This window comes from Melopsittacus undulatus, chromosome 9 (genome assembly GCF_012275295.1).
Source record: "Melopsittacus undulatus isolate bMelUnd1 chromosome 9, bMelUnd1.mat.Z, whole genome shotgun sequence".
Classification (NCBI taxonomy): Eukaryota; Metazoa; Chordata; class Aves; order Psittaciformes; family Psittaculidae; genus Melopsittacus; species Melopsittacus undulatus.
The window spans coordinates 8,997,432-9,069,520 of record NC_047535.1 but is presented as its reverse complement, the minus strand read 5'-3'; the positions used below and the strand labels follow the sequence as shown (position 1 = coordinate 9,069,520).

At 38.4% G+C, this 72,089-nt stretch overlaps 2 protein-coding genes and 1 long non-coding RNA gene across 3 annotated transcripts; all 3 read left to right on the top strand.

Moving 5' to 3' along the window:
• The first annotated feature begins 9,001 nt into the window (after positions 1–9,001).
• Positions 9,002–21,027, top strand: LOC115946441 (uncharacterized). Its single transcript, XR_004080519.2, has 3 exons — positions 9,002–9,085; positions 9,240–9,382; positions 20,886–21,027. It is a non-coding gene; the product is annotated as an uncharacterized lncRNA (long non-coding RNA).
• Positions 21,028–42,782: 21,755 nt separating this feature from the next.
• TMC3 (transmembrane channel like 3) lies at positions 42,783–64,617 on the top strand. The gene is made up of 22 exons (XM_031048617.2): positions 42,783–42,892; positions 44,198–44,341; positions 45,578–45,653; positions 48,526–48,607; positions 49,253–49,359; positions 50,382–50,480; positions 50,573–50,715; positions 52,189–52,336; positions 54,545–54,588; positions 54,742–54,889; positions 55,158–55,267; positions 55,412–55,490; positions 55,892–56,137; positions 57,522–57,650; positions 58,224–58,291; positions 58,512–58,640; positions 59,267–59,377; positions 59,787–59,912; positions 61,273–61,351; positions 61,546–61,588; positions 62,671–62,965; positions 63,454–64,617. Exons 1-22 carry the CDS (start codon positions 42,783–42,785, stop codon positions 64,292–64,294), a joined length of 3,357 nt encoding a protein of 1,118 aa, XP_030904477.2. The 3' UTR covers positions 64,295–64,617.
• Positions 64,618–65,555: 938 nt separating this feature from the next.
• Positions 65,556–69,908, top strand: STARD5 (StAR related lipid transfer domain containing 5). The gene is made up of 6 exons (XM_034065920.1): positions 65,556–65,709; positions 65,785–65,834; positions 65,970–66,102; positions 66,698–66,815; positions 67,818–67,911; positions 68,469–69,908. Exons 1-6 carry the CDS (start codon positions 65,620–65,622, stop codon positions 68,614–68,616), a joined length of 633 nt encoding a protein of 210 aa, XP_033921811.1. The 5' UTR covers positions 65,556–65,619; the 3' UTR covers positions 68,617–69,908.
• The last annotated feature ends 2,181 nt before the right edge of the window (positions 69,909–72,089 follow it).

Genomic DNA, 72,089 nt, shown 5'->3' with positions numbered 1-72,089 from the left:
CATTATGTTTTAGTTTAGGGGTATTTTTTAAAGAGTATGATCCTCAAGCCTGATTTTGCAACAACCTACTCATGTGGGAGACTGATCCAAAGCTCTCTGAAATCAATGGAAAATCTCCAGCAGGTTTCATGAGCTTTGGTTAAGGCCTTTTTTGAGAGCATGAGAATGAAAGCTTCTTTTGGTTTTCACTGTTGCATTCTTAAATCTGAGTAAGTAGGAATTGGATTTATTATTCATAGTAGTGGATCTACAATAACAAAGGACCTGTAGTTCTCTACTGTAAAGGATATAGTTTGGCAAGATCTACATCAGGTAACCCTTAAAATGTGAAAAATGTAGACAACCAGAATTAACTGCAACCAAATGTACCCTTGGAACCAAAGCTGTAATTTATAATACAGTCAAGAATGAATTGGAGACTCCACAATTGATAAGCTAATGAGAAAAAGGTCTGCAATTAATTATGAATCAACTGGGTCAATATCCTCTAAATGAAATATATGAAATTGCTAACATTTGGAGGAAACTTCTTTGCCAAGTATATTTATAAACCTCATACAAAATATGATATTTATAAAAAGAATAAAAGCTCCTTTCACTGTTCAAAGGCAGCACTGTGAGTGCTTGATTTCCTTTTGCTCTACAAATCCAACTGAACTATTTCAACAAGTGTTATCCTGTGTATAAAAGAACTGAAGTAATCTTTTACCTTTAATTTGAGACCTTCCAGTGAAGCATAAGAGCTATAAATAGGTCTCCAAGGGTTATGGTACACCCATGACTTAATGGTCAAAACATCTAAACCGATGAAAGCTTGTGGCCAGGTGATTTCTCCTAGTAGATGACAGGACCTTGAAGCATTTTAATGGGCAATCTTGGCAATCTAACACCTTGTCACATTTACAGAAATAGTCTTGAAAAGGGTAGCCAGGGACTGAGGAGATGGGCTAATGCTGGCTCTTGAAAGCAGCTTATCATCTGCGTGGGTCTCCAACTTCAAACAACTCTATGCCTTTATAACTTGCAAAATTAGGAGTGCTACTTATCTGGAATCCTTTTCATCTGGCAGTGACGATTTTTTTTCATATATATTTTATAACCCTTCTCTTTTTTTTTATTAAAAAGGCATAAGACAGTCATTTCCAAAGAGGAAATAATAGTATTAAACATGTGATCTCTAATTTTTGTAAGATAAGTCTGTCTTATTACCTTGCTGCATAGTTTTTACTGTCCTTTTTGGGGAGGGAAATGGAAATCAGAGGATTGTGTTGTAATTATATGCAACATTAATGAGACTTTAACTGAACAATAACTGTTCTTGAATCGTAATACATTTGTTAATATTGGATAATTTTGATCAAGCAGGTGGACAAAATGCTCTAAAAGACATTGACAATAAAGGGAAAGGTTAGGGCTTTATTACTTGGTTCCCCCTTTGTAACTTCACTGTAGAAACTGCTGTATTTAATTTTTATCATCACAGGATTTCAGAGGTGTTTCTTGGCTTTCCAGGTTGTCTGAGGTTCCTAGGGTTGTTTGTTCACATTAAAAATATGACAGTCCTGTTTGTTTGTTGCAGAGAGGAGCGGGTTTTTCTTCAGTATCCAAACAAGGAAATCCAGCTCTGCCCACACAATGTTCCTGGTTTCACCATGGAAATCCAAACCACAGTAGCCATGGGAGAGGTTGAGACATGATGTGTGAACAAGGTCCCTTTGTTTTCTTCATCTTTCAGGGTAGATTGAGGCTGCACTTTTCAAGTTAGCTGAAAGAAAATATAAAAATATGGAGAGAAAGAATCTGGAAGTGTGTGTGGAGGTCGGTGAGCACTGACTCACTGAAAGAGGGTCTTTACTCTGAAAGGGGCAAATGTCTGGAGCAACCATTAGAGCAAGTACAGGAATAATGGCATTTATTAATGTTTTCTAGACTTTACGAATTTAGAAGTATGTTGATGCTTAATTTTTAATTTGTCACTACTTTATGAAGTTTTATTTTTTAAGAAAGCCCCTAAGGCCCTTTTTATTTAATCATAAAATACTAATAAGTCAAGGTCTTTCTATTTGTGTTAAAATGCTAGTGTTAATGATGTAAGCTACTGACTGCAAGTTTAAAACACCAGAATATTTGATACAAAAATACACTAAGGCTTCAGTTTTACATCTTGGGAAAGATACATAGTAAAAAATATAGTTAAGGCATATAGTATTGCATGATTCTAGAGAAAAGTGTCTGATAACTCATTTGATAGGAAATGATGGGGTGATATTTGACTATCATCATAGCTTTGATAGCAGCTCCAGCTTACTGCTTTTTCTGTCTGACTTCAATGTAACTAGCATCACAACTGAAGTTAAGAGTTTTGTGCTAATATTTGAGTTGGTGCTTTTCCACCTCATGAATCATGGTGGTTAGAATATCTTTCTTTTGTACCCTCCTTTCCATATTGTAATGGTTAAGATGCAGTGTCCCCATCTACCCAAGGCTTCAAACTCATATGAGTAGTCCCATGAGGACAGTAGTTGAAGGAAGCCTTGGAGTCTTGTCTACTGTGTGGGTTTCATGAGACTTACATGAAACGTCTTCAATCTGTGCTGTGGTTTTCTTTTCCGATAGCACATTGCTGAGCTCAGCTAGCTCTGTTGAGGCTAGAAGTATTAAATCACCACCAACACTGCAAGTTTTTAGGTGAGAGAAGCATGGTCTGTCTCCACATGAATTATATCCTTGGCTTACAAAACACTTGTTGCTTGGAACAAAAGTGGGATCTGTTTCCATTTCTTTGTTTTTTCTTGTGCCACATCTTTTCTCAGCCTCTTCCAATAAAATCTTTGGGGTTTATAATGTATAATAAAATATAGATATATTAGTGTATTATAATATGTCCATTAATCTAAAGGTAGGAAAAAAGAAAAGAGTAGGTATGGTAAAGAAAACTGTAACTGTTCATGATTCTATCAAAGAAAACCCTTTTTGGAGTAGAAAATGTGTGTCATGGTGGTTGTGTGTTATTACAGTAACTAGAATTTCCTATATCGTTTAACTCTTTCAGTTCATTTTATATACATCCAAAAAGTTCTGCATTGTATTTTTTACTTCCAGACTTTCAGTGCTTCTGTCTTGGTCATTTTATTTTTCTAGAGACTCAATTTTAATTTGAGTTGCTATTTCTTACTTGCAGTGACAGTGAGAAGTATTGGTCAGCCTTATCTGGAAGAGGAATTTATTATATAAATGTCCAAGTATACGCTGCTTAAAAACAAAACAAAACAAAACAAAAAACAACACTGAAAAATAAGACATTCCTACATTTCACATTTATAGAATTAGCACTGCAGAGTTAAGAACGCTTCTATTTCAAACACATTCCACCTGCTCAGGAAGTTGCAGATGGATTAGAAATGTCTGTGAAATCTGTCCACCAAGAAATTCTGTTACAGTAACATTAGCTGATTTCCATTCGACCTAAAGAGGCACAATAATTTTCTGTCTGCATTTTCCTCATTAGGTATTCAAATGAAATCTAAACACATGAAATCTGCATTACTATGAATATATTTTTTCATTAAGCTACAGAAAGTAATTGGCACTGAAATTAGATTTCACATACAATTCATGAAGTTCAGTCTTTTGAAGAATCAAAATCATAAACCCCAACAAACAACCCCAATCAAGCAAAACCTACTAGCAGTTTTACACAGAGATATCTGCTGGTTTAGTAAACTAAAGAATGCTGTCTCTACGACTCCATTCTAGGCCATGCTTCATTTCTTTTGTCTTTCTATTCAGGTAATAATTTGATTTCCAAAGTACAAATGCATTATGACAATAATCAGGTTTTAATTTAAATGCATTCATTAGTGTATCAAGTCAAGCAGTTTTCCGTCCTTCCTTCCATCCTTCCTTCCTTCCTGTGGCTTTTTTGGGGAAAGTGAGGGTAACATGACAGATTTATTTTTTTTTCTGTCTTTGTCATTGTTTATTCAATTAGGGACAGACTGTGTATTTTTTAGTCATTAGCATGATGAGCCTATTGGCATTGATTGGTCTTATAGTGTAAATGGGAGGAGAAAAGGGACTCAGTATGACTTTTACAAGGAATTTGTAAGTGATGCAGCACAAATGAGTTCAGTGGGCTAGGAAAGGGAGACATCTTGAAAAATAATAAGCTAGAGGTAATTTCTTATGTCACGTACTGCTATTTCAAGAGTTAGCAGTGGTCAGTTATTTAAAGGAAAAAAAAGGAACAAAAATACTTATCTTGGTATTACAAGTTTTTGTTCTTTTTGTTTTGATGACTAAAATTATGAGGCATACTAAAGACTGGCCATTTAATAGCTGAAGAGATGAGAAACTAAAGAAACAATCCAAGTAGCCTCTTGCTGGGTTATCTCATTCCATACAGGCATGTTCTTCTATCTAAATTTCCAAGGTAATATTTTTGTTCTTCAGAAAGTCTGGGGAAGGGGCAGGGGAGAAGTCTATAATAAACACAGCACCTCTTCTGTCACATCTTCATCATTTCCAGCAAGGGAGGTGATTTCTGTGTTGTCAGTTGACATTAAGCAACAAGTAGCTCTCTGGACAGCAATGAGCCATTCTTTCTAAGAAACATCTGCTGCATGAGCAAGGCATGCAGTGGAGAGTGTGTCATATGTGCTGCTTATATCCGGTGGGCTTAGTTAAAATAAATAGTGAGATAAGATTTCTTGCTTTGATTTCCAAGTCTGCTGTTACTTTGTTCCGTCACCTTGTTCAATTCAGTTCAGTTTACCCAGTTGTAAAATGTGTTCCATAATATTTACTTGATTTACTGTGATTAAATCTTCTGTTATTAGTTTTGGTTCCCTTTGTTCTAGTTATTGTATATATTTATAAGAAATCAAAGTCTCTGCTTCAAGGTAGGTATTACCTTCATAAATAATGTAGGCGGTGGTAGTAAGAAATTCTAGAATGAATTAGGGGAAGTTGGGCAGCTGAGAACACAGCTAAACATTGTCATTTTTGCAAAGAACATTGAGAGGTGTTAGGTATTGAACTGACATCTAATAACTCATGAATAAATATTATCTGCTATTTCTTCAGGAGAGGCTAACTTAAAGTTTTTGACAATTTGTTAAAGGATTTTCTTAAATCCTTGTGAGTTTAGTAAAATAATTATATAAACCATATATGTGTTTTATGTGAACTGTAAAAAGTAAGCCATATAAAAACAATATCTGGTAGGAGCTTTTATAAATGAGTATTTTATCAAACTGACAAATGGAGAACTTTCTATTAGTTTAAATTAAAACAACAGCAAATTTTTAATGAATTTTAACATTAACTTTAGTGCTTTCCTCCTTGCATGTCCTCACAGAATTTCTGGACTTGGTTTTTGCAGCTATGTATGTTTATTTACATGATGTATCTGGAGTCAAATGCTTCTAATTTAGCTTTTAAGTTAAAAATACATATATTCATGACTCGTACTTGAGTCAGCTTAACAAAGCTGAGCTTTATTGGTCAGTTCTTATGAGACAGCAGTATAACAATGTTATACATTGGTAGCTTGAAGTAAACTACTAGAAGGTATGCTGCATAGAGCACTCTCCTGGATTTTTAAAAGCTATTGTAGTGTCCTGACACAACGTTTCTTTGGTATAAACTGCTGCCAACAGTAAATACAAATCATGTGTGTCCCCTGTTTTCTGAAATTATGGCAATTTTGAAATTATGCCAATTTATGGTACAAGCAAAGGTGCTGCTGGCTCTGGCTTGCTACTGTAACTGTAAAACATTAAAATGATGATTAATGAGAAACATGGAATTTAGTCCTGCCCAGGATTCAAAGACCTAACAGGGAAAGGAGACAAGGATATGTATCCTAGGCTGTAGGCCTGTTTGTTTTCTTGAAACTTGATTTTCTTCTGCCTTAAAACAGCTAGAAGTTGGGGAAGATCAACAGCATTTGATTGTGTACTCTAGGAAGGAAAGGATTGCTCTGGGTGGTGCTAATGAGTGATAATTTGGATTTGGCACTGGTTTTCCTCCCCTCTCTTTCATCATCTGCCAAATTCACTTTACTTTGGCACTGTTTGGTGTGTGACCTTTTTATCTAACTTGCTTCTGGGGTTTGTTAGTTATTTTCTTTCATTACCATCATCATCTAACCTGAGTACTTGCCACTACTTACACAAACTTCTCCAAAGGTAGGGATCATTATCCAAATCTAGGAGAAAAAGCTTGGCCAGCATTGAGAGCTAAATATCAGCGAGAGCATTAAATGTAGACTGTAGAGTTGTTCCAACACCAGCTTTTTTCCAGTTTTTAACATAGTTAAGTGGTGGCTTGGGGAGCCCTCATGTCACAGGGAGACATGAGAGAAAATAAGGAAGGGAAGCCTGTTGAGAGTTTCACTTTACTGTTCATGTTTTCAAATTCCCTTCAACACATAAAGTAAGAGGTATTATTACTTATCTGTTATTAATTATTATTATCCTAGCAAGATTCCACTCTAGGCATTAATTTTAATTGCTCAATATATTTATTCTTTAACAATCCTCTCTCCCCTGTAGTTTGGAAATGCAGATGAATCTGAATTATACACAAGCAAAATCTAACTTCATTTATATGACTGATGAAGTCAAAAGCAGAAAACAGTTATGTCACTTGTGCAGAAGACCATTCAAAAAAAGCCTTCAACACTGCTAGAAATATTCATGGCTTCATTCTGATCACATCTAAGTAACAATACTTCTATAGCTGGTACTTTTTGTTTTCTGATATGTTATAGTTGTGCAACAAAACTGAAAAGAGGAAAGTAACATTTGGGACAAATTTCACATCATTAAGTTGAAGTGTATCATTTCCTTAAAAAAGTTAACATGGCAAGAGATTTAAAATGTGTGTTAATTAATAGATACAAATTACCGTAATCACATCGAGATATAAATTACTGTAATCATGTCCGCTTAAATCTTTCAGTGATTATAATGCCATCATTTCAGTGTCATGTTTCTAAAGATATTAATTCTTTGTTGAGAGTAGGTTTTGAATTGGTGTAACTGTATATCTGAAAGCCCATTGCTCCTGAGAGACACAGATTTCACTTTCAGTGATGAAAAACATTCATAAAGGCAAATTGCTGTAGGTGGACATGAAAATCAGATAACTCTGAGTCCGTATTGACTTAACTACTGTAGTGCCATGCCATTGCTACCCCTTTCTTGAAAGCAGTTGTGAGTGCACATGGAAATGAGAATCCAAGGAGGCATCCAGTGCTAACATTGACATCTCCCAGCTTAAAAGAAAAAGGGGTGTAGGTGAAATGAAAAATTTCCAGCAAAGATCTGATGTGTAATACGTAGATGGCCCTGAGGCAGTGGGATTACAAGGGGTTTAAAATCACTGCTTCTTTCCACTGCTGTAGGAGAGTCCTGGAATTTACCAGGGTACTCACGCAACATGAGGGCCTCTGTAGAGAAACATATGCTACCGTGGTAATTTAGAGTGACTTGAGAAAATTGGTCTGACAGCGAAAATGGCTGCTATTTTCTCCAGAGTTGAGGGTGAACTGCTATAGTATTTAGGCCCTGCTTTAATCAAAATTAATGTGGGCTTTTAAAAACCAAAACAAAGGAGCGGAGTCTGTTTTGTAACATTTTTATGTCACATTTCTTGGTGTGGGTAGGGGAGAAGAAGCTGTGTTTTGTTCTGGAAGTTTCTGCTCTGTAGTCAAAGAAGGGTGTTCACAAGATACAGATGTTTACTGTGTCTGGGATTATTTTACCCATCTCTTTTGGGCAACCTTTTTTTTAAAAAAAGGTGTTAAAAAAATAGTACTTTCTAAGTCTCAATGATCCACACACTTCTGATTTGCTTTTAGTCACCTCCTTGATTGACAGAATCTCTGACCATCTATAATTTTAATACTTGTACTTTTTACTGGACAAAACATTCCTCAAATCTTTTCCTTGCTTCCACTTTCTTGAGAAAAGACTTAATAGCCTTTAATGGCTTAAATTTTGTGAACAACCATGTCCATGAGGAACCCTGTACACAAATAGTCCTGGTAAATTCAGCAGGATTCTTCATGTGGTAAAATTGCTCATACAAGTAAGTGTTTGAGAGCAAACAGTCACTATTCCTCTTCCACATTCCTTCTATTCCTCCATGAAAGAAAGCCAGCATATGAACATCAGAAGGCATTTTTAAGCTACTGTGTCCCAAATAAGGATTTAATCTAGACTAAACAACTGGTTTGAATATTTGCTGTAACTATTAATTATTGAGAATGTTTTGAATTTTTCTGTTTCCTAGCTTTTAGTTCTTCATTTGAATCATCTGTAGTGTTCCTACTTAGTATGTTCATTTGGTATTTTATGTTTATAGTATCTATTTATTACAATTTTAAAACCTCTAGTTTTAAAAGCTGCATTTTACTTAAAGTGAATTTATTACTCTAAAAAGGTTCTGGAATGAGTGTTTTATCAAGTGTCCTTCTAACAAATCACTGCGTATTTTCTTAATTATAAATGCATATTCAGAACACATACAATAGGCTGTAGTATATTTATCAAGGACAAACTGCCTGTATAAAGCTGTCATTTTTGCCTGAAATGAGGTTACTTCAAAAGTCACAATTTGCACTGCAGGCACTGATGTTATCCAATTACACTTCTTTTTTATTTTATTATAATTGGTGCATCCTTGATACAGCTCTTTCATGGATACATGTTTTAATAAACTGATTAAACCACCTATTTTGTGAACCAGTTACTAAAACTGACCATAACAGACCTGAGAGTGTCTGCAAACAAGTCTGCAAATTTTCCCATAGTGTTTTTTTGGGGGGTTGGGATTTGTTTTTTTCTCTACACACTGCATTGTCCTTGGTCCTAATGGTAAAATGAAAGCTAACTGCATTTAATTTAGGCTGCTTGTGAGTCAACTGTGTGTCTGATCTACAGGTGCTGAGAAAGTTAGCTGGTTCACCCTGTAATTTGGTCTCTGCAGCACCTTCTCTGTACATAAATGGGCAGATGGATCCCTGGTTGTTTTCCCGTTGTCACCAATGCAACTGAGGGACCCATCTGAGTGACAGGTACTTACATTCATTTGGAATTTTTAATCATGGCTTAACACTTGTCAGCTTCAAAGTATACACTGTTGTGAAATTAGTGTCACATCATGTGATACAGCAGTTGTAAGCCTGCAAAGAAAACGGATTGTTTGATTATTGGTTTTTTTTTCCATAGCTAAGGTTAACTGTCTGGACAGCTGCGAGTCAAGCCTTCAAGACACGCTGCTTTATCTGATTGGTCTCAGTCTTGATCTGGCACATGAAAGGAAATGTGAGGAAGTTTCAAGCAGAGATCATTTTGCAAGTCCAAAGATGAGGGTAAGGTCAAGTTTGCTTGCATTTTCACAGTATCTTGTTACACCCCTAAAACAAAGTGCCATGCAGACAAGATGAGGTTTAGTGTAGCAATGGTTTTCAGCTTCGGAAGATTTACATTGCTGAAGTATTTTTCATGTTCTGTTTCCCAGCATTAAAGACAAACAGCACAGCAAAGAGCGGTTATAATTTCTTAAAGGTGACTTTTCCTTCCAGGGGACAAGCATATGGTGACTTCATCTGAGTTTTGATGTTTAACTTGCACATGTGCTGCCAGTATCTCATGGACCTGCAGGGTAATGTTAGCATTTAGTTAAGGAGTAAGTTGTCATGGTTCACGTTACATTAATTTAGCCCATAATGTTACTGTAACTGCTTTCCTGCAGTAGGAAACTACCACTTCCTCCATGCATTCAGAACTCTGGAGATTACTGCTGGAATTTATCGGGTGGGAAAATACAGCTTGCTTTCTTTCAGTCATTTATGGCTATTGTGAGCTGTGCGTGAAACTTAAGAATTTTAGCCTGCAGGGTGGAAGGAGCTCTCTTTTACCCCATAAGGCTCATCAAAAACATTTCCTAAACTATGGATGAGCATTGCCTAACAAAGCTGACCCTACCAACTGCCTTCCCCCTGGAGAAACTGTTCTAGTCTCGAGGCTGGCTCCTCAGATTGTAAAAATTGTCTAAATTCCACAATGTCTTGGTGAGATTTCCTAACTGCTTATTTTCCTGGAAGGTTTTAGATCTGAAATGTGTGCATTGTCATGCTGCAATGCATTCTGGCTTTACGTAATCACTTTTTCTTTCAGGAGGATTGTTGGTTAGCTGTACATTTCAGTAAAACCGCAATTTAAAATTTTGTTAGCTGTTGTAACATGCAGTAAATTCTGTGGTTAAAGAAAGAGGCATGTTGAGCAAGACTTCTCGCTCTCCAGTTCAGTTGTATAAAATGGTATTTTGTGTGTGCTGTGCACGAGGAACAGGCCTGTGCACTAGTCACTGTTGCAGTGGACATGTATTTCTCAACATCTACCACAGAGAAGTAGAAGCTGAGAGGGTTTTTTTTCCTCCAAAAATACAAATGCAGAAGAGATAAGGAGCAGAGGTTGTCATTGGTACTTCTGAGCAACTCCCATGGGGTCACTGGGTATCAGCATTTTTGTTCTTTGCATTTTCAGCTATGTGGAGACCTTGCACGTGTAGTCATGGCCGATGCTTAATATGACACAAACCACGGGAAAGCAGTTTGTTTCCTTAAGTTTTTTTCATACTTCAGCCTTACATTTACAGCCCCATTAAATGACAGAAAATATATGGTACAGTTCTATGGTGAAGAATCTTTTCTTCAGGTCTTCAGATCTCTAAACCTAATATTTTAAAAAGTAAAGACAGCATCCCCTAAACTAAAAATCTGTGCATTTAAATAAATCAGCCTTCTTGCATGAAGATGTTCATTATAAATGTTATCAAAATATAAGATTATAATTTGGCTGTAGAAAATAGCTGGCATGCAAATTGTTCTATCACAATAATCACATGAGCACAAGTACACTATGTAAAAGGCCACAACAATGAACACCTTCTGAATCCTTTTGGAATCTCTGTTCAGAGAGGTAATTACAGTGGTGCAAACTATAATGTAATAGTGAGATTAAAGTAAATGATGTTTTGCTACACAAAACTTGAAAAGAGAGAGCACTGCTCTGTTAGAAATTAGCTATGGTTTTATTTTATTGTAAATTTGCAAATTCTCCAGAGTTTTAGTCTGTTTTGGATTTGGGATGGGTGGTGGTGGCTCTTTTGTCTTCAGAAAAATTCCTTTTAGAATCAAAAGGGCACAGTCCTAGGATGCTCTGGTCACTTGGATGGTTGTTAGGGAGAGCTGTTCGCAAGCTGGCACTAAATGCCCCACAAATCCCTACGGTGCTCTGAGGAGAGAATAATATAAAAGGGAGCATGACATGTCCTCATGTCTCCTTTGCTTGCCTTAATAAGAACTGGGAGGATTTCATAGGGAATTTTAATATGTGTGTGTTCAGCTGCCCTACAGCAATCCGTATAGAAATGCTTTTTCATTAGGTGACAGAGTACATTAAAAAGGCTCAATGTTAGGTGTTAGGGTAATCCTGGCCTAATTTTTATCACTTCCTTTGAAAGTCCCTTCATTTACAAATGCTGAGTATCTCAAAGTATTTCTCTGCTTTTTTTGTGTTGTTTTCCTCATTTTTTCATAATACCATGAAACTATGTTTAACTTCATGTGGTGCTTTTTTCCAGGGAGAGCTGATCTCCAAATGAATTTATCCTGATCAATCTGTGTCCAATCTGTTACTGGCTTGATCAGATAGAAAGGAATGATATCAGCAAAGCTGGCATATTGCCCCTAACCCTTCCTGATGGTATATGCATATTGCTCCTAACCCTTCCTGATGGTATATTCAATACTTGAAAATACCAAAGGTCTAAATTTAAAGGAAGATCTGCAAAATCATTGTCCCTTTTCCAAGAGAAAGGGGCAATTTCTGTAGCATGTAACTTCTCTCTCTAAAAATCTCAACAGGCAAAAAGTGATTTCAAACTATGTGTTTTTTATTCCCATTTAACTTCTAGGACATTCTGTATTCCCCCAAAATACACCCCTAGCTTTCAACTTTTCATTATTATTGTTCAGGTTTTTATACATACAAGTAAGAAGTGTTTGCCTTTAAGCAGACCTGGTTTTTCTTTTCAAAACAGCCTTTCATTATTAACTTTCAAAGAGCAAATCAATCCCTCTAAGCTGCCACACTTTTATCCTAATTATTTTTCCATTTGCTGTGAGAGTTTCTTATTCCACATCTGCATTAATATAACTTTGGTTTTCTTCCTTTTAAAAATAATATTAATACTCATTTATGTTTCTTGACTTTCCAGCTTTATTAAGGCATTATTGATTATTGACTCTCACCTTTGTGAATGTTTGCCCTTGAAGTTTTCAATGTTTCTGATAAACATGAACTTTTGCTGCTATCACTAGCAGGCATTAGTCATAAATTAACTGCTTCAGCTCATATTCAGCTCCCAGTTCTTCTAAGGTACCATCAAGAATCCTTCTCTCTGAGCCAGACTTGCACCAGAGGAGCAGGGAGACCAATTTCAACATTTTAAGAGCTGCACCTCAGTATAATAACTTTTATAGCCAAGAATATCTCCTCCTTAAGTATTTTCTTCTTTTTGGCTAATGGAAATCCTTTGGATATTTCTGATGGTGTATGCCCCCTGCACTGTCTGTGCAAAAATATCCAGACATTCCAAGACGATGCTGCCATGATCCTGAAGTGTAACTGTAGTAAATTTTTGTGGGTGTTACTGCCCTTTTAGTTCTTTGTGCAGATCATATCTTTAATCATGCAGTCAGACCCTCCTCTGTGCTTATGTCTGTAACTTGCATGAAAAAAATAGCTGTCCAGTAACATAATACATTTCAGTGATGCACTCTTGTGACTTTGCTAATTTTGAGGTGTGATTACTGACTACAAGAAGAATCTGGTAAGATACAGGTTCTTATATTAGTCCTCAGATAAAAATGACATGCCTTCTGTAAGCATGTGATGGACTGTATGAAAGACAATACTTCTTGTGTTTGATAACCTGCATTTTTAGCTTATTCAGTCAACTGTTTAAGTTTTAAACCAAAGACAAAACCAAAAGCAGATAGTTTTGGAGAGAAGTGATAGCCAATCTGTGATTAGTAGTAAAGTAAACTTCAGTGGTGTCATTAGTCATTTGTGACAAATTAAGAAACTTCTGACAAAGTCTTCCCTGATAACAAAGTTTAATTTTTAGGAATTCTACATATTCTCTTTGTTTTTAATTTATATTTTACATATGCACATGTTTTTACCAGCTGAACAACATGAAGTTGCTTAGGTCTCCTGGCAAAGCCCATTGTACAGCATGTACAACAGGTTTACCTCACTACCTCTTCATTCCTTTTCTCACAAGTTCATATGGGTTCCTCATGTGCTGATATTTGTGCTAATGATGTGTACATTGTTCTGAGGTTTTAGGTTAGTATTGGTACCTTCTCAGTCAAACAGAGGGAGATACCTGCCTGGGAGACAACAGGTTGCAAAGGTGATCTAAAAGCTGCAGAATAAGATTTCAAGGTCTCGGCTCAAAGGAGAGGCTAGAGCAGTCTTGAGTCATCTGACAGGATTTGATAAATTCTACAGAAAGACATGTTAGACTCAAATACATTTGAAAACTGCATATTGATGGGCTTTTATAGGGTTACTCTGTGGGGAGGTGCTGTACTGTATAGGCCAGTACAATCTCTGAACACAGGCTGCCTCAGAAACACAAATGTTTTGTTCTCTGATTGTTCTATTTTATTTATTTTTTTTTAGTTCTACCCAGTGTAGTAATTCCTTTGCTAAAGCTACTCCCTAATTTACACATAAATGTGCCAGTCCCTTTCTGTCTCTGTCTATATTGGAACAGCATGAGAAAATTCAGTTTTGTTCACTTACTTTTCAGTAGAACACAATAACAATTATTCCTTAAAGTAGATAATAAATTCTTAAAGCAGAAATAAATGGTAGGAATATTGCATTTTGACATGCAACATTTAAAAAACTGCGAAGACTGATGGCCTCTTGTACCAAGAACTCCTTGTTATAAAATGCAATTTGAATTACTTTGTTTGAAACATTTCTAGGCATAAAGCCCAATTTTTGCCCCCTCTAGCTTACAGAGAAATATACACAAGATAATATAATACTTGATGGATAATTTTTTCTTACTGTGAGATGCTTTCTAAATAGAAACACCATACACATGTACACATATTACAAGCTAACAGTAAGAAATCCTACTACAGTCTATACTGGACAGTCCTGTAGATTATTCAGTTATTTTAGTGCATAGAATCAAATAATTATTTTACAATTAAAAATTGATGGAAAGTTGCATGCTAAGAAATTTATCTTAGTTAATGCATTCTCCAGTATTTTGATATATGCTACAGTTAATGCAATTATAAGGGTACTGTGATTCTGCACTGGCTGTGGGATAGCTGATATCTGTGGAGTGAAGGCTGCTACACGTACATACGTTTCCTGCTGGTTTTCCAACTAGTGTTCCCCATTATTTGTGCTGGACCTGACTTTTCCATTTCAGTAAAATATAAATGTATTTTTAAACAGTGATTGTACTTGAGGTGCTTCTTTAAAGAGTTTTCTCTTAAAGGTTTTTCTGGCATCTGATTTTGCTAAGTCGTGAAAAAGCTGAATTGCTTCCATTAGGCTGGTTTAGGTGAATGTGGACTTTCAGGAGGGACATTCACATGTTTCATATCCAGCTATCCAGCTGAAAGGAAGGAACATGATGAGTTGGGCAGCGTTATAGACAAAATGCTCAGCTTATGCCTCAAAGCCAGTTGTAGCCAATAGGTGCTTCTTCAACAGCCTTGTGCAGGTCCAACTTCTATGCAGGGCAAGGCTGAATCTTGGGGTCAGTCTTCAGTGACAACATAAGTGAATGTGAGGAAAATTAATTCACTATATTGCTCTCTAGCTTTTTGCTTCACCTCTAGAGGAAATCAATGCAGGAAAAATCCACCAAGGGATGTTTAACAAAAAGGCAACATCTGACTTGAAGTCCCTGAGCCAGAAATTGCTGGAGGGTGGGAAAGGACACCTGGGGAAGTATCACTTACTCTCCTGTTACAGTCCTCTACGTTTATCTTCTATCACACAGGGCAACTTGGATTGACCTAGTAGAGCTTTCTTGCACTCAGATTTATATAGATTTATTGATGTATAGTAGGTATTTACATGTCCATTTTGGGTAGTATTTGTTATAGGTCTTCCTAAATCACCTATAGAACCAATGGGAAGCAAATTATTCCTGCAGAAGGTATTTTGGAGAAGTATAGCTTGAGTTCTCTTTCTCCAGGTAATCCTCTATCTACTGATAGCAGAGGGAGATACAACAGCTGAGCTGGCTGATACAGCTGCATAACACTGAATGGTTCCTCCTGTCCCCAGCCTGTCCATCACCACGGAATGTACTCCATTTTTAACACAGACATGCACAATCTGTAGCAAGTCTTGTGTAATGAAAATTTGTGTTGTGCTGTATCAGAATACCACAATCAGATTTAATGGAGAATAACAATCATAACACAATTACTCTATTTCATAGCTACAAGAAGAACGAGACATGATGTGACTTTTGGGGGGGGGGGGGGGTTATCACTATTAAGCTGCAGTGTGAAATTCACTGCATCTCTCAAGCCCCCAAGGGACACCTCTTCACCCTTCTGACTGGTTCTCAGCATGGTGGACTGGGCAGCTCAGTGTCCCTGTGAATAGCTGTCATTCTGGTGACATACCCATTTGCTGCCACTACAGTCACAAGCAGAGAGCCCAACAGAGAAATAATATGCAAAGCTTTGCCCATGCAGGGTGGGACAGAGGGGAAGACTGTGGTAGCTGGGTGAGGCTACTGCAGTTCTGAAGCACTGATGTAAATGCTGGTGGCTGAACATGCCCCTGGAGCTGCCTTGGCCCCTGGTCCCATGGGCTTCCAGCCCTGCCTGTGTTTCCTCATTCATTTGAGACAACCAGGAGAACAAAAGACTGTTTCTAACACATTTAACTGGGTTTTTCCCCCTCTTTGTCTGGGATTATGCTGAACATAGCTTAAACCCTAGTGCCCTCTTCTGATCTTGAAATGGGTGTCAGCACACCTGTCCCTACAGCTGCAGCTCAGCAGACAGTGGCAGGCAATTGTTTAAAGTTAGGCAAGCATTTGGAGACACAGATATTTTTATTTGTAATCAGCTTTAAAGAATTCCATGTTCATTCTGATCAGAAACAGCAGCTTAGACAGAAATCAGTCTTTCCTATTTATAAAAAACATTTTTTTCTTCCTCAGGAGCTGAAGGCTTGATCTGAAGTCTGCAGCAGTAAAGGGATAAACCCTTATCAGCTCTGGCGCAGCCCTTAATGCAGCAAGTTCTTTGGCCAGTAGAGTCACTTAGGCTGAAAGAGGCATACTATTGTAAGATTTGCAAGGGACAAACACTAATAAGGATAATCTTGTATAAAATGTTACAAATGTTACCTTTTTGGACATATTCAATATGGGAAACACTAGTCAGTGATAATTCTACAATGCTTTACTTTTGGGAGGCTTTTCAATGCTTACTAAACCAAATTTAGTTTCTGTGTACGTATCTCTAGACAGATGTATGTAATGCATATTAGGTATATCTCTTACACTCAGATAGCTGCCGACTGTATGAATAAGTTCATTCATCATTTCCAGGCTGCCGCCTCTGGGCTGGAAGGCAGCAGCTGTCAAGGAGCACACAGCAGTTGCTTGGTGTATTCAGAAACTCTGAATCCAGTTTGCGTTTTAGGATGATTCCACACAAGGGAAAGTAGAAACTGAATTATAAAATGTGTGTTTGTTTTCTAAAATCATCTTGAAATATTTTGCACTCATCACCATTTAAAAAAAAATCTAATAAAACATTTGCCCTTAAGGCACTTGATATGTCCAAGATTTAGCAACATTTAGCCACACGTTGCTAAATCTTATAACCCTAAATTTACTGCAAAATAAGGTTATGAATTAATTTTCACAGTACTGGCTTTTCTAGACTGTGGCTGTTTGCTTATGTTTTAAGCAACTAATATTCTGCAAACTGAGAGTTGTGCAACTGCAAATAAACATTCTCTACTGACAAAAGTATTTGTTGATAATTTTAGAAGGGAATTGTTGAGAGACTGATGGGCAGATTAACACCAGAGGCCTCTCTAGCAAGAGGTTTATCAACACATTAAGCAACAAAAGGGATATTTATAGTTCTTTCCTGCAATATGCTTTTCCCAGCTCTCTATTGCCATCTTGAGTCTCTCACTGCCTTTTACAGAAAATGCAAATTGGGGCGTAACACATTTAGAGACAAAGGAAAAATAGATTTCCAGTCCTGATGACTAGAGCCCTTTCCAGTCACGAAGTATAAGAATAACAACATTACTTAGTTTAGTTGAGATTATGCACATTGTGACATCCTCTAGCAGGAGCTGAAGTGGAATGCCAGGACAGTGTCAGTGGAAATTTGTTATAAGGGGTGGCAGAACAAGGTTCTTGGAAAGCAGCTGAGTTCAGGCCCAGTGGGGAATTCTTGAATATGTGCATCATGCAGGCACCACTGGCGTTGCTGTCAGAGAAGCTAATAAGAGTTTAGAGCATATTTGCAGGGGAATAGAGAAATCCTGACAGCACTGTCCTATCTGTTATGCAGATGTCTCGATACCCTTCTCTTTGTCCTATAATTGCTTTTCATAAAATTTTCACCTCCTTCTAAAAATAAATAAGGCACAATAAACCATATATTGTGGTTTGTATGATCCTAACTACGTACTAAATAAAAATTATTTTTATAAGCTCGTAGAAGTATATATTATTTCTGATTCTCTCCCATTATCCCACACTTTGTGACAGTGTTTTCATTCAGTATTTTATGAGTAACCAGTGTCCCAGGCAGCAGGAATATGATTGTGAGATCATTGCTACTAATGGAATACTTGGTGGGGGTTCTCTTCCCCTCCACTGAGTGCTTGACGTATGCTAAAAATAAGTTGCTAAAATTTGATTCTAAAAAAATCTACTGTCTATAGCCCATTGTAGAGTTGTGGGTGTATTTGGGCATAATATTAACAAGTACTTTCCTCTTCCAAATAGAGGATACAGTTTTGAGGCACCACTTACACTCCTTCCTAATAAATCTCTTAGTAGTAGCTGATACTAACACAGTTTAAACTGTGCTATCACAAGGTTAAATTAAACCCTGATAGAAACAGTCTGAGCTGGATTTTCCACCTTGTTTTCTGCTGCTGCTCTACTGCAGCAAATATTGGTCCTCTCTCTTAGCTTGGAAAACCTGAGAGTTTCTGCAGTGTGTGCCAAGCCAGTACAACCAGCTTCTAGACCCTCCTGACTGGTGCAGGGGATATGCTGTGGTGAGATACAGAAGTGCCATTCATTAATTTCCAAATGCAAGTAAAACTTTGAAGATGTTAGGCCACAGGATTATTATTCTGCAGAACAACTGGCACAACGGGAAAATACGTATGCTTTGTACCTGCTAAGTTGAACACATGGATGCCTCCCCAGTCCTCTGGAAACCTAAATTCTCTACTACATCATGATTGTATATTCATTTCAGTACTTGTGTTGCCTCTCTAGGATTTGGGTTGTTCCTCAGATACAGGTTACGTATCAACCTTAGTGTTTCTTCAAAAGGTTGGCCTAATTTATCAGATCTTGCCTTCTGCAATCAGACTGCTGGCAATGGTCTTGCAGAGAGGTACTTTGGGACTCCCATCTTAGCCTCTCAGAATTTATATTGCTGATTAGGTTTAGTAGTGTTCTTGGGAATAATTGGATGGTGTATATGTTACCACACTGCTGTAATGCTGCCTTCAACACTCTTTTTCATGTATTTCCTACAAGTGCCATGTTAAATGGTGATGGGATTCTTGGAAAAACAACGGGAAATGTTATAGTGGTGCCCACAAGTTCTGTGTATCAATTTTTCCACAGACTTGTTAGTCTCTGAGCCTAAAAATTGTTAGTGAAACATACATTGATCGTATTTTCTGTTGTTGAGTCTTGTTTGTGTGTTAGAAAACCTGACCTTTTTTTGTTTTATTATAAGGAAAAACAGGAGAGAAATAACTAATTATAGTTGTTATTGTGTATTTGATTATAGGGATAGTTAATTTAGTTGTGTTATATTCCTAAAAACTATTGGCAGTAATTCATATGGACAAACTTTTACCTGCAAGTATTGAGATGCAGGGGAAATGTCTGTATAATAGAAGCATAGCTCTGGTACAAAATTTGTAGGACATGGAATAAGTAATTACTTTTTGAGTCCACCTCAGTACATTCAAAACGTAAAAGATAGCATATAAAAATGAAAGAAAGCTACAGGGAAAGCTGTCTGTGGTATTGTTCCTTGGTGGCCTTAGAGGGATCATGAGCTGTGGAGGACAAGACAAAGGTTATGGAGGAAAATTATAAAAGATGACCTGATGTCAATGTCACAAAACTAGGAGTAGCTGGAAGGTCTGTGCTTCTGACCATGTCTAAGATTTTGAAGTGCTTCTTGGATTATTTTGTATATATATAGCTGAGAATTCAAAATCCTGTAAATACCTTTGCTTTTGAAAATAGGATGACTCTTTCTGATTTATTGGGGTGCATTTACCAAATAACTTTACCATCTTATGGCTTTAGTTTATATTTGAGGGGATAATTTATCCCCTAGATGCTAGCAATAAACCAGACCTATTATGTTGTTTAGAGCCTTCTGGGCTCATTTGGGTAATTCCTTCAATAAATTCCCTCTTCATCTGTATGATTCCTCAATAAATTCCCATGACCAATCTGGGTTTTCACTACATTTCTTTAAAGTCTGATCACTGGATGAGTCCCAGTAGATGTCTTAGAACAGCAAAGTATTGGGGTGGTGAAACTGCATTCTTGCCTGCCAGGCAACGAGCTGACTCTTCATTTGTGCTATGCTGTTGACAATGGCTTGCCAGGAACCTTCTGTGATGCTCCAACCATGTGTTACTGTAGAATATATGAATACAGTTTTAAACTGATACTCACTAACCTAAGGAAGTGAAAAGAGCAGTCTTCCTTCTCTGAATCCTGCAATAAAATTTTTCCCTGTGTTAAAATAACTCTGGTACCAGGTAAAGTCTAATCTTACTAGGATGAGGTCAAAAAGTGCTATTTTAACCAAAAGCAGGATATTTTACTCAAGTGATAGATGAAATTAATCTCTTCCAATCTCTCCATTCTGACTGTTGGATGGCTTCCAAGGCTCAAGCAGGCTTGCATAGCATTAGCTTGAGTTCTTCAGGATTCCTGTGATCTGAAAAAAAGGCATAACCTATAAATGCTGCTTTAGTTCTTCATTCATGGCACTGGCAGCACTGTAATGAGGCAAAGGACAGAAAGCAGTGGTGTTGCATTTGCTGAGCCTTTCAGAAGGATTCAAACCAAGTGCAGTTTCCCTGGTTATAGCTTATCAGTCCCAGATTTCACCCTTTCTAGAACAGAGACACTGACAGTTGTCCTAAGTCTTTAAGTATTCTCATGATAATTTTTAAAAACCCCAAATGAAAAAAAAAATCAAAAAGTGACCAATCTCCCCCCCCCCCCCCAAAATAATACCTGGGTTGTGACTACTTTGTACATTTTAATTCCACAGGCACAAGATCCTCAGACCCACTGTGGTTCCTGAGTTTCCTACTTCACAATTAATTGAAATGGAATATGGATTTGTATTCTGTGAATGGGAACAGCATTTCTTCAGCCCTTCAAGACAGGCAACAGGCAGCATGAATACTGAATAAAACTGACATCAACTCAATGTAGTAATATACTGAACAGAAAGTTCACTGAAAAGTCCTTTATTTTTCCTCCTCCAGCTCAAACCCACTCTGTTACTGTACTATGCAAGCTGTTTGCTTTCTACTGCTTGGGAGTTTAGGCTGTTTGGAGAGATTGCAAGTGAATCTTTTCCACAGAAGATTTTTGTAGCCATGTTATACTGCTATCGAAAAGATCTGAATCAACTGAGGAGGTAAATGAGAATGAATGATTGAGAATGAATTAAAATGAAGCCTCTTTCCATTGTAAATACTTACATGCTGGGTAGTGCAAAAATTTGCATTGGGATAAGTGTTTCCAGTGGAAATACTGACCATTCTTTAAGTAGTCATAATGTTCTGGATGTTGTTGCTAAACCTTAGTTACTTTTTTTCTCTGTTTTCTGTCACACTGTATGCAATGTCAGGTAATACACTCACAGAGCACGAACCATCAGCCCACTTTGTTTAACTCACTGTGAAATGAATGATTCGTTCACTGTCTAATCACATTTCTGACTGCTCATTTTAATAGGCTAAGTATTTTCCTAATTTCTCTGCTAATCATGAGAAACAACTTTCAGTCTCAGTTCAGAGACTGTTGTTAAATTTCAAGCTGGGATTAACACAGTGCTAAGAAATCAAAACAAGTCTAAGTAATGGATTTAGAGTATTTTGCATGCACTCAGGTGAGAACAAGTAGGGCTGATTGTTTATATGCTTAGATTAATGTGTACCCATCTCCGCTTGCACCTGTAAAGGCCAGCATTTTCACTGGTTAATGCAACTTTCTCAGCAGGGTTTAATTACCAGAAATAAGCACAATGACAAAAAAGTCAGTTTATTGTGCAATTAAATTGGTCTTGCACTGATTTAGAGAGATGTTTTTGAGCTGGGTGAATAATTGTATGTACTTCAATTGTAGTGGCTGTACTGTAAATGCACTCGTATCTTCACTGGAATGAAACTTGGTTTTCTGAAAGTTTCACATCTGGCAGGAGTCAGGAAAGGTAAGATTAACTTCTAGCACTATCATATATTTGTTCAGCACAAATGTGAAAATTTTATCTATAAATCAATTATTAAGTTTTGTTAGAGTAATTTCACCACACCAAGCTAAATGCTGGGAAACATTGTTCATCTTTCTTGTCTAACAGAAAGTAAGCCTTACTATTCATTTATGGAATTATGGATATTATTGGTTTTGACAGCATTATCTATATAACTAAATGCGTATTAGAAACAAGCCTGACTAATGAAATTATGGGGAATTTTTTAGATGTGGTTGTAAAATCTGGTCATGTTTTAATTTGGACCTCCCATGAAGATAGTACCAAGAAGGTTTCTGATAAATCTCAGAGCATCCTGCTAAATAAGAATTTATCTCAAAAGTAATCTGTTTTCTAATATTAATAGGTAATTTCATAAAACCTTGAGTCTTTATTTCACTACAAATAGCAGTGATTGGACACGATATGATGTTCAGTTTCCTGTTGAGCTATTATTAGATGGAGAAAACCAAGCTTCCCAGACCTCCTCAGAAATGGGCTTATTCCGAAAAAGAAAAGCTGACAACAAGAATTATTAATGTCCCTAAAAGCTAACTCCTACTCTGCAGAGTAAATAGAAATAGTTCAACCATCTGCAGTAGTGTCAGTAGAGTTAAATAACTTATATAATATCTGGAGTCAAGAAGAAAAGATAATGAAATAAGTCATCCTATAGGCAGTATAATACTTTGTGACAGCTACAATATTTAGGAAAGTACATATAGACTAAACACAGTTTTGATATCACTCAAGGACACCTATGAGACAAATTATATAATTTTAACAGAGCTCCTTTAACTGTGATTATATGCCTGGTTGGATCTCTTCTTGGGGAGCCACTTCATATTCCAGGATGATGCACTTGTTGCTTTTAGCATTTTATGCTCCTAGTTATGCAGTGAGAGTTGACTGACAAACAGCAAATGTCATATTCCTCCTCCTCACCCTGTAACCATAAGGTTGGGGTTAAAAGTGGGAGGGAAAAACAGGAGAGGAATAAAACAGAGCACAAGAAATTTGGCAGCCTTAGAAATCTGTATGTACGATAAAGTGCTGAATGACGCATTAAGGCAAACCACCTTAATTATACATTACATGTGGTAAATTACAAGATAAAAGTATTCTAGAAACTAAATCCATTCTATATCCCTATGTTGCATTATCCTGAAGTGACCCTGGGCAGCCAAATGTTCTTGCAGTCTGTCCTTGGCTCCTTTTGCATTATACAGGTTCCCAAGCCAAATTTGCTAAGTTAAACATCTGAGCTGCAAATAAAGATCCCCAAAGCCTACTGTGCTTTCCTTGTTCTAAGACTCCCTTCACAGTATGGCCTCAATTCAAATAAGTACTTAATATGTACTTAAATCCCACTTAAATCAATGGGATTTAAACATTTGCTTAAATGCTTTGCTAAATCATGGTCTATTAAACTGTCCGTGTTGGAGATCAAATTATACTTTATATTGCTGTGGTTTTTTTTTTTCTGGTGTTATATATGAGACCCCAAACTACATTTCACTGTAGTCTTGCTTGAACCAAAGCTGGAACTGTTTAGAGGGAATATGTCTAAGACCTCAATTCATCATTTCAAGAAACAGGTTTTAATTTTTATTTTGCGCATCAGATATTGTTAAGTTTGTGTTCCTGATACAGTGAAACCAAATAAGCTCAGTGAAGAGACTCAATGCTTTTCAATCACCATCAATCTGAAGATGAATAACATGAGATTTTCAGTAATGAATGCAACCCCTGGTAAATATGGGAACATAGTTTTTACAGAAGGCAGATACATGAAAATATTTGAGGAGGAAGGGAGATTCTTTTTTCTTCTTTCACTGATTTGTTGGCAGTCTTGGTTATGTTTTTTTTCCTCACAAATGCAACTAGGGTTGACAAGGAAAAGAGTCTGTAGCAGAGGAGGCAGCAAGAAAAGAAGCTGCCAAAAGGGCCATCAAGAATCCCCAAAAAATATGATGTGTAGGGAAAATATGTTAAAAATATGTCAACTGTATATACTTTAAATTTTTTAGGAGAGAGTCACATGTCCTGCTGTGCCTGGGATGCCCAAAGTGATTCCTCTGGCTTTATCACAGTGTTTTTGGAAAAAAGTGAAGATGGATGGTGGGAAAGTGAGGACTTTTCTTGACTTCTCTGTAGTGCAAGTTCTCTGCTTGTAGTGGAAATCAGCCAAAAGACAGCTCATATGTCAAGAAAGCCCAAGTTAAAGGATGAGTGGAAAATACCAGATGCTTACATTTGTCTTTGATTTTCTCAAAGCTGCTAATACTGGATTTCTGCTTAATTAGCTAAATAAGGGATGGACTGTCCTTCTCTTTCATGTACAGATATTTCTCAGATCATGTAAGATTTGAGTTAGCCACTGCTAGGGCACTGGTGTCCATGAAAGAGGAAGACCTTGATGCTGCTTTCTAAAACAACATTAACAATGGATAATTGCTGTAGAGAACATCCAATACTTCTCTCTCACAGTTCAGCTACCCTACCAGAATTGCCCCAAGACAAGAATTCCTGAGACAACTCTTTGTTGGACAGTTAGTTTGCATTTCTGTCCTTGGAAGAAATTACTCTCATAGGGTACATTTTCCCAGTTAGGCAAGATTTATTTCTAGTCAAAGTGTTGTCTTTTGTTCACTGTTTAGTTTTCTGTTAAGCAGCTAGGCTTTTCCTAAGAGATTATGTTGTCCATAACCTCAGGGGTAAGGATGGACATATAAATCTAACTCCCTTGGACATGAAGTGACTTTTCTGTAAGGGAACTTTTTTATGGGCATCTGTAAGTGTTCTTCAGAATTTTTATGCTTCCTGAAAGGTGAGAATAAGTCAAACATGCATTAAGGTAGTTCAAACATGCAGAACCCTAAGACCACACAGAAGAGTATTTAAAGTAAAAAAAAGGTGAGCCTGTTAACTGAGGAAAAACTGTGTGGTGTTGATCAGCTGTAGAATCAGCAAAGCAAGAATCAAACAGATTCTGGACAGGAGTAAGTGCAATCAACAAAGCCATCATTATTAGATATCATAAATCCATTTAAAGTATGCTTGTTCTTTGTGTCACTTGTCTAATAACAAAGCCTACAACACAGTCAACTGAGTATATCTGATATGGCCTTTTCAGGCAGCAATTGTAAATGGTCTGAACATATATAATTTCATAGTAATTTTAATATTCCATTTGTTTCCATATTTTTATAAGATATACATGTATAGTCAGCTGTACTTATCACTTTTAGAAAAATGAAACACAGGCAGAATAGGTTGTAATTTAAAACAACTGGCAAAGTTATATTCAGAATATAGTTTAACAATAAATGAATACTAACATTTAAAATTCATGCATCACTATTTGGAAAAATCCTACTTCAAAATGTAAAACATGAAAAAAAAAAAGAGTGTATCTCTGATTGACAATTCTTTTTATGCATTAATTGATATAGATTTTTAAAGTATTTCTTACTAGGGTTTCTGATAATCTCCAGTAAGGCATTGCAGGGCTTCTGTGAAAGGGGGAAAATAGTAATTTGCTGAGCAGGGAAACTAACTCTCTTCTTATGTTTGATCTGGTGATACAACTTCTGCATCTTTTGTGTTCACTGAGGAATCTTTCTTTTGTTCCCAAGCTTGGATAAAAATTATCACTTCTTTTAAAAATCTTAGCATATTGCATTGTCCTTTGTTTCTCCTCAAAGGCTGATGTGTGACTTGTACATAAAAGTGTTCCATGCTTTTGTGTTATTTTTTTAAGATTTAAAGTTTCCACAAATACTTAATACTTCCCACTCTTTTCTCACAACTATGAAGTGTAGATATATGAAAACAATTAGATTTGATTTAATTTAAAATAAAATATTGATAAAGTATTAATTTCTCTTGGTGGGAAATGCCATTAATGGGACAGTTTCCCAGGGAAACAGAAACAAAGTGATTAACTGTCCTTTCTACTTGAGGAATGAGATATTTCTAAAATAAATAGTTTTGCCTGGTTTGGCATTGTCTCTTAAGTATTTATGCACAGGTCTAGGACCTCAATCTATATATGGTCTGTTCTGGACCTTGTTTTGGAGTGTCTTAACTCTCTCTCTTAATTCTCACACTTTTTAGAAGTGGCAAATTGCAGCAGGCTAGAAGAGAATTTATTTCAGATTCCATAATTAGAAATAAGGGAAAAGTTATACAGGTGTCCAATTTCAGTGACACAGTGACTGAAACTATTTTTGAATGGGAAATATGTCCAAATGCAAATTCTCATGAAAAGGTTCAGAGTTTGAAAATTAGATAATTTTAATGTAGCCTTATGGTTGTTTTTCAGTTAGAAAATTAAACTCCAGAAACATCCCCTCAGCTAAATGAGGTTTCTGCAATGTTGAAATTAATCAATCAACTCTTCAATAAAAGCCAAGCCTCAAATCCACAAGCATGAAACAACAACTAGTAATGGCTATATAAATTGATTTCAGAAGGTTAAATATGCACATTCAGGGCTTAAAGAGCAAAGTCTTTACAGCCTTATCCAAACCAGTATCTGTGTGACTCCCATTACTTTGCATACACTGTAATCATGAAAATTAGGGATTGGGTTTAGATGAGGCCATGAAGTTTGCTTCATGTTGGAATGCTGGATCAGGGTAAGTTTTTTTCTGATGAACAAGATCTGTGGAACTCTTGACACTGAATCATTTTGTTCACTGCTGGGGCAGGAAGAGGGATATGAAAAACCCAAAGGTACTAAGCATGTGTGTGAGGGTAGATTTTTTTTGGCTGATGGCTGGGCACATTTAAATGATAACAATAGACCTAGATGAAAGTCAAATTGGCAACTGTAGCTGGCTTCCATGCTAAAGTTGTGGCTGAATTTGGCATCAATACTTTTGACTAAACTTTAGAAGCTGGTTTGACAAATGGGTGCATGTAAATGTAAGTTGACAATGGGTGCATGTAAATCTGTAAGCAATCATGCCTGAAACCTGACTGGGCAGAAATAGGTAGGCTTTGGATTTAGCCAAAAGGTTGCTCCATTATAGGCATATCAAATGGATTTGAATAAGTCTAAAAATTCCAAATGGCAGAGAAACCTGATACAAGCAAGATTTCAACCAAGGGAGGTCTTCTGTAGATTTTTTTTCTGTGGGACTTTCCAAACTAATGCTGTAACTAGATACAGGGTAAAAAAAGGGATCCTGGCTGTGTTGACATTTAATATCTGTTATAGAAGAGGCTAAAATCAATGTTATGTCCTTCAGATCTCAGAAAATTACAGTTAGGGTAAAGGCACATAGGTCTGGACTAAAGTTTTTGTGTTACCCATGCTAAAACTGTTTCAGGTGGAATGACGTAAAATTTGTATTACAGTGTTTGCATTAAGACAGAGCCCTTGGCTTTCGTTTGTTTTGGTGGTCATGACCTTCCTTGTCAGAACAAGGCTTGCAGGCCTAGGTGACTGGCCAAGCTTTTCACACTCAGGCTCATGTTTGGATTTATGCATATGTTCCTTGGCTGAATTAAAACTTAAGACCCACAGTCAGTGTTGAGCTAGGATGTGAAATGACCAATGATCAAAAATACCAAATTAAGACTGGTAGATGTATAGTGACCAGGCACCATAAATGTTAATAAAAACAGCTGAAAAGCAGCCAGAGACAGATGAAAGGTGTAATCAAGTGTAATCAGCACAAAAAGCCTAACTACAGAAGACAGAAATGTACTTAATTCAAATGATCTTCCAAAAAAAACTTTTATTTCAAAAAGCAGAAAGAAAAAATAACCTGATGGTGATGATTTGAATCATGTGCAGCGTATGATCACAAAATGAATGAGATCAAAATTAAAAGCAGAAAAGAAAAAAGTCACCTCAAAAATGGGGAATTATTTAAGTATTTTTTCCATCATTTCTAGTGAGGTTTTGACAAATCTCATAAGGATTTGTGATCTTGAAAGAAATAGCCTTTTGATGTGTCCATGTTCATTAGAAATACCTTGAGCCCTTTGGCTAAGACTCCGCACCTCCAGCTGTAATGCTGCAGTCTCTGCAGCCATCTCGCGGGGAGTCTGTTCATGTTCACTGATGCATAGCTAGGGAGGGATACTTAGTTAGTAAGCAGCACATAGTCTTGCTGGTAAGGTCCAAACTCTAACCTTAACTTCCCTGTCACAATTAATTTTACTGGGCCAGAGTAAGCAGAGTGCTATGGCATATGTCAATGAGCGGCAATTGTAGATAGTCGTAGACAATTTCTCCTTCACATTTAAATCTTGTTTCCCCTCCTCCTAATCACCATAGACTTACTATAAGAGTAAGTATGCATAGTTTGGGGCGCTGGCTGCAGAGCAGCTGGTGGTCCTTTTCATGCTGAAGCTGAATCTATGGTGTTATGGCACAGCAACCATCAGAGCTGCTGTTGACTTTCCCAAGGAGTCTTAACAGCAGTGGTGAAAGGCTGAACAGTCCATTTCTGTTTCCTCTTTTACATCAACTTAGACGCTTCTGTTTTCATGTTCTCTCTGATTATAGCCTTACTGTTCCCATCCTGCCAACTCAAGCAGTCAAATTTGACTTGGGGATGGTATTTCCTTTCTTCTCATAACTGCTTTACTGTCCTCCAGTCGATGTCTTCTTGGCAGTTCTTTGCTCTGCAAATCAGTGAAACAAAGGATACTCACTTCACTAGAAATAGCAATCATTTTCCTGAGGGTTTTGTGGATTCAGCTTATAGGAAAGCAGAGACTACCCAGGCTTCCTTCAAAAACAGATTTGTCCTGACAGGATCAAGTGATGGTGGTATAAGCCATTCAGTTCATGATTTCTTCTCTAAAGACTCTTAATGCCTTTTGAGGATGCTTATCCCTATGTCCTGCTGCTGTACTGCTGCCAGCAGTCAGCCTTTTGCTACAGCATGTGCTGTTGTGTTCCTGTCAAAGCTTCCCTTTCTGCTTCTAGTGCTTCAGCAGCAGCAGTTCAGATCAGAAGGGCAGTCACACGCTGTTAACCCACCCAGGTAGAAATATGTTCATAACACTGAACACCATTTTCTTTTAATTACTTAGAACATCCTGAAGTTCTCTAACAAGCTGGCCTACGACTACCATCCCCTCTGCATGTGAGCTGGCCTTGTTTAACCATCCACTTGGCCAACAGGAGGATTCCAGTCCTCAGATTTGTCTTCAAGTGACCTTGTTTCCTTGTTATCATAGGCAGTGAAGAAATGGTTTCTTGATGATGGCTTATGCCTTTGTTCTAAATAGATACCTGCTTTATCATGGGTAAACATCTGAACTGGAAACCAAGAGTATCTGTACACCATTTTGGGAGGATACAGCAGAGAGCTGCCATACGAAGCTTATGTCCAAAGCTTTGCAAAGAGCTGTGTAGTTTGAGAAACTGTGACCTCTGCTTCCTCCTCTGGCTTTGGTTCACCACTGAAAGGAATTCTGTCAACTGTGCTTCAGAAATACATACACAGAAAAGGGTTTTTTTTAAAAAAAATACATTTTCTTGCTGTTTGATCAGAGAATTGCATTTTTTGTAAAACTCATTTAAATACTCAGAGACTATTATGCCCAACAGATAATCTTGCAAGATTTAACAGACGAACCACCTACATTCAGATAAAAAAGCAACATAAATTGATTAAGCAGTTGTCAACTGGATCTGAGATGTGGGATGAGATGTGAGAGCTAAATCAAAGCGCAATTACCAAACGTATAATAATTATTGACATGGCTTTCTGGGTTTTGAAAGATGTTTATTACTAAAAGAAAATCTTCAGAGATATCAGTGTTTCTTCTGTGACTACTGTTCCCAGGAATCTCTCAAGAATTTTCCCTAAACTGATAATTCATCCTCATATGTCACATATTATTTGCTGAAACATGGATGGTTCATGAAGTATCAGTGAAACTCATTGATAATCAATCTTTTAGATATTCTGAGATATGGACTTTGTGGCACATTTGGAGATGACAACATGCTATTTATCAAACCAGTCTCACAGAATAATTCCTTTCGAATTGGTTTGGTATGAGTCATAGCGTCCTTAATAACTGAGCTCCACCAATAGGTCTGATGCAACCTATTCCCCTTCAGTTCTTTCTGTTGTTGTCTGGTAGCTGATGCATTACTATGTTTCCCCACTTCTATAAAACTCTATCTTGTAGACACTTTCCCTACTTAGGAGACAGGCTCTAGGCATTGCTTTTCTGCCTTTTCTTTCCATTACAGAATTTCTTGCTAGGTGCTGCACTGGCCAGAGTAAGATTGCCGTCACGATTGGGTACCTGAGGATTTTCACCTTCTAAATGGAGATTTGTGATCCAATGACTCAAACCTTTCCCTTTCAGGTATTCCTGGTTCCTAATTGATCTATAATAAATCACATTATTGTTAAATGTTCCAGGAAGTTAGTGCATGTCGCTGCAAATGGTAGAATCTTGTTTACTTGCATACATCTCAGATTCCACTTCTTTTGTCTCTGTCTATGTCTGTGGATGTATTCTGTTGGCTTTTTTTCCTTGGAGAAGTTCAGGTTCCTAATCACATTTTTCTGGTTTCTTCGCATTAGGTCATGTTACAAATTCCAAATCCGGTTAAAGCAAAATCCGATTAGTTTCTAGTTTTAAAACAGAAAAGCATGAATGTCTGGACCTGATACTTCAAAATTTCTATTTTATGGAATTTGTCTATTTTGGGTGTGCAAGAGGAACAGAGCACTTGGCATTGGGTGTAGCACTCTCTGGATTTTCTTTCAAAGAGGCTTTCCATAGTAAGTAAGAGTGGATTAAACTAATAGCCTGATAAAATAGTATTCAGAAGAATGCTTTGGCAGTCAAAATGCTGCTGTTCCCACTGTGTCATTTACCTTCTTCAAAAACCCCTATGAACAAGACTGCACTCCAAGCTTGTTTTATCATCTGGCACTTACAATTTATTGGTTTTATTATTCATCATTGTGAGAAGAAAGAAACTTGTTCTATGACAGAAAAAGGAGTCACATTTCTGGGAAATGTATTACTTATCTGAATCAGACTTCTCTTTTGTATCAAACCCATATAACTACTTATGAGAGCTTCATTTCTGCTTTCAGCAGATGTTGTTTCTGTAAATGTATGAATCTGCTCCAGGTCAGAAGATGTGGGACCAGACTTCAAAGAAAGCTGTAATGCATTCCCACATTTTCAGCTGCTTTATGATAGGCAATTCATTGCAGGTGGATTTCTCATCCTGTCAATATTATATTTTCAAGTTCTTATGGTTAGAATCATAGAATAGTTAGGGTTGGAAAGGACCTTAAGATCATCTAGTTCCAAGCCCCCTGCCATGGGCAGGGACACCTCACACTAAATCATGTCACCCAAGGCTCTGTCCAACCTGGCCTTGAACACTTCCAGGGATGGAACATTCACAACTTCCCTGGGCAGCCCATTCCAGTGTCTCACCACCTTAACAGTAAAGAACTTCTTCCTTATATCCAATCTAAATTTCCCCTGTTTAAGTTTGAAACCATTACCCCTTCTCCTGTCACTACAGTCCTTAATGAAAAGTCTATCTCCAGCATCCCTATAGGCTCCTTTCAGATACTGGAAGGCTGCTATGACGTCTCCATGCAGCCTTCTCTTCTCCAGGCTGAACAACTCCAACTTTCTCAGCCTGTCTTCATATGTGAGGTGCTCCAGTCCCCTGATCATCCTCGTGGCCTCCTCTGGACTTGTTCCAACAGCTCCATGTCCTTTTTAAGTTGAGGACACCAGAACTGCAAACAATAGTCCAAGTGAGGTCTCACAAGAGCAGAGTATAGAGGGGCAGGATCACCTCCTTTGACCTGCTGGTCACGCTCCTTTTGATGCAGCCCAGGATACGCTTGGCTTTCTGGGCTGCGAGCACACACTGCTGGCTCATGTTAAGTTTCTCATCAGCCAGCACCCCCAAGTCCTTTCCACAGGGCTGCTCTGAATCTCTTCTCTGTCCAACCCATAGCTGTGCCTGGGATTGCTCTGACCCAGGTGTAGGACCTTGCACTTATCATGGTTAAACTTCATGAGGTTGGCATCAGCCCACCTCACAAGTGTGTCAAGGTCCCTCTGGATGGCATTCCTTCCCTCCAGCGTATCAACCGAACCACACAGCTTGGTGTCATCAGCAAACTTGCTGAGGGTGCACTCAATCCCACTGTCCATGTCAGCAACAAAGATGTTGAACAAGACCGGTCCCAACACTGATCCCTGAGGGACACCACTCATTACTGGTCTCCAGCCAGACATTGAGTCATTGACCACAACTCTTTGTGTGCTGCCATCACATGTTCTTTATCCACCAAGTGGTCCATCTATCAAATTGATGTCTCTCCAATTTAGAGACAAGGATGTCATGTGGGACAGTGTCGCTTTGCGCAAGTCCAGATAGATGACGTCAACTGCTCCACCCCTGTCCATCAGTTCTGTAGCCCCATCATAGAAGGCCACCAAATTGGTCAGGCAGGATACTTGGTCCCACTAGAACATTTTCAAAGCCCTTAGAAAGCACAGGAAAAACTGCAGAAAATCTTTAGTAGGCTTTGAATCAGAGCCTAAATATCCCTTAAGTTTTTTGATTATCAATGTTAATAATAATACTCATTTTTCTAGCAATCTGTAAGTATTAACCATTTAATGTGACATGGAATATTTATGTTATACTGAAAAAGTACTGCTTGAAAAGTTCACTGAAGACTTAATCAAAAAGAATAAATTTAAAAACATTCTGTCCTTAATTTCTGATTTTAAAAATTCTAATATTAAAAGTAGAGAAAAAGAAGAACCCTTGGTGAAAAATTGATGCCGTCTATATATCTCAGAGAGGAAAGAGGGTAATAAAAGTATTTTGCATGTTACACAGGTTCTCTTTTTTTCCCTAATTAACTGCTCATTATTTCCTATTAACAAATCCAAAAAACTGTCTTTGAGTTTTAAATGCTGATCTGGACTTCAAATGGGGATTTAGTTGTTTCTATACTTTTAGATTAAGTTCCTATGACTTTAGTGTTCTTGGGCTTATTTCAGCTTCCCAGTGCCATCTCTTATGCTGTGGAATTAAACTAGATAACACACAACTGTATCTGGAGTTGTTTTTCAGCCAAAGGTGTCTTGTCGCGATTGTACTGCAAGTAAGTTAGTGGAAAGAAAAAGGGGGAGTAACAAAAGGTTAACGGTATGAATCCATGCTAGTTGAATGGGCCATATATCTGAAGTCCCAAATTGCACCAATTACTAGTTCAAGAACTGTAATAGTGGCAGAGCTGCTAGGCCTTCCAAATGAAATTGTGATGGCTGTAAAGATATGTCCTAGTAAACGATCTACCTTTCCTATTGTTTAACTGACAACAACATTTGTTTTGTTTTCTTTCCCAAGGGCTTATCGACATTTAATTAAAGATAAAACACATTTACCAGAGCTCTTTGACAGCTCAATGTACAAGGAAGCAACATGGCCACATGGTGGCGCATTCTGCTCTCTCTGCAGGAAAATTGATCAAAGTTGCTGCCTGAGTGCCAGAATCCTCCAGCAAAGAGGGAGATGCCAAGTCCTGTGAGTTGTCCTAGAAATATTGTTCTTTATGGTGATTCATGCTTTTATGTGCAATGAGGGGTGTGGATGGGGTTTCTTTTATTATTTTCCCCGGGTCTGGAAATCGTTTCTAATGGTGAAACTGATTACATTTAATTAAGAATAGCAAATTCCAGTTCACTTACAGCGCTCTTAGCCTACTGTCACATGCAGATGAAGGAGTCCTCAGCCCATTCATCCCTGAATGGATCAAATTCATAATACATATACATTTATTTTACAAACAAAAGCAGTATACTATTTTCACTATATTTCTTCACTGGACTCATTGTATGCTTTGCCTTCCTCAGCCTCATCATATATAGTACATGACTTGGATCACATTGAACGAAAAGGCTAAGGACCAGCAGCAGATGCAGGAACATCACTGATTAAATTGCTAATCCATCCTCATTAAGAAAGAAGTCCAACCAGAATGGATATTAAGACAAAGAGCTGTTGGCACTTCTGCAGACTTAAGGGAACATCTGTGTTTGTGATGGAAGAAGATTCACTGTGTGATAATAGAAACAAAGCCTCAAGGGAAAATCCTTTCAGTTCTAGAAGACTTTTTATAAGAACTCACTTTCACTGATTTTTTCCACGAGTTTCTTTGGTTTCATCCTCTATTCTTACCTATGGTTTGACATGTTATCCCTTTAGAAATGCGTACTCATTATGTAAGAACTAATTAGATGATGAACCAGGACTTTCAGGGATTCTGTTCTCTCACTTTTGTGTGCTTTAAATTAGAATCCCAAATTAAAGGTCTGTCTACAGGTACATATTGCACAGTCTGGAACTCAAGAGTTGGTTCAGTTTAATTCTTTAGGCATTTAAACCGGTTACCCAATCAAACAAATCAGTATTAGTTACAGATAAGATGATTTATGAGTATTCAGAGAATGCACTCATTTAATTAAACCTACAAAGATTTGATTTCATTTCATTGATATAATTTCTGCATTTAGGTTTCACCTTGGAAACATCTTTAAATTGTGAAAAGAACTGCATGTCTTAAAACATTGAGACAAAGACATAGCTTTATAAAAATGTGTGAAAACTAAATTTTGTGACTAGAAGAGAATTTCATGATGATGCCATAAGCAGGAAAAAACTAGAAAGGAGAGCAAAAAGGAGATGATCAGCCTAATTCTGTTGTGCAATGTTAATGAAAAGCTAAATATTAATGATGGGTTGTGAGTCACAATCCTGTTATCAGATTTAAACTGCTTTGCATGAACTGAACCTTAGAAGCTGTCTATATGGATCTTCATAGCCCATCTCATATGAGTTAATTTAGCTAAGCCTCTGCTGCCTATTACAGGGCTTTCTCAAAACATTTCACCCATGAGGCATATAAAAAATACCATGAGACCAATGAGCACAATATATAGACTTACAAAACCCAGCATGTGTTCAATGTGTTCTGGCAGGAAGAAGACAATCATTACCACAGTACCTGAGAGAGTCTCTACACTGCTTCTGGATTTTGAGGATTTCCTTTTAAGTTTAACTTTTGGTCTCAAACACTCAACCTCCACAGCCTTGATGATAACATTTAATTCAGCAGCAAAATAAGGCTTATGTATTTTTTCTATCATGAGGGCCTTGGAAGAAAGGACTATTTGAAATATATATTATGATTTTGATAGTATTTACTTAATGATTTTAAACTTTATATTGCTGCATTGTTTTTACAATACTTTTGCACTGAGAAGCATTCAGAGAGGCCTCCAAACCAAACAAGCAAAAATACAAGATTCTTACTCTATAAAAATTGGTTAAGAAAGGATTTTCCCTTGAAGACGTGAACATCCTGTGCTCTTTTCTAAAAACCAGGCTATAAATGGTTAATGTAAGAACTATGGGTCTGATCATCCACTGAAGTCAGGGGCAGAAATGTGATTTTACTCACCATTTTAGTGTTCCTTCTGTTCAGCTGAATCACATCAATTCAGAATACTCAAAAGCTTGATAGCTGTGTCTTTTCCTTTTGAGACTAAAAAGCTATTATGAGGAAATTTGTTCTGTTGAAAAATTGAGGGTGCTAATGGATTATTAAATGTCTGGGTTAACCTTACTAGAGATGTTTTCATTGGGATAACTCAATTTAATACAGTATAATAGAATTTTCTAGTATATGTTAAAGCTCAAACGGTTATGTGTAAAAGCAAAGATGAAAGTCCCTTTGAGAAATCTGCTTGAAAGCTGATTATTTGAAATTGCTGTAACCTTATAACTGCTTGTTCCAGTGATGAGATAATGACATAATTTAGAAGTGGGTGGCTTAGTGATATATGTTTCATTTAGATTCTTCCTAATAGGTGGCATTTATTGAAAGCTGACTCTTGAACTGTGCTCCATGCCTTGTGCTATCTATCTGCCTTGGAGCTGTTGGGCACTGTAATTACATTTTGCTTCATTTCCTGTATAATTTATGTGAAAATCCTTCCATGGTAGGAAAGTACAAAGTCCAGATAATGAGAACATGACAACGTATAAGATTTAAGATGGTTGTTCAGATTGCAACTCAAACTGCCCATGACTCAGGCACTTTCAAGGTCATCCAGTATGTAGAGAGCTCAGGCAGCACAGTGTTTTTGAGAGTGTATAAAATAAAAACATTTTTCACCTTTTAATAGGCATCAGTCTTGACATCATTGTTCCTAGAAACAGAGGTGTGTCTCATGTGTAGACTTAGAAGAAATGCCAAATTTTACCATGGCATTTAGCCACCAGCACACTGTCTTTCTGTGAAGAACAAGAATAGTTTAGTGCTGGGACATAATGTTTTGAAGTCTCCAAAGCTTTGCTGTTTTGTTTTGCTACACTTTCAAAGTTTTCCCCTTGGCAGTTTCTTGACGGTAATAGATGTATTTTTTAACTCATGTTTCTTAATGCCAGTTGTTTCGGGTTTTTTTACCCTTTAGAAAACTCTTGTATATAAATCATTATGCTGCCAGCTCCTCTCATCACCAGCCTGGTCTACATTATACCTAGAGATAACCAGCTGTATTTGTTTTCCAGGCTAAGGATATTGTATATCCTCTTTAGGTACTGTTGACTCTGAGGATTTATGGACTTTGTCTAAGTAGAATTTCTGAAACCTGTTCTAATACTGCAAACTCTGTATATGCTTGGGTGTCTTTCATTGCATTGTTGCCATGAATTTCATGTGCCTAGAAACAGAAATGGAACACTAGACAACTGCCAATGAGCATGTTGGCCACTGACAGCAACATTTGATTTTGTTTGCTTTGCCTCCTTGGTCTAAACAGAGAGAAAACTCATCCCAAATTCCTTGTGAGAAAACTGCAGGGAGCACTTTTTCCCAGAGAAATGGATTCTGGTGAAGCCTTTTAAGTCTGAGCTTGGGAAGACTAAAGGAGTTTGGGGAATAAGGAAATGAGACCAGTTTAACAGAGGAAGCAGGTACCTTTTCAAAGAATGAAGCAGGGACCAGCCAGAGCTGGAATGAAACCTCATGTAAAAGGTACAGGCTGTGAATGAACTACTACAGGGGCCCTGTGGTCCTTTGCTCTCAGGCAGTTGGTACATGGTACCTTTGACCTAAGTCTGTGCTGCTGCTGAAAGGGACGAGCTCACTCAAGTCTCTGCATCCTCCTGGTTTGTTCCCACCACCTCTTCTGTGCTCACAGCTAGAACTATGCTGCTGAATGGTAGCTGAATCAAAGAACTGATCTGCTGAAAACAAATCTGGAAAGTGGAGAGAGGCAAGGGAGTGTCAAAAGTATTATGCAGAGGTGTTAAACTCGAGTGATCATGTAACCATAGCCAGGCACGCCTCGCTTTTCGAAGTACTGTGTTGATGCAACACTCTGGAGTGCAAGGGGAATGAGCATCTCTTTGCAGGCAATAATTTGAATTGTTGTTTTTGGGGTTTTTCCCTGAACAAATGATGATTGTTGTTTGCTAATGGGTTAACTGTTGTGCATCTAAACAACCTCCTAGGTGATGCAGTAATAGAATTATTAACATTCTTTATGCAATGAATTAAGCTGATCTGGATTTCCTCTCCCATTTTTTGTGAACTTCTGGTTTATGAATAAGTTAGAGAATAAATGCAGGTGAACTAATATTACTATTTCAATGGTAAAGGTCCTCTAAAATTGGAATACAGCCTAAGCATTCTTCTAGAAGGGGAAATGTACAATATTCCAAAGCCCTTTAATGTGAGACATAGACAGAACTCAGGTCTTGTAATTCTTCAGTGCATGCTTTCTCAGCATTAAGATACTGGACAAAATTAGCATAATCATTTTCATATTCCTTTATATCATAGAATGGTTATGGATAGAAGGGTCCTTAAAGATCATCTAGCTCCAGTTGCCATGGGTGGTTACTCTGTGTGTGGTCAGTCATGTTGTTCTATGCTAGGCATATGGAATAAAACTCTGGGGATGTGGGCATGACATAGCACCTCAACTGTCATTGATGGTAGAAGATCTGGTGAAGCACAAGGGCAGTCTGAAGAACTTGACCTATGCAAAATCAAGCTTTCTGAGATAAGAAGGAAGTGTAGAGGCTTGACATCCTCCTGCCCAGATGTCCCTGCCTTGGCTGAAAAAAAAAATGCTGACTGTTCTAAGTTATTCTCAGCTGAAGAATTTCATCAGGTGCATTTCAACATGACCCTAAATTCTGACTGAAGGTATGTTCTTCATGAATATTAGAAATGATACAAAACAACATCCTAAGGTTTGGAGGACAATGAAAACCAGCTTGAATTGAACCAGGCCCAAACTTTCTGTACTTCAAATGTTGACAGTTCTTTAATTCTTCACCCTGGGACAAAATAAGACAATATAATAAATCATGTGTTCCCAAAAGACCCTTAAAAGCCATTGTGCAAATTCAAGGATTTTATCTTAGTCAAAAATGTAAAACCAACCCTGAGCCCTGACTATCCAGTTACTTTCTGCCACTGTCGATTCCTTTAACTCTTCCTCTTTTCTTTGAAAATGTGAAATTTATTTTATTTATTTTTAAAAAATGTTCTTAATTTTCACTGCCTCCTGTGTCTGGCTGTAATGACTCATGTAAGCCTGGAAAATAATTTGGTTACAGTGCTTTCAGAAAGGTCTCTGGTGAAATGCATATGTCTGTAGGATCCACATGATACTGCTGGATAGACAAAGCTGCACAAAATACAGATTCCCTTGTACTAGGAGACACTACAGCTTATGATACTTGAAAAATAAGTTTTTTTTATGGTGCCTAACTACTTTCTTGCCACCTGAAGGTAGAAAGCTGCAAGTCACAGAGGCAGTGTGTCATGCAAAGCAGGGCAGTGCTACAAGCCATGTGCATCAGCTGAATTGGCTGTAAAACCTGTTGGGGCCTGCTCTGCCCCACCATGGGTGCTTGGCTTGACATGTGGCTGCTTCTCTTTTGTCTTTAGCCCCCTCTGCTCCCCTTCTGTTTATCCTTAGCCTCTCTCTTGGTATTAGGCTTTAAAATACTCTTGATAATTTTCTGAATTCAATATATTCTGTTGTGGATTGTGCTGTCACAGAAATGTATATTTTAATAGCCATGATACTCATCCAAGAATAAAAATAGTCATCTTATGATGATGTAAGATCACTTAACTGCACAGGAGGAGCTTTTTAAATGAAATATTTTTTTATGTGGGATGTGAATCCACAAAGAAAACTGAACTATAATGGGAGTATTCCCCTTGATCCAAGCCTGATAAATGTCAGCAAGAGTTATGAACATGCTAAAATTGAATAGCAAAACCTACTGTATGAAATTAAACTGTCCAAACAATCTTATGAGGAGAAATTGACTTGAGAGGAGTTCAGTAGATCAATTTTACTCTCAGTAAGTGAAGACAATGGCTTTGGCATTGTTACCTTGGAAATCCCATAAATGCTCTTATGTTCAGCTGTACATCTTTAACATCTCTGGGGACTAAACAGGTGAACTGAGATTGTAATTTGAGAATGAAACATCTTTCTCTGAAGTCCACCTGGGTTGTCCCTTGATCTTGGTTCTTTAAGCTCTAAAAATAAAGGTCCTCAAGCTAAGAGGAGTTTCAGCGTTTTGGATGCTGTACTGCATTATTACCTAGTGCTGGTTTCTATGGGATTGAATGTTTTTAGCACTACTAAAAATTAATTCACTTAAAGATGACCAGGTCAACTTTTTGGATGTTTCCAAATACTTTTTTCCCCTTCTGTTCTATGTATTTAAGGATCGGGAGGTACAATATTCTTTTTACACAGAGATTATTGAAAAACTCAGTCCTTCCAGGATTTTTTACCTTGGAATTGGGATCAGCAGTGTTGTGAATTTCCCAAGCAGGGATATTTTGAAAAGGTCCTAGAATTTAACTTCAGTGCTGGAAAATTTAATGGGTAAAATTTAAACTGAAACTCCATCATAATGAACACATATGGAAAACACAGCCTACTCTTTGCCTGAATTTTCAGCAAGCAGAGTACACCAACCCAGCTTTTTCCTGCATAAGTGTTTGAAAATGCAAAATGATCCTATGGATCAAATGTGAGGCTTCCTAATACTAACAGAGCTGCCACTATAAATTTTGCAGTAAAAGGTTAATGTCCTGTTTTACATCCAGTTAATGGTAATTGAAATCAAATCTATAACGTCTGTAGTATTCATTCAGAGTAAAACAAACCCCAGTGGGTTTCTGGATTCAATAGAGTATATTGAAATGGGCAGCTGGGTGTTCTGGTTGCTAAACTGCTTGCTGAGTTGAAAAGCAAAACGAAAACCCTCTTTGTGGTCTGAGTTAATACTTGAGTTCTTTAAAGGGACCATTGCAGGGATCATGGGCAACAGAAGATGCCACCAACTTCAGGGATAAGCTCTCGAAGCCTGCTTTCTATTTTCTCTTATAAAGCACTCCGCATCCTTCTGTCAGATGGACTCCGAATTCATAAGTCTCTTGCTGCTCATTGTCCTTTTAGTGTTTGGTAGTAACTTCATATTACGTATGCAACTCCAGCACTGGCAAGATTAGAGCTATATAAATGTCAGGCTTGCATTGTCCCTTTGCTTTTTAGACTTTAGGTTTTCTTCTAACAAAAGGAAACAAAAAAATATTTTCCCCATTGACGTGTTAAGATATACTAGCTAATTAAATCTATGTAAATCGTTAATGTTAATATTTTAATGGTTTTGGTATTGCTATACTACCATCATATCTATTCTATGATTCTATGATTCTATGATACTGCTTTATCTGTGAAACTTAGTAATCCATGGGAACTACCAGTGATATTAAGTCTTAATCTCTCCCAGATTTCTGGGAAAGCTGCACATAAGATATACCATATGTGCTCTGGGCTTTACTGTTGGCTACATTTTGGAAATGAAGTCGTCTTTATCTGGTCCTTCCTTATAGTCTGAAAAGTATGGAGTGAGTTACACCCAATGGACTTACCCTTTCAAAATTGTAGAATCATGCAAGTAATTCTAGAGTATGAATAATTGGGCTTGTGACTAGTTAGCCCTTTAGTTCTTTAAATAAGTACAATACAATGGACAGAACCATGTTAATGGAAAAGTAACATTTCTCAGCAAGGGGCAATATTTTAGATTAACTCAGGGCCGAAGGAAAAAGCAGCCCGTGCTATTCTCTACAGGAGTATTAGCAGGGAACTTGATGTTCTTTCTTGTCAGAGGCTGCAAATAAAAGTTAACTACAACAGACCATTGATTTATGTAACTGAAACCCTTGCTGTATTGCGCATAGAGCTATTAAGGAGAGAAAATACCAAGTTAGGAGGAAGTGAAAACTCTCTGTAACCTCTTCCTTTTTCTCCAACATTCTGAGCATCATATGGCCATAGAAACTATTCATGTCAATTTTTCTTTGTCAGTTTTGCTCTTTTTTGATAATGTAACCCAGAGTACCCACAACTCTTATGATGGAGAAGGGCATTGCAAATTTACTTGACAATATGTCAAGCTTTTCAGCTGCCCTAGTCTCAGCAAAGCTTGGAACAGTCTCCTCTCCTGACAATGCAATACCAGGATCACACAGATGCTGATGGGAGAGGGTGGTGGTGATGCTGACTACAGGAATGGTGTCAGGGGACTCTACCCAATGAATATACAACTGCTGGTAAGTGCAGCATGTCAGCTGCCCAGTGCTTAATCTTGGGTTAAATGGATGGGTTACCTTTTGAGTTGATGTAACTGAGCAAAAGCTATTGCTACCGTATTTTGGTTGAGACAGTCAAAACTGAAAACTAGTGTTTTGCTATCAGTTTTATCATGAACACGAATACTTTGACTGAATTGGGAAGTTCACGCCCATATGATGCTAGTTAATGATGTAGTAATATGTAAGCATTATATGATAGGCACTGAGTACATCATTCCTGTGAAATGCAGGAATGACATCCTTATTCCTCAAGCTCACAGCACCAGTCCATAAATTACCTTTAAAGAGATTCTGTGTTAAAGATAATTTTCATATCCATCAAATTAATTTTGTAACAAATAGTTCAGTAGAGCTGAAGAAATGGGAAATGAGCATCAGATGGTCATTTTTGCAGTGTTTTATCTCTAGGAATAACCATTATCGTTATCACTAATCTAGTCAGTATTTACAGTAAATGCTAAAGATGATACAGCAATGACTGATACAGTTGATTAATGGAGTTGAACATATATGAGATACTACAACTGCCAAGAAACAGTGAATTGCTTGGTAATTTGCTCTTGCCTGACTGGTGTTTTGATACCTCCAAGAGAAAAACCATAAATCTAGATATAATGAATACTGAGGGGTTTGGTACATGGCCCAGGAAAGAAGCATCGTGATGTTCTGTCAGGGCTGTCCTCTAGGAGAGGATCTGGAAATACTGTGGGAGAATGGCATTGTGTTTTTCTCTGTTAGTAAAGGTCAAAAGGCAAACTGTCTTACTTTACCCAAGAAGAACATTGTCTCAAGCACATGAAGCATAGATGTCAACAGTATATTGATGTTGGAAACATCACTCAGATCAGACCAGTGTGGTGGGATGGCATTTTGAGGAAATACCTCATTGAATTAAGCCCTGCAGCTGGCTCACTCTTGGACTCTGCTCCCTACCTTACTTCTGGGCATCCCACTTAGAAGCGCTCTGGCCAGAACTGCTGTGCACTGCCTCTTTAAGGTCCTCTCCACGGCTGGAGCACCAGGCACAGGCAGCAATCCTCTGCTCGGCAGGGCTCGCAGTTGCTCACTGCTCTTAATAACATTTGGCTGCATATGAGACGTCTGACGGCGAACTGAAGGCTTCCTTCTCGTGTGTCAGAGTTTCACCTGCCCCCATGGCAGCAGCGACGGGTTCTGCTGCAGTGAAAACTGCCAAGTCCTGCAAGAAGTATCGCTCGGTGAAGCGGCATGCCAACATCTACACCTACCAGGAGCCACCCCACAGGTAAGAGACGCTCCTCTCCTGAAGAGCAAATCTGCCTTATCTAGCATAGAAATGGGATCTTGTCTTTTTACTTTGATTTAGACAGTGTGATTTTTGTTTTAACATGGAAAGGAGCATGAGAAAATTCATTCTTTTCTCTGTGTTTAGATGTATTTCAAACCTCTTATTTTCACAAGAGTCACATTCTATACTGCAACATAAACACTGTACATAAAACAGTATGACTCCAATGAGTTCGGGGTATAGCAGGGTAAGAAATCTCTCAATACTTTTCCTATGTAATTGTACGTTTCCCTCAAATGTCCCCTGTGACTGAGGGGGCAAGACTGTGGACTGGTGTCAGTGGTCTGAGGAAGTATGTCCTTTGAATGTTCTTAAGAGGCATGCTTTAGTTTATGATTTATTTCTAAGTGATTAAAAGGTGTTGCTTCTTCAGCAAAATTGCAGGGAACTTTCCCAAAACATATATAGCAATAAAGTTAGAAAACTTCCTAGCTGGTGGTTGTTGCAGTACTTCAGATCCCTTCATTTCATTCAGGGGCAAACAGTCACCACAGGTTTATAGACCTAAGCCTGTGCAAGAATGAATAGTGCTGCTGTTTCATAGACAACATCCTGTTTCAGATACCAAATTGCAAGAGCTGTAGCTTACCAAAGGTGGTGACAGCATCAGAAAAGATGATTTAATAATCATCCACAGAAATCTGCATCAAAGCACACGAATCTTTTTAACAGGTACAAGTAATTTGTGGTGTGTGGAGTCCCACACTCCCATCCCTTTCAGCAGGGAGCAGGAACAAAGAGTGAGCACAACCTAAGTATTCGTCCCCCCATTTTAATAGGAAAATGTCATTATTACAATAATGATAAATTATTACAATATAAAATATTACAATAAAAAAAGTCTACCACCACACAGTGAATAAATGATTGTCAGTGCTTTTGCTGGCAATGTTTAGACAGCACTTCGTTCTAGAAAAATATACAGAATGTCCTGCAAGCACGGTGTACAAGCTCTATGGCTGGAAAAGCTGGGAGAGAAAGACTGGGATTTGTGCTTGGGAGTAGAGATAATTTATGACTGAGCAGCAAGTGGTGAGGAGGGAAAGAGGCACATCCTGGAGATGGGGAAATCATCCAAATTATTCATCAACCTTAAAACAGTAAAGTTGTGCGAGTTCCCAAGCTCGCTGCTTTTATATTGCTCTAATAGGTTAGATCTTGTGCAAATCCAGTTTGCTGGAGATCTTAATGGGAAAAATTTGTTTTGTTTTTCCTCTCATGGCATGTATGTTGGGCTGCCAGCAACTCAGATGAAGATATCAGTGAAGAAAAGGCTGAGAGCCATGATCCAGAACAGGTCTTCCAGAATATCCAGTACCAGAAGGAGATTATGTCCAATATCCGGTGCCAGCCGTGGCCAATGAGGCAGAAGCTGAGAGCACTCAGGTAAAGGTGTTTGCACCAAAGCTTTCAGTCTCCCTGACTATGACAGTGCTTCCAGCCTTAGGAGATTCTATTTCAGTGTAACCTGGAAGGGATTACACACAGAAATGGTTAAGAGCTGCTAGGAAAGCATGCTCTGTGGGAGCTCTGACTAGAACCAAGAGCTGGCCGAAGGTAGCAGCCTCGGGTTGGAAAGTCTGCAGGTTAAATTGTCTCCTTTTCATGCCTATGGCTCCCCTTAGACAGTGACTGTGCAGAAAAGAAAGACTGAAACCACGCTTTGGCTATTAGCTATTAAAACAGTGTGTCAGTTATTCAGTGGTCTAAGGAAAGGCTGTTGATAATGCTCAGTAATATGTTTTTAAGCTAAACCATTTCACTCTGTCCCAAAAAGGAAAAGCAGTCTACTGTTTTAAAGGTAATTGCACGGTATGAAAGCAGAAGCTGATCAAAATCTCCAGCTAATACATGGTAAATGGAAGTAGTTATATTAATAATCCCAAATGTACAATGAAAAAGCTGGTACCAAACTCTGTGGGCCACCTGCCTAAATTGTACCAGGTCTTTCAAAGCAAAATCTGTTTGGCGCTTGCTTTATTTTTCTTTATTATCTGACATCTTTCTCATAAGCCTCTGTATGATTCAAGGATGCCATTTTAGTCATAAGGAATCCCTAGCAGCAGTGAAGGCCCTTTGCAATCTTCAAAGCAAAGAGGGACTTTCCTCAGGCAGAGTCTGACTTGCTGCATTTTTGCTCTTGTTGATGAGATTTTGGTGTTCACCATCCCCCCTCTGCTGAGGTCAAAGACTGCATATGACCAGATGAATACTGCACCTCTTTGCTTCTTACAAGAGCGCTACACCATGTTTGCAGAAGAGGTGTTAGTATTCACGTGAGAGTCACCAGACCATAATGGTGATCTTTTAGTTTTACTCATTTGGGTTGCCCCAGGGTTTGAATCAAAAAGACAGATTAGAAAAATAGAGGAATAGAAAACTCTTCCTGCAGTCAAACTTTTGAATGCTGAGTTTTCTCATTAAAAATTCTCAGTGGTTATACATTGTCAGTAAATCCTCAACAGGAAAAGAAAAAAGCTTTGTTTGGATAAGAGTCTATTGGTGAGAAAACCCACAATTGTATTTTGGAGCATTTGACAACTTTGCTAGTTGCCACTTGCACGGAATAAGGGGCTCCATGTAATGGGATCAATATTGAACAAATTCCACCTTCTTGTGCAGACAGGCAAAGGAGATTGTGTTGAAGTATGAAGGGAGGCTTACTAGAACAAGAGGATACCAAGCTGCTGGGGCAGAGGTATGCCTGCTTTTTTCTTAAATTACAGCTCTTTTCTACACCAACAGTCACCTGCAGATTTCATTCTTAGAAGCACGTGTTTGCTCTGCAGTCCTGATCTCCAACTCGGGAACTGCGTCGAGGGAGGAAAAAGCATTTTAAAGCTGCTGCTTTCTTTTTCTTTTTATTTCCATATTGTGAATTCATTAATTACATTCTTGCAGACACATTTGATGTGTTGAGAGATGGTCCTTCTATGAACACAGTATACACTTCCTTCTCAAGTAATTTACAAATACTGATGCCTACTAGAGGGAGCGATGGGGATGGGATACCAACACCACAATGCCAGTATTCTCTGAAGAGCTATTTCACCAGACTCCGGGGCCACAGATCAATAGTTTAGTATGAAAAATGTGTCTAGTTTTTAGTTTGGAAGACAATGGGTTATGGTGAATACATTGTTAAAGAAGATTTTTGCTTGCATAATACTCAAAGAATTTGAATCTAATCTTAGCAAATCTATCTACACCACTGAAAATAGACCCTGGCCCTAATTTCGGGAAATTAATAACATCTAGGAAATGGTCCCTAATATACAACCAGCAGAGGAGAGATTTTTAGTCATGTAAGTAGTCAGGAATATTTTTGTCATCATAATGAGCAGGCTTTTAATGACTAACATCATCATTCAAAAAGGCAGGGTTGTAACAGTAAAATAGAAAATCATGTGGTTTATTAATGTGAAGAAGTGAAAGGCTGCATATGTATTTGTTGTTCTGTTATGCTGGCCTGCAGCAAAGGTTTACAGTACCACTTTCCAAGCTAGGAATCAATAATTTATCTTTGTTCTGCTTTTGCATGTGTGGCAAATGCAGTGGAAGTAACAAATGCTGTCAAAACTAATACTGGGGTTTGCCTTTGACTTGAGTAGAATTAGGGTGTTACCTAGAAAGAGAAGTGCTAGGGGTCTGCAATATGTCAGTAAATCAGAGACTGGGCTCATTACTTGCTCATGTTCCCCTTCCTATTAAACACAGAGGTTTTCATCTTAGAGTTCACAGTGAATAAAAGTTTGTATCTAAGCTAATTACTTCTGTTGTGTGTATTTGAAGATACTCAACACAGGGATATAATTCAGCATTGCTCATTATATCTAGAGGAGCTGTATTCTTTCTTTTTTCCTAGCACAAATTAGGGAATATAGACTTTGCATCAGTACATCAGGGCTAAATTTGGCAAATGCAACAGAATGAGTTGTGTTTGGGTTTTTAATTGGAAGGGCTTCATTTTCATGTATTTTCTTAGAAAATAGCACAGTGATCAAGGAGAGAAGAATTGTGGCACAGCAAAACAAGCACTATATTATCAGAATTAAGAATTCAATGGCAGAACATGTACTAAGAACAAAATGCAGCTGTAAATGTATAAATTTTTAAATAAGTTTTTAAACTTGGCGAAATATACACTGTTGATAATTGGACAATCCATTAATGCTATTACTCATGAAAATGACACAAAAGGTGGGTTTTTTTCCTTCTCAGTTCAATTATTTTATATTTGCCTTGTATTTTTTTACTTTTTCAATTAATTTTACATTTTCCATTAATGCTAGATGTCCATGCTCTGGATTCTAAGAGCATAAATTACCTTTTCAGGTATGCAGTGGGTAAGAAAAGAGGTGACTGCTATCTAATTATAATTTTAACAAATATTACTCCAAATACTATTAACAAATACTACTACAAATAGACACCTTTGTGTACTTTATGAAACAGCACAACTTGCACAAGCTGCTTGATTCCTTTCTCAACCTGGTGACTGCTGGTTTCAAATGATAGTAACCATCCCAGCAATTTCCATGCAACTCACAGCATCTGCAATTTCTTTGTCTAATTACAATACTTCCCTTTCATGCAATAAAATACCCACAGCACCATAAAAATTAATTAACTTTGGCCAAAGAGATTGATAGTATGTTCAGCAGCTAAAATGTTATTTACTCCTCTTAGATTCTAGAAGATTAGATTACATCATGCAATATTGACACTGCTGCTGCCTAAAATATAGGATTGGGATTTTTTAATATCTAGCTGTACTTTTTTAGTGCTTTTGGTACTTTTGATACTTTTTGATACTTTTAGTGCACAATACATAAATTTTTTTTGTTGACACAGTAATGTTATAGCTCTAATTCAACACATCCAAAATTGCACTCAATTTTGCACATGCAGATTTTGTTTCTTCCCCCACATGTGTATGTACAACCCACTGTCTGCAGGAAGATGCTTTCCTGTGACTGTGCAAAAAGTTGAGTTTGAATACTCTAGAAAATATAACTGCAGGTTTTCTGCTGGTGTCAGCTGAGAACATAATAGTTGAATTTGCTGCTGTTGAATACAAAAACTAAGTTTTCCTTCTAGCAAATTTCCTCTTAGGCATTATGCTTCTCTGAAATTTGTAGTTTGTTGTTCATTTGTCCTAGAAATCAAACTTATTACATGTGCTGCAGTGGGATTCCCTCACAAACTATAGGGAGGCAACGTGTCTTGGCAGGACTCAATATGGAGGACTTCAGCTGCCTGGAGCTGCTGCCTGGCCCTTATCTGCAGTTCTTCCCGTCCACAGCCACCAAGGGTGACAGGGAATGGCACCTGTTGGCTTCCTTCTGTTGGTTCGTCATGGTCTTTATGTGTAAAAGATGTAGATTGGTGGCTCCTGACTCTCAGACAAGCTCCAAGATCTTAGTAATTAATGTTTGTAATACTTTTTGTGATACAAGATGAGACATATGAGCTAAATACTCCGAATTTGTTTGGGATTTTTTTTTTGTTTGGTTGGGTTTTTTACATGCATAACTGTCATATTTCTCATTTCTCTGCTTTTTGCTCAGCTTTGGAGAAAGTTTATTCGACTTGCATATAATTTTGTGGTCCTTTTTATTCCTTGGGAAATGAGAATAAAGAAAATAGAAAGTAAGTACAAAGACTTAATGTTATTGTACAGCAATGCACTTTCTAAAATTCTGAGTGTTAGAGCTTATTTTTTAATACACTGAATTAAATAATATTTGGGAGAGTTAAATGCACACTTTCAGCAGTTTCGTTTTCATTTAAAACTGTTTTTGCTTCTTGGTGCTTTAGACACTGCACAATTCTCATTTACAGTCTCAGTGGGGGCTAGCTTTTAAAAAGTGTAATTTATCCTATTGTGGTTCTGAAAATGCAGCGAGATTTGGTTATAGTTTATCAGAGTCCTTGAGGCAACATCCTCAAGCCAGCATAGCCAGATCTGCCCAGGGTCAAGTGTAGTTGTAACCTGGGTCACCAGCATTTGAGTCTTTCAATTGAATTAAAGCAGGCCTTAACATTACATAGCAATTAGGTCACACCTCTGTGCTCCTTGCTTAAATGCTGCTGGTAACTGTGGGACTTCCCAAACAGAGTTTGTGTTGGAATTATTTTCTTCAATGACAAACTAACATTCTCTACTTTGCTGTATGCCCTGCATGAATAAGAAATGTTTTTCCATTGTTTTAGTATTCAAATAATACTTAATGAATAAATGATAAGAGCTTTTATAGACTGTGTAGCTCAGATAACTGTTTACTGTGGTTTAAGGTCATTTTGGGTCTGGAGTAGCCTCTTACTTCATCTTCCTGAGATGGCTGTTTGGAATCAATATTGTACTTACGATAATGACAGGAGCATTTGTAGTCTTACCAGAGGTAAGAACATGCTGTTAATATTTACATAAAAATGCATACTGCTGCACTTTACTTTCCAAACTAAGCAAATGCCACACTTACATGCATACATCAGTTTGCAATGTACAATTTAAAATGAATTATTTAAAAATTAATTCACCTGCTAAGAGAGGTTTTATCTGCCAAAGGAGAAGAGATTGTTGCTATCAGTGTTAAGAAATGATATTTTGTCAACACGGTACTAATGCTTTTACAGAATACAGTTTTAGCTGATTACTAAAATGGAGAACCAAATCCTAAAAGCTGCAGTTGGTATTGAGCACACTCAAGTCCTGTCAAGTGTCATTTACAGGCAGAAAATATAACATCCCTCTCCAGACTCTAGATTACTGTACATCAGAACTTATTTTCTACAAGTTCTAAACAGCCACAACTTTGTTTGCTTTTGCATGCAAGTAAGGCTTGTTGTTAACTTTGTTAAATTATTCATAAACAATATATTGCTTCACCTAATTTGGGCTTTAATAATGTTATCAGACAACATTTTAGCTAAGGTAAAAAAGAAATAGTACCCCCAGGAAAAACAAAAAAGTAAACTGAAATAAAAAGGGTATTTAGTTAATTTCTTTTAATTTTTTCAATTTTTTAAAAGTAGATTTCATTTTGAAATACCATTCTGAGATCAAACACTGTCATGTTTAATTTTAAAATGCTTAAAATTAACACAGGTTCTAAAGCCATTTTGTTAATGGCTTTAGTTATCTCTTTCTGTTTCTCAGCCATTTTGAAGGTGTCTACAGAGCACTAAATTTCCTCATTGGTAAACCACAGATAGCAAAAAAAAACCAACAAAACAACCCACCTGGTTCAGTGGGAGATGAATGCAGGATTTCTCATGGAATTTCTGGTTTAGAACAAGGAGTGTCTCAATACCCACTCTCCTGATGGTATCATCTGTGCAGGCAGCTCTTAGTGGGTTCTGCTGGGCACCAGTGGGTCAGATGGGCTCACACAGTGTCTGAGACCTCCTCTCTCTTTCCCAGCTACTGGCCGGGGCACCGTTTGGCACCACAGACAGAAAGACCATTCCTGAGGATCAAGTTAAATCTGCTCAAGATCTGGACACCATCTGGTCACTAGGGGCAAGACTAAAACCACCTTTAATTGTTTCACTATCACTATTCTGTTGTTATCATTAGTTACTGCTCTTATTTACAGGCTCTGGTCTTTGCAGGGCTACCTCCAGTACTCTGTTTTGTTTTATGGCTATTACGGTCACGACAGGAAGATTGGGAAAGCTGGGTATCGGCTGCCTCTTGCCTACTTCCTTGTTGGAATGGCAGTGTTTGCTTACAGCTTCATCATTCTCTTAAAAAAGTAAGACTTCCCATTTATTGCTGTTAATAAGCTTGTGTGTTCAGGCAATCATAATAGCGTATTTATCCCGCTTCCTCTGTATTTTTTCTGCATACTTCTATTAATCTGCTCAAGTCTGCTAGTACCAGGGAGGCAGGCTGTGTTTAATTCTAGTTTGCTCTTCATCTTGCTATCATCTCTCTTCAATATCCCAGTCTATAACAGGAGGAGGGTCACAAAGGAAATGATCTGTGTGCTTTGTGCTTGTATAAAGTCTGACACTCATTGAGGTCCTTTCTATTTTCCTCTTTTCTGGCATAAATATTGCTATGACAAAATTTTACATTTTAACTATAATGCTTTCAGCATTATTATTCCCATCTATTGAAATACAAATACAAAACCCCTATTCTAGTTATAATATAATTTGCATTACTTCAGCTGGTATGTGCCACTCTTTCAAATGTAAGCTTCATTTCTTTGTTGTTGAAAGGCCAGGAGTAGGAGTTAGCAAAGACAGCAAGGCTGCTAGTGCTGACCATAAATCCAGGAATGTGCATTGCTTGGAGAGGAGCAAGGTCACTCTATCCTCTCCTGATTTGCTTTCCTTTTCCTCCTGGATACCTATTACCTGTCACAATGCAGTCCAGGGACGTTTTGAGCGCTGCCTGTAACAACTCTCAGTTTTGATGCCAAACTTTCCCTTCTCATTTATTTTTATTCTACCTGCTGGTTTGTGACAAGGGTCACCGCTATGTTTGGCACTCATCTACACACTCGCAGTTTCTGGATATGATTAGCCCTTCCCCTTCTGCCTTAGCTCACTGACTCTTCGCTTAGCTGCTTACAGTTCCCTTTTTGATGCTGTCCTTTTGGATGCCCTTTCATAAGCTATTAATTTTCATTTCATTTTTCACGCTTTGCAATATACTGCTTTCTTGCCTATCTGAGATGAGTAGATGGGGGTTTCTTTCTTTTTCCCAAGGTCTGTAAAAGGGCACTGGGTTTCTATTTGACAATAACACATATTTTGAGCGTGAAAACAATACAGGAAACAAACAGATCTTGTGCATGATCACCGGTTTTGCCAAATTACCTTGTAATTGCAGTAACAGTGATCTTAGTGGTGATATCTTCCACCTGGATCCTACCTGGAGATCGTAAAATTGATATATGTTTAAATCCATGCTCTGGTGAGATTTATTTGCTTTACTTGTCAGCTATAAAGAAAGTAAATATCAAAATGCCCTTCCACAGTGAGTCACTTCTGCATTAGAACAGAAGGGAAAGTCATGCTCAACCCCACCCTGTTTTATTCTCTTCAGAACACTGCCAACAATGACACGAGTTGCTGCAAACTTCTGATAGCTCTAAAGGCGTAGACATCTAAACACTGAGCCAAGCCAGTGATTTCCTTCATACTCATATTCATGCATTAACAGCTGAATATTTCTTTTCTTTTTCTTTTTTTTTCCTTTTTTTTTTTTTTTACAGAATGGCAAAAAACTCAAGAATGAGCTTAGCAAGTGCCTCTGATGAAAATTACACTTTTTGTTGGAGACTGTTCTGTGCTTGGGACTATTTAATAGGAAACCCCGAGGCTGCAGAGAGCAAAGCTGCTGCCATAGTTAATAGCATTAGGGTGAGCAACTGACCCTCAAATTATTTACAGTTGTTTTGTTTGTTAATCGGTAAGATATATAAGTCTTTCCTGTTATTCCCTTGCATTTCCTATTCATTTACAGATCTGTTTGTCTATGGGAGTGTGGGTATCATATTTCTGTGTTGTACTGCAATCACAGAATCACAGAATCCCGAGGGTTGGAAGGGACCTCAAAAGATCATCTAGTCCAACCCCCCTGCAAGAGCAGGGTAACCTAGAGTACATCACACAGGAACTTGTCCAGGCAGGCCTTGAATATCTCCAACGTAGGAGACTCCACAACCCCCCTGAGCAACCTGTTCCAGTGCTTTGTCACTCTCACAGTAAAGTTCTTCCTGATGTTAACGTGGAACCTCCTATGCTCCAGTTTACACCCATTGCCCCTTGTCCTATCACTGGATATCACTGAAAAAAGCCTAGCTCCATCATCCTGACACTCACCCTTTACATATTTGTAAACACTGATTAGGTCACCCCTCAGTCTCCTCCAAACTAAAGAGACCCAGCTCCCTCAGCCTCTCCTCATAAGGGAGGTGTTCCACTCCATCATCTTTGTGGCTCTGCGCTGGACTCTTTCAAGCAATTCCCTGTCCTTCTTGAACTGGGGGGCCCAGAACTAGATGCAATATTCCAGATGCGGCCTCACCAAGGCAGAGTAGAGGGGGAGGAGAACCTCTCTTGCCCTACTAACCACACCCTTTCTAATGCACCCTAGGATGCCGTTTGCCTTCTTGGCCACAGTCACATTAAATTTGCTGAAACTGTTGTTCTGTCCCAGCAAGACTACTGTGTTCCTCTTTGGAAGAGCTTTATTTAATACTGCTGTATGTGAGACAAGAAGTTAGATAGACTGAAGTTAGATGCAGTTTAATTGAATAATAGAATCACATTCATGTTAACAAAGGATTTGTTGGGAAAATGTACTACTTCATAAGATTTCTATTTTTTTATGCAAAGCAAATGTTTTATGCCTTAGGGATTCATTCATAACAGGTGGAGCAGGAGAACCCCACCTCACATTTCACAAGATGCTTTTTAAAATAGCAGTAAGCTTTACCTCTCTCTTTTACTGAGAATCAGAGAATCATAGAATGGTTTGGGTTGGAAGGGACCTTAAAGATCCTGGTTCTAACCGACTACCACAGGCAGGGACATCTTCCATCAGATCAGGTTGCTCCAAGCCCCATCCAACCTGGCCTTGAACACTGCAAGGGATGGGGCAGCCACAGCTTCTCTGGGCGACCTGTGCCAGGGTCTCACCACCCTCACAATGAGGAACTAGTTCCTAGTACCTAATGTAAATCTACCTTTAGTTTGAAGCCATTACCCCTTGTCCTGTCACTGCATGTCTTTGTAAAAAGACCTTCTCCACATTGTCCAAGATTGAAGCTTGTTTATAATTTCCTGTGCATTTCTTGTTATTTCTTTATTACTTTACCAGCTATTATTCAGACTCCTCAGGGAAATGGTCAGAGCACCGAGCATGGTCAGAGTTCAAGGAGCATATGGACAGTGTTCTTAGTCATGAGGTTAAGTTTTAGTTAGTCCTGCAAGGAGTAAAGAATTGGACTAGATTTTCCTTCTAGGTCCCTTCCAACTGGAGATATTCTATGAATTCTGTGATTTATTTCATCTCTCTGTAACAAATGGTCTAGGGACATGTTGCAGCTCTCTCAACATTAGAAAATTGCTTTAAACACAGATGTTTTCCATTTAGAATTTAAGAACAGCTGGGGTTATCATCAAGAGTAATTTATTTCCTAAATTTGGTGTATCTCATTAAGTCATTGAACAAAATTACTTCAAATTGTGTCAAGGGTAAATTAAGAAGCTATGATACTTAGTTATTTCTATGACTGAGGATAACTTGACAATTCTGTATTACATTGCTGACACACAGATCCTGCAAAAAGAAGTGGCAGTGCCAGTCTCTGGTTGTACCCCATTGACCATGCATGACTGAAAGTGCACAAGTTATTTGATTACTGTGTATTAGCTCCTCAGAAATCTCCTTTGCTATTTGAGCTCACTTATTCCTAAAAAGCTGTGCAGGGCAGAGAAGTATTTATCTACTTGCACTTCCAGGATGTAAAGTTTTTTATTAGTATATTTGATATCTTCTGTGAAATATATGTGCATTGTTTTTGCTGAACTCTATTCAAATGATAATGCTGTTTTTCTTTCAAGGAAGCTATATTGGAAGAGCAGGAAAAGAAGAAAAGCAAAAACTTGTATGTATATAAGATCAGAGATACTTTTCAAACCACTGTTTCAATGTAGATAGCAGTGCTAATCTGCTTGTCTCATACTTCTAAAACCATATTAGAAAAGACCCCTGGTGTTGTGAGACCTACTGTATAGGTTGTGTCTTTTCATTTTTCCAGGGCAGTGACTATAAGCTTAAGAATTATTGCAAACATCCTTGTGCTTCTCTCGCTTGCTGGAAGTATTTACATTATATACTTTGTCGTGGATCGATCCCAAAAGTTAGAGCGCACCAAAAAGGAACTGACTCTTTGGGAAAAAAATGAGGTACACAGTGTCTTTATGCCAATTCTGTGCTATAATCAGGATTAGTAATTTTAAAGCTGAGATGTCTGGAATAAAGATTCCTGAGTGATATTCCACATTGATAATTTTGGAACATAAGTGTTATTACAAATGTCAATAATAACTTTTTTAAGCATCTCTTCCAAGAAAAGCAGCCACTAATGCATGTGCATCAGCATTATTTCACTTGTGGCACCACAGATGATCCACATGAAAAGCTACAAAAATGTTGCATCTTTCTGTTCTGTAGGTAAGCGTAGTTGTGTCACTGATTACAATGATTGCACCCTCTGCTTTTGAGCTTGTGGCAGCTCTGGAGATGTATCACCCAAGGACCACTCTTCGCTTTCAGCTTGCCAGGTAGGGGCATCAAGCAGTGTAGAAATGATGTGAGGAGAAGGGGAGGAAGAGATGTGTTTTGGTAGAACATTTTAGTCCAACCAAACCAGACAATGTATGAGAATTCAATGCTATAACAATGCTGATAACTTATTCTTGTTTCAGGGTTCTTGTTCTATACCTTGGAAACCTTTACAGTTTAATCATTGCTCTCCTGGATAAAGTGGACAGTATGAGTGTCACTGTAAGTTTAACTTGATGTTCTCTGATGTGTAAAGCTAGTAGACTTTATAGATAAATAGGCACCATAATGTAGATAGTGATGTAAATCAATTCTGATGAAATTTGGTTGACATTGATTAAAACATTACAATTTAGGGTTGTTAAGTTCAGTTTGCAATGTTCATTTACAACTACTTGCAGGGTTTTTTGATAACTGGATCCATTTAATTGCTGATACAACATACTAAATAGGTTCCTGTGCATTGCTTAACTATTAATAATTAATAATAAAAAAAAGCCAGTTACTTAACTGCTGCTTGAAAATACACAAGGAGATGCCATTGTGTGTACATGGTAGAAGGCGCAGACACCTGCATGTACGTACAGTTGAAAAAGTAGCTTTTGGGACATTTATTATTTCAGGACTCTGATGTTAACTACAATGCAAGCAATTTTGCTACACTCTCAACATCTAAAACTCCTTCTAAAGAAGACAATTTATCTACAACTGTTCCCAACGTACACTTTAAGAGAAATGGCATTGTCACATTGGAAGAGAGTCGCACTCAAGGGATGACAGTCTCTGACTCACTGGTTAACAGAACAGTTTCCTTAAGCTCTAACACCCAGAATCCACAGGATCAGTGCTGGGAGACATACGTTGGCCAAGTAAGTAACTGTTTTATTATGCTATCAACATATTCCTAACCCACATTTGACAAAAATATTAAAATCACTTTGTGCTGTGTTCAATTTTTGAGCTTTCCCTTATATAAATTCCAGATTTTAGCTAAGGATTGTGTAGGAAGAGTAAAGTCAGTGTGTGAAGTTCCATGGCCGCAGATCCAAGCTTTGTTTTTTATTATTTTACATTATCTACATTGTGTTTAGTGTTGAACAGATGTTCTTTTGGCAGTCTTTGGTCTGTGTCGTCATCTCTGTAGAGGCAGATCTCTGGAGATCCATGCAGAGCCATGTATACATGTTCCCACAGTCAGACTGCAGAAAATCTGCAGACAATATGACAATTTTGCTTCTCTCTGTGTGAAGCATACAGTGCCATTACTTGGAGTGACTAGCAGTGGAACCAACACATTTTAGCCACACAAAATTCAAAAGATGTCCTTTGATCCCAATGTGCTTTGGTCACTGTCAATGTCTCACGTCTGCTTAAGCTACTAGAGTGACTGATGATAGTGTGCTTCTGACTTGCTGAGCTCCTTGTTCCAGAGTGCTCACTATTAAAGGTCCTGTTTGATTGTTTGGAGAAGCAGACCCCCCCCCCCCCCCCCCCCCCCCCCCCCCCCCCAGGTTTATTAGCCTGATTTCTATTCCCATATGCCAATTTCCCTGTTGCAAATCATCAGGAAATTTTTAGAATTAGTGTGTATGGTGTTTGTGGGGTTTTCTTAGCTGGTGGTTTTGGGGTTTGGTTTGGGGTTTTTTTTTTGTTTGTTTGCTTGTGTGGTTTTTGTTTGGGTTTGTTTTGGTTTTTCCCATCAGAATGGGCTAGAATGTTTGGAAATGAACCTTTTTATTTAATTGTACATTTTAAAAATTCAATTAAATATAGGAAAACCCCATTCATTTATAAGCAGTAAACAGGTCTCTAATGGCTTGATGATCCTCCTGCCAGGGTTTGGTTTTCTATGAAAAATAAGCATTTGTCATTGTGAAACACTTAGCAAGTACATATCGCAACAGTCAGTGTAATAAAAAGGACTAGGTACAGTAGAAAAAACAGCCCATTTCAGTTTATGGAGATAAATTTTCAGAGCAGTCATTGAAAAGAAAGCCTGAAGCCATCATCGCCAGTTTTATTGCTGTAAGCAACAGGAGGAACACTGGAAGTTTCATTATATTTGTTCTCTTTGCTAGATCAAAGACAAATAAGATAAATGTCAAACTGGAAAAATTTAAAAGGAAATAATTTATATTTAAATCCTATTTTATCAGGATACTAAGCTTGAGCCAAAATACAAGTAGAAATGCAACAAGAGCCACATGCATTTGCTTCCAGCATGACTCATTACCTGTGAATAATGTATTTCAGGAGATGCTAAAGCTTTCAATTATCGACATGATTTTCACAGTCGCAAGCATCCTGCTAATTGATTTTTTCCGTGGACTGTGTGTCCGATACTTAAGTGATTGCTGGTGCTGGGATCTAGAAAGCAAGTTTGTAAGTACAGTCTTTATTTTATCAAACTAAGGTAGAAGGTGAGTAGGCTCCTTCCCTGTAAATAGGAAGTAGTGGGTAAATGGCACAGGGTAAATGAAGAGATTGATGTTTTTCTCAAGCATGGTTGTGGTGCTAAAATCTTTGTCTGTCTCAAAGCAAGATCACGGGGCCGTCCCAGAGTCAAAGACGAGACAGCAGAGTTGCTGCCCACATTATCTTTTCTGTACCTGTAACATCTATCCATAATGCAGACAGTGGTCCAAGGGACCATAGCAAAAAGCATATAGCCCTTTAAGAAAAGTACAGCTAGTAATACCTGCTTAGCAAGAAGCTCTTGACATGGAAGGCCGAAGACTGTTCTTTGTCCTTAATTAAAGATGTGAAGTAAACTAGAGAGGAATTAATCCACTTACTAGCTTTTACTGTGTTCCCACTGCCTGCCAAAAGTTGGTATTTGAGTTGAACATTTCAGTCTACCAGCTGTCTGCAAACTGATTCAGTCAAATGCTTCTAATAAATGATCTGAAATAAAGATTAAGACAAGGTATTCATCCTACACTGTGCTTCTTGCAGCCAGAATACGGAGAATTCAAAATTGCAGAGAATGTACTGCATTTAGTCTACAACCAAGGAATGATCTGGTATGTAATACGGAAGAGATTTTTCTTTGTTGGCTGATTACCAAGTTAATCTGATGATTTCCAATGTCCAGTAGGATATTGGTAATGCCATCATTTATACTTTATTATAATAAGAAATCATCTGTTGGTGGTGAGCTGTTGGGTTTTTTTTTTTTTCTATGTTCTTTCACTATTAAAATTGCTTCTGGCAACACTGAGCACTGATCTATTATTTTTCCAGGATGGGAGCTTTCTTTTCACCTTGCTTACCAGCATTCAATGTTCTCAAGTTGATTGGACTCATGTACCTGAGGAGCTGGGCTGTGTTAACGTGTAATGTACCACATCAGCAGGTTTTCAGAGCATCTCGGTTAGTCGAAATGAGAACAAAAGATAAAGAACAAATCAAGTGCAGGCAACAGAAATGTCTTCTGTGCATAGGAGCAAAATAACAGAAGGTTTTAGCTCAGAAAGTTGGCAATCAGATTTGACAATACTGACAGCAAAGGTCTGTGGAAGAAAACAATGAGAAACTGCAGGGTTTGTAAAGTTGCACAATCTGCTTCTCCATTTATTTTTTTTTTCTAGCATGGTGAATATCTTAATTATTTACTCAAAATTCAAATAACTTAGTGCATCTTTAATTCTTAAGAATCAATTATTTCTAACATGTTTTGAAAATTAATCAACTTCTGCTACTGTTCTTCTTCTTCCCCAACACAACTGGGCACTAAGGTCAGGTTTTATTGAAGAGTGCCATAATGCACTCTCTATCTGCAGCAGTGGTATCTGGAAAACAGTGCAAATAGGATTTTGTCCATTAACAGCCTGCTTCAACTGGCTCTGTTCAGACTTTCTAATCATAGCAGAATGATTTTGATCTTTCAGAAATGTAGATCTTGAACTCATTAGGAAGACAGAGACTTGCACCTTTCCTGTTTGCTCTGTTTTTCTCTCTGATTAGTATAACCTGAAACATGTTATGTTTTCTTGCAGATCAAATAATTTCTACTTGGCCATGTTGCTGTTCATGTTGTTCTTATGCATGTTACCAACAATTTTTGCTATTGCCCGATATAAGCCATCTTTAAGCTGTGGTCCCTTTAGGTAAGTTATAATGGATAAATGAAAAGTGCAAAGACTTTATTTCATCCTCTCACAATAAATTCATTGGGTTCAATACCCAAATTGCCAATGAAAAAAAGTTGATAAGACTGTGTTCTGCTGCTGCCAATGTTTTACCGGTTTTAGATTTAATTGGGTGAATAAATCAATGTTCTGAGTGAAGCTGGATATTTTGCTTTATATCATGGTTCAGTTATTTTATGTTTACACAGTGTAATGTGCCATCGAGCAATCTGGCACATATCACTGCCTTGTGTCTCAATTCAAGAACCCTCCAAGCCTTTGTGCTTTGGAAAAATTGTTAAAAAGCAAATAATTATTAAATGGACTTTTTTTCCCATTAGGACTTTCTTAAAACTTAATTTGACATTTATTTCTTTCTCTCTTGTAGTGGACAAGAAAAAATATATGATATTGTTTCTGAAACAATTAAAAGTGATTTTCCCACGTGGTTTAACACGGTGATTACTTACATCAGCAGTCCTGTGGTTGTTCTTCCTGCACTATTACTATTATTGTAAGTACTTTGGTGTTCACAGGCAGGTTAAATTGGTTGTATTAATACTGGTCATATCTCTGGAGAGTCAAACATTGATACTGAGGAGCAAACACTGCATTATTGTCATTTTATTAAGCATGTCTGGGAAAAAAAAACAACACAACACCTTATTGACTATATGGCATACGGATCAGACAGGAATTAAGGGTATGTTGAAAAGACTGTCATCACATTTTGAAGAGGAATTTCTTGTTCTGGGATACTGTGTTAGAGCAAGTTCTCTACATTGTGCCAAGGCTTGCAGTGCTGCTGGTTCCAGAAGTTTTCAGATCCTTCCTCCCCCTTAAATGCTCCTCAGAAATTAATTTTCCATTTTCTTGTGTTCAGTTTATGACTGTGAACAGGGCTCAGTCTATAATTTAAAGAGGCTACTCAGTCACCCTGATTTCTGATGAGATAAATCAATTATGAAGGTCTGCTCTTAAGTGTTAATGTAATATAACCTGCTGCAGACTTTCCAGAGGTAGTTCTTTCTTACTCTAGGTCCTAAATAATTGTTCACAGCTGGGAATTCATATTTATTTTGAGCTGTTTGAAAATCACTTTGCTTCTGCAAAGTATCATTTGTCCTGCATCTACCTTTGTATCATTTTTTGCCTGTAAACTACAGATGAATGCAGGGTTCGTCCCACCAGTGAACTTTTCTGATAAATCCAAAAGACTGAAGCACTACTTCCTACTTGTAATTTGTCCCAGCCATGTAAATATGAACATATTTACAAATTTAAGTAGATCTGTTGGCTGCTTCAAACTGATGGCTAAGCACACATGTAAGTGTTTGTGGTACGAAGTCTAGCCGTAAGACTTTACCTCATCTGAAAGCCAGTGTAATCCATTACGTCAGGCCAGCATTGATCTTGGTTGTGCCAGTGTAAACAAGGTGCTATTCCAGTCGGTCAACAAAATTAGACTGGTACAAGTGTGCAAAGTCAGCTGTAATCCTACTGTCTCTGTTCCATAACCTTGGATTGGGAAAAAAAAGATGAGAAAGTATTTATCAAAATTTTCATTTTGATCATGTCCAGAATTAAAAAAAAAGCTAGAAATGCACCCAGGGTTTTATGCACAATAAAAAGACCTGTAAAAAACAGCAAAAATACATGCACAATTAGAACTGCTGTTAAATCCTTTTTTCAGTATCATTTCTTTTTCATGTGTGTTTGCTTGAAAGAAGGCCATATCCATTATCACGGTATAAAAGGAATACTACAAAGCAGCAACTATAAACCTATGTATCATTTTGCTGGCCTACAAACCCTCAAAGAGAAAACTGTCAGGAATGTTTGAAATGACTCATAATCACCTCTTTCACTTCTAGCATGCTGATCTATTACCTACAGAGCATTGCAAGATCATTAAAATACACCAACAATCAACTGAGAATGAAGATCCAAACAGTAAGTACAGGGAAAAGTACTTTTACATGCAGTTTGGTGGGTCCTCAGTTAAGGAACTAGCCTGATTAAATCTCTAATTTTGAGTGTTTCACAATGTAACACCAATCCTATGTTTTTTTGTCCTTACACAGCAGTGAATTTACTCTCTAATCCATAATAATTTAGTGCTGCTTATTCTTCTGAATATATTTTAGGAAAGAACTGAAGATAAGAAGAAGGTGGTTCAGATGGCAGTAGGTAAGTCAGTGAGCTTTAGAAATTAATGAAGCACTTGTATTTAAAAAACATTCTGATTTCTCATACACACAGGGAAGTTCAACTACCTTTTAAAAACTGTTTCCTGTAGAGTCCTCCTTTTAGATGGTTTCTGAGCTCAGCTTGATGTAATCTTAGAAGCACTGAAACAAGGTGTGTAGTTTACACCTACATTCTGCTGGGATCCTTGGACTGTATATTTTCCTGCTTTTACCACCAATAGGGCAGAACCTGGGAGGCATCTCTGGTGATTCAAATCACGTCAGACCTTGCGCAAAATTCGGAGTCTAGTAGACAGGAGATAGGGAATGGCCCCTATTCTTTCACCTATGATGATGAAATATTTCATGAGCTATGAAAAGATTTCAGACTTAATTGTCTATTGTGCCTGAGGGAATCTGAACCTGTACCTTCCACTTCTCAGATTTTAGCAATGAGAAACCACACAAAGGATGCCATCCCTCTAATAACTCCCAGTGAAAGGAAGCACGTAAAAATCTGCCAAGCCTAAGACATGATTCAGTAGCCTTATGGCTGGATTTTAATGCTACCATAACACGCTTATAGTTCTCCAGCAGACATGTAGATGGTGAAATACCCAATGTATAGTAATATAGTGACCAGGAGTGACTATCAAGGGCAAAAAGGTATGTGTCCTAGTTAGATTTCCTTTGTAACAGAAGCTAAATTCAGCTTTTGGCTGCAGCCACCACAGACACTGGAGCCAACTTGCTGAATTTAGCCACTTTCATATTGGAAGTGGTGTGCATCAGGTACTAAAATGGGGCTCTGGAAAAGAGACACAGGCTTGTTGCCCATTTCAAAATCCTGCAGTGCAATGCCCAGTGTCTTTTCTATGTTCCCCAGTGCTACATCTGCCACGTACTGTAGCAAGCCAGTGCAGCCCTTTATCACCATGTCTCCCAGTGTGTCACCACTTTCTCTTTTCTGAACACAGTAGATTCTGTCAGCACTAGATTCCATGACTGCAGAATGAATTTAAGCCACTGTAGCTTCTAAATTTAGAAATCTCAGTGGTTCCTGTAATAATTTCTGGTTTCTAGCCAGAATCCAAAATCTGGATGGGAATGACAAGAGACCAGAGAAAGAAGCTGATATTAGCCAGGAGTCTTCTGCTCGGTCCTCAACCCCCCGAAAGAATGGCAGTGTCCTGAACTTTGAATCTCCCGTGATCAAAGGCACCAGAATACAAACCATTTCCCAGTCTGTACCCCAAACTGTGCCCTCAACTGATGTTGCAAGACCCATCAATGCAACTCCCACAACTTCAACCTCTTTAACGCCAGCTTGCTCATCATCAAGTATACAGAAGCCAAGAAATGATCTTATCACAAACAGGCAAGTCTGCTTTGGTTTTGAAATGGGTTTTATTTCAGCAGCTCCATGACATACCTATGTTTATTTACAAAACAGCTTTGTATTCCAACTGTCTGGAATAGTAAAATGGCTGAAGAATTTTTTAAGAGGAGATTCATCCATGGGTACTATTCAGATTGCTGGTTACATCACTTCTTTAACTCTCCCTTAACTGAGATGGGATTATAAAACTTTTGAAAACCTCAAGCAAATATAAATATCAGGCTTCCCCTCAGGCACATAATTGAAAATAGTTTGTGCAGGATCCCCTTTCCATGAACAAGACAAACACAGTAAAAGTGAAGGAACTTGGTGCAGAATGCCTGTGCAGGTCTAGCTGAATCTTCACCCTGAAATCTAGAGTTTGATTTTGAGAGCAATGAACTTTTTATACTTTATTTATTTATTAATTACATTAATAGATATGTGTGTACTTCAGTACCTCCTTTTTTTTTTCCCCCTTTCCAAAGGTACCCAAGCGTTGTGCATAGGAGTGCAAGTGATCTCTCTAAAACGAAGTCCTATGCACCGGTGAATTTCAAAAAGCACACTGAAGATGCTCATTCTGAGCCTCTCTTCAGAAAAGGGATCCGGCAGGTAAATCCGGATGCCTCTGGGGCAGGAGCTCCTGTTTTTGTGGCATGTAGACCATATACTACCAGGTATTTTCTTGTTAATGAAAATGAGACCCGCAAAAAATCACTGCGTTCTACCTCACGACTCCAAAGGCACTTCAGGAAGGGGGAACCAGAAGGTATTATTGAGTTGTACCCACGAAACATCAGGAGATATGTGGTTCGAACACCACACCAGATGTATTCCCCTCATCCCAGTGAAGATGAAGAGGATGAAGAGGAACTTGGTAGAGAATTCATGAACAGATCCCATCGCCCACGCTCACTGTCTGATCTTCGCCCAGCACCACGGTTTTACATTGGGGAACATGGTGATGGCCACATTCTTATGAGCAAAGATCTAGCCAGAGTGCATTACAAATCCTGGGATGACGGTTTTGAGCTAGACCTGGATAGGCCTCCATATGCTTACAAGAAAGTGCACCTGAACTACCTTGAGCCTCGTGTGAAACCAAAATCAAAGCAAAAGCTGGAGCAGTCTCTAACAGAGTCTGATTCCATTTCCATTGAATCCAGCAGTGATCCACAGAACAGTGGCAATGACCAGTACATTCAAGTCATTCATAACAAGGAAAAGTATCCGAAACCTGGGACAAAACTCAACAAAAAGAAATCAAAAAACAGTGTTGACCTAAATATGTCTGAGCCTAATGAACTGGTATGTTCAAATGTCTGAGACAGCACCCCAGCTTTTTGTGTCTTGAATGTAGGTGAGCTTGTTGTAGTTGCTGTTTGAGGTCTGCCAGAGTAACTATGGCATAATCTTTGTAACAACAATGTATGTAGCCACTCAAGGTGGGAAGAGCATAGTTAGCCTTGTGTTTTACTGTTGATGGTACCTTGCTTTAATACCGCAATTGATAAGTTCCAAAATTTGGAAGAGAAAATTATTCCAATTTATTATTCATTGCTATGCTGTTAAAAACCAAACCCCCACTTACTGGAAAATTTAAAGCCATGTAGTTAGGGCACTTCAAATAAAGCTAAGCTGTACAGAAACATGCCGCATCAGGTTCTCTTTGTCTCTTCGACACAGTCGCAGCTAAAGATGCTTCCACTGAATAAATTCAGCAGGTAAGCAGCTTCCTATTTACAGTACACCTGATTGACCCTGCTTGAATATGGTGTATCTCAAATCAGCAGTAGGTTAACTACAGAGAATGGTGAGTTTAAAGTCTGTTCAGTGTACTGCACGGTTATCAGTTATTTGGTCATAGCAATGCATGCCAGACTTCTAGATGAAATCCTACATCTATTAATTTCCTGGGAAGATTCCCCAGTCCAGCCTCATAAGCTTCTCTGTGGAAAACTTTCAATCCATGGCTTCTAAAAAACTGGCTTCCTGACTCCTAATTTACGTCTATCCTGTTTTTAACACATCATTCAAATTTTTAACCTTCTTTAAATTCTGAAGATTGTTTTGGTATTTGGGGTTGTTTGTTTTCTTTTTCCTCCACATCGATGTGGGTTACACAAGGATAAAAGAACAGCTGGCCTTCAGCCAGAGCTGCAGTCTCCTTCCAGTTGGTTCCACCATGCCACCCACGGCTCCATGGAAGATGGCCATCCTGCGGTGTCTCGCTGGCCTCACACGGAAGTGTGACCAGCATGGCCGCACCACAGCCCGTCCTAAGTGGGTGAGTCCCATCTTTAGGTAAGAGAACATCACAGCCTTTCCCTGGCTCCCTGCCGGTTGTGAAGGCCGGAGGCAGCTGCCTGCGGCCTGGTGGCTGCGGCTGCTTCCCGAGACGAGGCCCGCTGTTACCAGCTGCCCGGGAGAGCCACGCTTCAGTCACCCCAGGCCCTGGCCTAGCCTGCATGGCCGATCCGAGCCCCGCGGCCCTCCCTCCTCCGCTAAGCGAACCGAGCTTAGCCGGCCGGCCCAGCGTGAGGCCGCGGCCCCTCAGGTAAGGAGGCGGTGCCGCCAACATCGGCCCACGGGGGCGGTGCGCACGGAGCCCTCATAGGAGGCAGCCGAGCGGTGGCTCCGCCTTCCCGACCATGGACTACGCGGAGCTCGCCGAGACGGCGGCCGAGAAGATGGGGTTGTACCGGCAGGACCCCAGTGGCTGGCGGGGCTGCCGGCGCACGGTGAGCGGGCGGGGCGGTTGCGGAGGGGCGGGGGGCTGGCTCGGCCCGGCGGCTGAAGGCTTCCTGTTTCCGCAGAGCGAGGTTTCGGTGTCATGGAGACCCTCCGCGGAGTTTGCTGGCAATGTGTGAGTACACCCGGCACCCCTCGGTTGGTTCCTGAGGTGCCGGGGTGAAGGATCCCCCCCTGCGCTGCTGCCGCGGGTGTTTGAGGCCGGGAAGGGTGGAGCAGCGAGGTTTGGATTCGTTTCATCCCACCGCAGGTACAGGGGAGAGGGGATCCTGCCTGCCAGCCCCATGGATGTCTGGGAATGTATAAAGCCGGTGGCCGGAGGGCTCAGGACCAAGTGGGACCAAAACGTGAAGGACTTTGAGGTCATCGAAGCCATCAGTGATGTAAGTTCCTTAAAAACCGTGTTCGTGTGATAGTGGAGCGTGGTCAGGAGCGCTGGGCCCTGCACAGACCTTCCTGGCGTGCAGCCTGTGTTAAATTCAGGGCAGTCGAAATGCTTCCAGAAGTTGTGCAGCCTCTGTCTGGATCAGTCTGGTGATACTGGGATTAGAGATCTTTTTTCTTTCACTTCTCTGTAAATTGTATGTATTCGCTTAACAATGTTTTATTTTTCTGAAAAGAGCTGCTAATATATTCTTGGCTAAATACTGTGGGCATAAAATATGTGTTTAACATTAAATATTCCTGCACTACACTGTTGTTAGTTATCTTAGCTTTTCAACATCCCTCGTGGTAGCTGGCCTTAATCAGACTGGAAACAATGTGTTATCACTCTAGTTTTCTCCATTAACCTGTCCTTCATCAGCACACCATGGTGCCTTTTAGCTGTGTCAATTTGAGTTTGTTCAACAAAGAATGTAGCAGAACCCTTTGATACAGTTTAGAAAGTGTATGTGAGAGAGTACCAGAAAATAATGGGATTTTTCTGCTGTGCTTTTGAAAGCATCAACTGACATACCTCTGTTTTGTGATTTTCAGGCTGTCTCTGTATGCAGAACCACAACCCCTTCAGCTTTCATGAGGGTTATTTCACCAAGAGAATTTGTGGATGTGGTACTGATGAAGCAATTTGAAGATGGGACAATGCTATCTGCTGGTAAGATGCTTGTGTTCACAACGTGTTCACAATATGTTAGCAGATAACCAGCAGTTACCAGAGATCAATATAAAATAAAAAACAAGTAACGCATTGTATTGTTTCATAGATGTTGATTTGATCAACATAATTTATCAGAAGATAAAGTATTAGTGGTCTATCTACATTGTTGTTCTTGGAGTCTGTAAGTCATCTTAATGTTCAGATAATTATATCGTTGGCCTGTGTTTTCTTCTTTTGCTGTGATTTTGAGATTGAATAAGTTTTTGATTTACTATAGAACTGCTGTGTGTGTTTGTGTGTGTATGGTTTTGTTGTTGTTGTTTTAAGAATTGCAAGCTTTCTAAAAGGAGTCCCATTTTAGCCTAAATCCTGTTTTTAACTTTTTCTGCATTACCTCTAGTTGGTGAAGCCATTAAATAAATGCACCACTCCTGTATGTTGAAATAATTGTTCTTATGAAACTAAATAGTTCTGATATTTAAAGGTCTGCCACTTCATGGAAGGGTGTTTGTTTCATTTTTATCCTGTTTAACTGTTACAAGTGAGAGCTTTTATTGCCCCATTGTTCAGCTGTCTCATTTTCCCATCCTGTTCAGGAATGCTTTGCCAGGAATTCATATACTTGGTAGAGTACAGTTTCTCAGTAGTCAAGTGGCATGACATACCTCTGTGTCATGGATTTGTTGGAAGTACTTGAATGACCTTTCAAGAAAAGCAGTGCCCTGAAACCACATGGGTTCAATGAAACTTCCTCAAAGTGTCGTAATGCTTACTTCAGAGCTCAGTAATAATTGCTTCTAAATTAAACACTTTAATTTCCCCATTCCATGGCCTCTTCTGACTGCTTTTATGACATAGCCCCACACTGAAAAGGTTCTACTTCCATTCTGAAAAATATTCTCATATGAGTTTGCTTCTCAGCTGGTGCTTTGAGTACCAAGGACTCTTTTTATCATCTTCTGGGGAAATGACACTTCTCTTGAATGCTTTTTCTTACAGCAACTAATGTGGAACACCCGCTGTGTCCTCCTAGACCAAATTTTGTGAGAGGTTTGAATTATCCCTGTGGCTGTTTCTGTATACCTCTTCCAGGGTAAGAAGCAATCTATTTGAATGTTACATATTCTAAAGCCCTTCTTTTCATCGTGTGGTGTGTATATATGGCCACATGTGATCTGTAGTCTCTTGGCAATGGCATGTTTTTGGCTTCCTTTGGCTGGTAATCATTATGACTGAGTGCCCTTTTTGTTCTCTTTTTTTGTCCAATGAATATTAGTCTGTTCTCGTTTCCTAGAGGGAAGTCTTTAATGTTACAGGATCTGTCATCACAATAGGATTCTCACTGAACTCTTAAGCAGAGATTCAGCAGAACATACAAATACGGCCTTAATTTTTGGCAAATGAGTATCTCGTTGTTTATTACATTGCCATAATTCATAAACAGTCATGAACCTTATTTAGGGCCTAGTTTAACTGTAATTTGACTGGTGGGGATAGTCATATTCATTGAAATTTGGAATAAATGTCTGATGTTTGCTTAAAAAAAAAGTATTTAGAAGTATGTATATTCAGACAGTAGATAAAAAGTAATTGTAAATTTCTTAATGATTTTAAACCCCTGGCTATAAAAAACACTTTTTGTCTTTGCAGGGAACCAGACAGGACTCAACTCCTCAGTTTCTTTCAGACTGATCTTGGTGGCTATCTTCCCCAAACGGTGGTGGATTCCTTCTTTCCAGCTAGCATAGCTGGATTTTACAGTAACCTGACCAAAGCTATTAAGCAGTTAAAAGCATGATAAGACCAATTGCTGACCTTACCAGCTGAGGGTAGGGGAAAAACCTGGCAGCTTGAGGGTAGAAATAGGAAGTTGGCCTACAGGACTTTCTACCAGCAACGATATTAGGAAAAATGAAAGGGGAACAATTAACTTTAAAACCAGTGTTTTCTATCTGTCTATGCAAAGCAATGTATTCTTTTCTAATACTATATCCTTCATTTTCATAGAGAAATACCACACCAGAGGCTGGAAGAGTCCTGGAGGCAGCACTGGTGTCTGTCTGCAGGGAGATAATGCACATATTGGATCTGTTCTTGACCACACTTTGTCAGTGTCTGTAAGGAGGAGCATTGCTAAAATTCATTTGGCACTACAGCATTAGCCTGGTGTAGGTCAGCCTGTAGCTCCTGTGGAACAGTGGTCCTTCCCCAAAAGAAGAGGTAGCTCTTTTGCTGCTGACACATTTAGACCTGCTAAGATGCTTCAATGGGTCTAAGCCAGCAAATGGTAAAAGTCAGAACAAATTGGACTGTTGGAGGATCCTACTTGTTTGTTCCAGTAGACTTCAGTACTAATAGTAAATATGCCTTAAGTGTTTGTTTGGTTTTGTTTTTTTTTAATAAATCAAAGTCTAGCCATGCAAATGAATTTGGAGGTCAGTGGGTTGGTAAGTAGACCCTATTCCCCTCTGTACCAAAACCAGTGATTTCCATAATGTTATGAAACAAACTGCACTGACATAGTGGCAGTAAATAGAGGATTAAGCACTTTACTTGCCATTTTTTAAACTGCACTTGACTATTTTTAACTGCACTTGAACATTTTTTGTTCACTTGTGGTGAGAGGTTGTAACGGGTAAATAATCTTGTCTATAGCTTTGTCTTGACAGGCCATGAGGATGTTGCTTTTTTTCTAAGACTGGTTTGCCTGACAACAGTCTTGGGAAATCAGCTCCTGATCTTGTGTCCAGTGATGGGCCTAGCTTTTGAAAATACGGTGCTGGTTATGGCAGGAATGTCAGACATTACTGTGTATTGCATATAATCACAAAAGGAAAAATAATTGCCAAATTAGGAATTTAAATATAGATTGTGATTTTAATGTGTAACTCAATAGTTAACAAGATTAATGTGCTCTGCTTTCTGTCCTAGTATTTACTTTATATTTAGTATAGGACATGGACTTGCACAGTCTCCCACTGAATCTCACTCTGTGGAATCGATTTTAAAATGAAACAGTTTTCAGTCTCCTTTGTATACAAAGATGTAAAAACTTGTATGCATGTGATGAAATAAATATTTTTTGCTAAATCCTACTGTTTTTACTGGATCATCCTTTAAAATGGTTCCCTACCATTGCCCATCAAGGAAACCTAAGAGCCACCTAGACCTCCAGTATCTCTCTGAACTGAAGGGAGTGAAAGGGAAAAGTCTTCACTTCCATTTACACTCCCCAAGAGCTGTAGGTAAAGGTGTTCTGGTGATAAACCTTTCCCCTCCCAGCTTCTTTGCACTTTTATAGTCCTTATTTCCAATTGCTGCTTTATGTACTTAAGATGAGTAACAAATTCACTGATGAGATTTGGGCCCTGATATTACAGAGGCTGGTACACATTTATCTAAATGTACTAAAGTCATTAGGCATGAAGTGCAATATCTCAGCAGAAAGTTCAAGAAGCAGAGATCAGGCCTCCACTCGTTATTTCTGCAAGTAAGCCTTTTACAAAGTTTTTTTTAATTAGCTATTTATCATATAGTTAATGTTTTTTTATTACTCTGAGCAGTAAAGGTGATAGATGAGGCTCTTTCTTGGAATAAGTTAAGGATCCCTTTTCTACATGCTCAAATTTTCTATCCAGAAGGAATTAAGAGTCCTTAATATTCAGCCCTCTGGCCTACCAAACTGGAGATGGAAATGTCTTGGCAAAGCTCATCTCGTAAGATCTAGGAGGATTCACCAGTGAGACACACTGCCTGTCAAACAGCATGTTTTCACTTCTTTTGATCTTGGCAGATGCCAGGAAATGCAGAAGCATAGAAAAACTGAAGAACTTTGGACATGAAGTGAGAATATCACCTCTGGAAAAAAACGAGATCAAACCTGTCGTCGTGGGTGTATGTAATTTCTTAAATTGACGATATTAAATAGCTGTTTCAGGTGAGGACACCTTCAGCAGATGGCATTGAAGTAATTAAGGCACTCTGTGCCATGGGTGTAACTAGTCTAGTCTCTCTTGTTGGAGTTATGCAGCTGACAAAAAGTGCATTTTATGAGAAATAGCATTGCCAGTGCTGAAGAGTTCACACTTGCTTTTCTGTACAGATCCTATAATCCTATAGGATACACAGAAATCCTTTGTGTACAGTTTTCCTATATTGGTGGTATGGGCAAGTGGTTAAAAAATCTTGGAATCTTTTATATGCACCTTAGGCCTTAGACTTTAGTTAAGCCAAAGCAAATAATGCAGATTAAGTTAAACACAATAAATTCTACCCCCAAAAATAAATATTCAGAGAGTTCTATGTATGTAGCAGTTAAAAAAAGAATGTATAAAAAAGATCCCCTCTCACATTTATCCTCTTTTGGTTGCGAACCAATTCATAGAAATCTTGCTTTGAGAATTGTTTGGATTGGTTTTGGAAAATAACTCAATTGGTAAAGGGTTTGGAAGTGTGGGGCAGGTGGCTTCTCAAGAATGTTCTTTCGAGGATTAACATAGAGCTGACTTGTGAGGAAAGGCCAGAGCAAGTCATATGCCTAGATGCAACTAATACCTTCTGCTGTCTACCCTACTTCCCGTTTCAGTTGTTGTTTCTATGACATTGTGTTAAGTGCACAAAAAATAGTTTCTGAACTCCTACAGCTTATGGTTTGGTGAAATTAAGTAATTGAAGAAAGGTGTGGCGAATTCCCAGCTGTGGGAAGGTAAAAGGCCAAGAACAACAGCCAGTGCAGTGATCTGGCTTTTAACCAGCTAGTCACTACTATCCTGATGGGGCATCTCTCCCTTTGGTGAGTTAGGTCAGAGAAGAGCAGATGCATGCACAGGAACATCTTTGCCATAGACAAACATGCTGCTTCTGGTAGAATTCCATTTGCTACTTAGCACTGCCAAAATGCTTATAGCAGTGTTTGAAGCATAGGTTTGTCTCCAAGTTATTTAGTATCTCCAGAACAAACATTTGGATTCAGAACTTCTAATTCCCTAATATTCTCACTAGTACTTTTCCTTACAAAATGAACATAGACATTTCAAAAAAATGTGCGTTTAGAGGGTAAGACTTGCTTCTAAATGGCTTTGTTACTTTCTTGCTGTAGTCTTTGGAGACCTCTGGCCAAAGGATGGTTAGGAAAAGCTCCCCTATATTGCTCTCATCTTCCTGCTGCACCCTTGCAATACCCTGAGACACTCCTTTCCTGCCCACACCATGTTTGCCAGCTGATGGCTTCCTCAACTGCTAGTAAAAAATTACCTTGATGGGTTTTGGCTG

What these genes read in the sequence shown, in the direction of transcription:
- STARD5 (XM_034065920.1), top strand. Translation starts at nt 65,620, where the DNA reads ATGGACTACGCGGAGCTCGCCGAGACGGCGGCCGAGAAGATGGGGTTG. An exon ending in GGCGGGGCTGCCGGCGCACG is followed by an intron (nt 65,710 to 65,784) that starts GTGAGCGGGCGG and finishes CTGTTTCCGCAG; the next exon opens with AGCGAGGTTTCGGTGTCATG. An exon ending in TGGGACAATGCTATCTGCTG is followed by an intron (nt 66,816 to 67,817) that starts GTAAGATGCTTG and finishes TTTTTCTTACAG; the next exon opens with CAACTAATGTGGAACACCCG.
- TMC3 (XM_031048617.2), top strand. Translation starts at nt 42,783, where the DNA reads ATGGCAGCAGCGACGGGTTCTGCTGCAGTGAAAACTGCCAAGTCCTGC. An exon ending in TTAAGCTGTGGTCCCTTTAG is followed by an intron (nt 59,378 to 59,786) that starts GTAAGTTATAAT and finishes TCTCTCTTGTAG; the next exon opens with TGGACAAGAAAAAATATATG. An exon ending in CCTGCACTATTACTATTATT is followed by an intron (nt 59,913 to 61,272) that starts GTAAGTACTTTG and finishes TTTCACTTCTAG; the next exon opens with CATGCTGATCTATTACCTAC.